General features: G+C 39.2%; 1 protein-coding gene across 2 annotated transcripts; it reads right to left on the bottom strand.

Moving 5' to 3' along the window:
* Positions 1–20,545: 20,545 nt before the first annotated feature.
* On the bottom strand, positions 20,546–65,211 carry AGPS (alkylglycerone phosphate synthase). 2 transcript variants are annotated; one of them, XM_057363716.1, is made up of 20 exons: positions 64,976–65,211; positions 56,270–56,359; positions 53,651–53,741; positions 52,710–52,830; positions 52,554–52,628; positions 50,855–50,926; positions 49,229–49,308; positions 47,570–47,650; positions 46,392–46,517; positions 44,324–44,432; positions 43,772–43,899; positions 41,127–41,178; positions 38,877–38,953; positions 37,598–37,710; positions 36,019–36,088; positions 35,041–35,102; positions 33,198–33,287; positions 32,719–32,818; positions 31,013–31,070; positions 20,546–23,877 (listed from the first exon to the last, which is right to left on the bottom strand). In XM_057363716.1, exons 1-20 carry the CDS (start codon positions 65,173–65,175, stop codon positions 23,756–23,758), a joined length of 1,917 nt encoding a protein of 638 aa, XP_057219699.1. In that variant the 5' UTR covers positions 65,176–65,211; the 3' UTR covers positions 20,546–23,755. The 2 variants fall into 2 exon arrangements, with proteins under 2 accessions (XP_057219699.1, XP_057219700.1); XM_057363717.1 differs by having other exon boundaries at positions 20,546–23,874.
* Positions 65,212–72,089: the final 6,878 nt, after the last annotated feature.

Genomic DNA, 72,089 nt, shown 5'->3' with positions numbered 1-72,089 from the left:
AGCAATGGACACCCACCTCAGTTTTTATAGGGCCATTACAGCAGAAGCTGACAGAGGTGTTGAGAAACCTCATGATTTTAAAAGTGTTTTGCAAGTTTTATACCTCAGGGTAAATCTYACATTTTCTGTGCTCATTTACAGTAAATAAATTTGTTATCCCTTGCCTCACCCTGTATTTGGTCACTGATAGGAGCTTCTTGTGTCCCTCATCTCCAGGAGGAAATTTCCAGCTGGACATAGGCAATGATATGCTGGTTTAGATAAGAAAAAAGGGGTGCAGAGTGTATAATTCAGCTCTGAATCATGATGTCTTAAGGGTTTAGTGAGGAAATCTAATTGACACATATGAGTGTTCAGGAGTTAAAACCATGTGGCGGGGACTGTCTGGTGATTTTGCAGGGCTGCTGGCAGGAGCTGGGCTGAGGGAAATCCCCCTGGTGATTTGTAGTTTTGGAGAAGGAGGACCAGAGCTGCTGAACTGCCAGGAATTTGATTTCTGGCCACAGCTGTTTATTCCATCTAGCACTGTTCCCTCTCACAAGGCAAACCCACACCTTCTGAAGAGGCTATAACACGCACTGCTTATTTTTACCGCATCACAGAAACATCTGGCTTGGCTCTCCCCCTGTGTTTTTAATGCTTGCCAGTTCTAACACTTCAGATGTAAAACTTGCAGATCATCTTCTGCCTGGCTTTTGGTTTTGAGTTTGATTTTTCCCTAGGAATGGGACATGCCCAAAGTATTTCTGAGGAGAGCAACTTCTCATCTTCTCAACAAATAMGAAGTCCTTGGCTCTGTATGATAGATGCCCTAGTTAAAATAAACAATAACATTCATATTTTCCCATAGGCTGCATCAGAGCACTGGTCAACCATTCAGTAAGTAGCCCATATTTCTTATTGCAATTTATGGCCTTGAGATGGACAAGAGCTAATGCAAATGTCCTGAGCTTTTGTGAGGGATGGTGCAGGGCACATAATGGCTTTGTAGTTACAAATGCTGAGCAGATACACAGTTCACTGATCTGTTAAGCACTTTTGAGATCATGCAGTGTGTAAAAAAATACTATGTACTTGTAAATGTCAAGAGGAGTTACTGATATTTATAGAAAAGAAACTGTTTTACTATTTCCAGTTCTGTGGAGCAAATACGCTGTATACTTTAGGGTTCAGCTCCATCAGCTCAGTAGTTTCCGTGTGGATCAGATTTTTAAGGTCATAAATTGATTGAGGTGACCCCAGCAATTCAGCCCCATGCCTGGGTCATTTAAAGCCCAAGGAAAGGCAACTGACATTTAAAGGTGGGAAAACAAGCAAAGCAAAGGGAATATGGAGGTTTGTAATATGACAATAAAAAACAAGGCATGTGCATTTCATCAGTTGGATTTCATAAAGAGCTTGATCTTGCAAGCTCTCTTTTGCAAAATATGCCTGGGGGTATGAATTTATATGTTAGCACAGAATGCCAAAGAACTCACTAACAGGACTTGCCAAATGCAGAATCAAGGCAAGCAAGAAAAGAAAGGATGAAGTCTGACAATAAAAACACTTTTTGAAAATTGCAACTCTCTTAATTTAATGCACCACATGGAAGGATTTGCATTTTAATTTATCAGTTTCTTTTTAATTGACCAGATTAATTATTTCCACCTTGCCATTTGGCAGGTAGGTCACTGTTCTTTTTCACAGCATTAATGAACTAATTCAGTTTTTCCCCCTGTAATTAAAAATGCTAGTTACAGAGATCACATTTATATATTGGCTGGGTGCACAATAAAATTTACTCTTTATTAAAGAAAATATAATATCATTCCCCATGTAAAAAGGGATTTCTTTTCTTTGTATTTCTGCACCACCAAAACCATGACTAGAAAAAAAATCCCTTGTACTTTTCAATCAGTAATAAAAACAGGTGAAATAAGATTACCAGTGCACTCCTAAACATCCACAAATCTCCCTTGGGCACACCATGCTCGAGTAGAAATGTGAAAGCAATTGAAGGCTCACATTATCCATGTTTTATGTTCTAATCAAGGGCTTTCAGGATCAGGTCAAAAAGCAGGAGTCGGCAGGATCCCGCTGCGTTAGTTGAGGTTGTCAGCTGCCCATTAGCCCAGTTGTTCACTTTAAGAGAGGCTGAAGGAACATCAACACTTGGTTCATTGCAACCAGTACAAGTCAAAATCACTGGGGTAGGCTGATTTGGGGGCTGCCACACCTTCAAAACCTCATCTTAATTCTGAATTTACCCTCTCAAATTACTTTTTGTTCCTTTCCTGTCTTTAAATGCCATAACACAGTGAGCTTACCTAATGGAACCCAGTTCAGGTAAAGGCTGGATCTCACTGGTTGTACTGGCTAAAAATACACAGGAGTGCTGYGTGTCTAATGTAGTGCTGGCACTGACTATACCTGAATTTGTCCAGTCAGAGATTGRACGAAAACCTGTCTTTTTAAAAGATTTATATGATCTAGCAGGATCATGTGTTTCTGGAATGGGTCTACCTGTGAATTCTTGTGCATGTGAGAAAACACAAATGTTTTCTTATCTAATCCCTTGCCTTTCTCTAGTGCTTAGGGTAGTTATCACAGGTCTTAAAGAGGAGGTGCAGAGTGAAGGAGATTTGTGAGGGTGGCAGAGAAAAGAAAAGGGAAACCAAAGGGATGGAATAAAGTCGGGGGGTGCYAAAGAGAGTTAGAAACCAAGGTACTAGTGCTGGCCTGGGAAAATAAGTATCCCAGTCCCCAAAGTTACAACTGCCCAAGAACAAACGTGGCTGACAGCYCTCGTCCCTTTCTGCTCTGGTGTGTGCAGCTGAAGCCCAGCTGTTACAAAACATGGGTTTTTTCTCTACAGATTGCATTTTTGCCCCCACAAAGAAATAGGCACATATTTAAAACTGCAGAACAGCCTTAGGACTCATTCTCTGTGCATCTGGGAGACTGAGATTTATTCAATAGGATTGTGAATAAAAATAAAGCAACTGGTATTTCTAATTCCATTTYTCGGTGGAAAACTTCTAGTAACAGCTAATAACTAAGTCATAGTAATCAACTCAGTGACAAAACCTCTCAAGTATGCAATATAACATAGTTTCTGATTTTTTTTTTTAATCAAACCTACATGTTGCAATCTCCTACTCTGCAGTCATAAAACTTTATAGTCTTCTCTTTTGTCTACTGAGATTTCAGGTGTTTAACCACTGACTTCCACCCAAACAAAGCCTGTAGTAACAATAATGCTATCCATGTGCTGCAGTAAATGAGCATTTCAGCATGGCTGGCAGTGACCACTTTGACATACTCAGGAAAGCAGAGTAGTAAGAATTCTGCCCTCTGCCCATGTATCTTCACTGCAACATTCATGGCTGTCAGTGGAATTGCTTCTGATTTACCTCAGTACAACTGAGGAAAGAGTTTGACCCAGTTTGTCGGAATTTATGGAAGGAAGCCTAGAGAACAGCATCTGTTCTTGTTTAAAGTACAGGAGGAGTTCCAGCGTTGCTGAAGGAAAGCACGCGAGATTGCAGCCAGCAGCACCGTTGCTATGGCACACCATCCTCAGGATGTTCTGAAAGTGCCTGGAAGTTTGGTACCTTGCCCACTGTACCTGGGGGACCACGGCATGCTAAAGCATTTATGTTAAATGACTTTTCAATTCAACTTCGACCCAGAGGCACCTCTGCAGAGGCAGGGTGGAGGAGGAGGAGGGACAGGGTATGAGAAGCTGAAACAATTAAAGCTGCTCCATGCTCATGCTCCCCTAGCCCATGAACTGCCTCTGCAGAGGTTGAAGCCTGGAAAGTTTGGCAATAAAAACACAGCAGTTAAAATAAACTCTTCAGGCATAGGAATGTAACAAAACTATGGAGTCACCTAAATTCATCACTAGTCCAGACTGGCCATAGTGTTGCTGCAATGATAAAGAAAAGAAACTGTAATTTATTTTCTGTGTCTTACCTTGTAAGAATGGTCAAGGAATCCTTCTAGCAAGCACGGTCCCATTGTCCATGGGGAAATTGTGGCTTGCTAAAGTTYTACACTCTGGATTTCCTTTGGGTAGTAATAGAGACCAGTCACAGCACTCAGTGCTACTACACATCATTGCAGCCCCTGTGAGCACAGATCCAGTCAAAGGCCTAGCACTATTTTCAATCAAATAACTTGTTGAGGGGTTTGGAACCTGATTATAAAAAATTGTTAAAGGTTAAACTTTGTGCTCTGGTACTAGACAATGGCGAAAAAATATTAAGAAAAATAGCTCTAAAAATAGAGCTAGGTATTTTCAAGGTAACAATGCAAAGAGAAGGAAAACAGAGCCAATCTGGAACTGCATAGTCTGGATTCAGGTCTGCAAAGCTCAGACATCTGTTTTGTTCATTCAGTCCTTGCCAGGAAAGACTTGAACTCTAGAAAAGAGCTGCCTTAAAACTTGAGGAATATGTACCTTGAAACCTTTGTTTAGATTTTACTATCACACTCCCAAGTTTACAAATTTCCTGAATTTTCGGGAGTTATGCTTGTCTTTTTCCACCAAGAGTCTCTTGGCATTTTGAGGAGGGGAAGCCAAGTGTCCTCCGTTTGCCACTTGCATGCTCTACCTCCAAGTATCAGTTCTTACTATTTATGAAACACCAGAAAAAATCAAAATGAGGACTTGACAGGATCAAAATAAAACTCTTCTATGTGCATACACATACTCAAAAGTGGCTTTTCTGACTCTGTTAAACCCTGCTGACCTCATTGACAGCAGTGAAGCTCACCAAAGCCAGCAGCACACCACCATCACCAACTCAGGCAACCCGACCTGAATTCTTACACACTTTCATGACTGAGCCAATCTTGGACAACTACAAAACCCACCCACAGCTTTTCCCTCCAAAATAGTTTCTCCTGACACTARTTATCCACTCCTCAGGTGTCACAACTCCCATTTCATTCCTGAGTTGTAGCCAGGCTCAATCACCGAGCCTGGTGACAAAACAGAAATGCCTACTCTAGAGCAGTAAGGCAGATTTCCCTGTGTGTCCCAAATATCAGTGAGTCTTCATGCTGCTAGTTATGTGTTTGGAAACAGCTTGTGCTCCATTGAGATCACCAAGTATAAGCATGTTTACTGGTGTGAACTGGTTTGAGTGATGATAACAGGGCAAAATTGTTCATATTAGCACTCTCTCAACAGCACTTCCAGGGAGAATAATTGCCATCCAGTATTGCTTTGGTGGTCTAGAAGGAGGCAAGTCTTCTTTCAAGACTAAAGAACAGGGCCCATTAATGGGCAATCCACTTACCACTAAAAATCAACTAAAAAATGTCTCCAAAATGTCATTGTGGGTAGTGCATCATAACACCATTCACTCCTCCCTTATTTTAGATAAAAAATCAATACCTCATCTCAACATCTAATCTGGAAAAGAAACCTGACTACAAGACATCTTACATGTTTGCTTTTCCTAATTCTCTGTATAGATCTGGTAACAGTAGTTTTTTTTTGTAAATTCATGTCAGTGTGAGCTTGGCCACTGCATTAATCATACTGTGCAGTGCATTTTCTGTTGATTTTAGGAATAAAACTAATAACTTATCAGCRGTATTTAAAAAGTAATATGAATTCATAGATGAACAAAATCCTGCCAGACATAGGCAGCCAGGCATGCTCCATATTCATTGTCCCTCTAATTTCAAGTAAGGTGAAATGAAGAAACAGACACAAAACATTTGGTCTGCATATCTGATGAAAATAAGGGCTTCTGCATAATAATTTACAGTCCTTATACTTGCAGCATTTGGATTGAGCTGGCCACCAGGTACGGTTCAATTTGGTCTTTAATTCTGTTTCCTACACTGTTAATGCAGGCACTGCTACAGGTCTCTATAAAAATCAAAGGCTGGTGTGGGTAGGCAYTCATGTGGGTAAAACATTCCCCTAGGATCTATAAATGTGGAGACTGGATTCAAAAAATACCAAACAAGAAAACCATCAAAAAGAAGTGAGGGGAGAGAGAAAATAAGAGAGAAAAGAGTTGTCCCTTAAAGTAACATAAATATTTAGGAATAGGCAGCTTGTAACTTCTATTCAGTTTCACTGAAATTGAAGGTCCAAAAATCTTTGTGGTGGAGAGTGCAACTGGACCTACACAAACTAAGCTCTGAAAAGGAGCTAAAGAGGGTTCAGCTGTGGGCCACCACCTTCTTTCCTTGCTACCTGACCCAGTGAGAAGAGCAAGCAAGACCAAACAGGGTGATTTTTTAATTTTTTTTTTTAAATAACTTCAGCTATTAGCTATTTTGAAGATATGCCAGGCCAGAAGAGGGGGCTTGAGAAAGGTCCCATGAATTGCAAATACCATGGCTGGCTTTAAAGTTTTGGCTGAACTCAGAGCAGACAGGGGAGGACTCTGTAGTATTTTCTCTTTTGGTTAATTTATCTGAGAAGAGCCAAAAGATAAATAAATTCCTCTGGGYTTGGAATTAACCCAAATGTTAAAGGATTTTCCCTTATGTTGAAGATCAATGAGAATATTATCTTTAGCAGTAGGATGCTTTATGTGTAGGCCACACCAGATAGGGTGTAAATCCAGCACKCAGGTTGTAAATTGCCTTGAATTGATCACTCTGGGAAATCAAACTACAGGGCCAGGTATGGGACCAAAGGTGACCAAAGTCTTCACCTTCCCTGTCTCTCTGTGTAGAGAGTACAGCTCAACAGCAAATCCCACAYGGTCTGTACTCTGAAATAATTCATGAACAATATAAGAAGTTTAGCTTGTGCTGATTGTCCATTCTGCAGTTATTCTAGCTCTTCTATTTCAYATAAAAATTCAGAATTAAATTAAAAAACCCAGCCAGAGGTAGGTTAGACCCTTGAAGMCTTTGAGCTTAGAATAAGTAGCCTCCAGGTGGGTTTTGTTTATCTCCATAGAAGGAGACATGTACCAAAGGGCACTGCCATAACAAAACTGGCTTAAAAATCAACCATTGCAACTGTATTTCCATTTAAAGAGTTGCACTAAGATGTCAACATCATCACTTCATTCCTGTCTACTTGACTGCTCTTATAGCTGGTAACTGGAGTCAACCACAGTTTAAAACTTGATGCCAGGATGCAACAAGCTGAAGGAAACTGCTCATTAGTCAGTCTCTGCTCACTCGTTGTTTAAACTGAGACAGAGCAGTTGTACGATACATAGATTCAAACTAGAAAATTCCTAAGGAAGCATGTGAAATATTAGTATGCTGATACTTCTGAAACACCTAAGCATSAAAGACTGAATTCAACTGTCATAGCCTTTTGAAGAAGCAGTTATAAATAGCACAAGAAAATGCTTGTGGAAGACAATCTTTCTGATTTGCAAGCTAGTTGGCTGAAAATACCACCATGGAAGGGAGGGCCAATAGGTGTGATGGAGAATTCATTAATTAATGATGGATCACTCCAAATCATAGTGCTCTGTCAGTGTTCTTTCCCTAAGTCATACCAATCTGCCATTTCTGGTACATCCAACTCTACACTGCTGTTCAAAAGCCTGGTATTCTCAGCAGAAATTGCTGCTGCTCAAAACAGACATATTACTGAGAGGAAAACTACCTACCTTACAGTGATATTTCATGAAAAATGTTAACTATGAATCATGCTGATTTGTTGAGCAATGCTTGTTTTCACCAGCTAATCAAACTGCACAAAGTCTTCTGTATGAGAATAAGCCAAATCATTACAATCATATTTCAAACGCATACRATGTGTTTATCCCTCTCATGAGACACACTGTCCACTCCATTAAAAATAACAACCTTTGTAGTTATGCATGCTAAAGTATCAGTAATCAAATCTCATGCTTCATGGTGTAAGATGATCACTAGAAGTGTCAGGAAGAAATTATTTCCTAAGAGATGGCACAGGAAGATGTTTTCGTTGCATTTGAATCATCACACCTTGTCAGTAACAACATACTCATGTGTTAGATCACCGATCCAACAATTTGTTATAGCAAATTCTATCTTCTGATGTTCAGCAAATCAGTCACTCCAAGACCAGCAAAATATAAATCTGCTTTCACTACAAAGTAATCAGCACTAAATTTTGAGATGGTGAGGAAAGCAAGGCTACTTTCTATGCACATTTTAAAGTACTTCTAGAACTGACTAAATCAAATCTCCAGATTCAAGAATCTTCTCAAGTCTTTGGGTATCAAGATTTGGCTCTGAAATTTGCTACTTGGCACCTCTTTCTTAATAGTATACTATTAACATTTTGTGACCCTTTAAAGTTGCACAGGCTAAGCAGAAACCATGCAAAGGTGACTGTGCTGGAACARTCTCTATGTCTGAATGAATTTCCCTTTGTCCCTTGCTTTTCTGATGGTTTCTAGGGAAATTAAATGTAGCAGAACTGTCACTCCCATACCAGACTAACAACGTACAGCAGCTGGAATTGGGCAGGGGGAGGACTGCTGACCCAGTGGTGTCCTTCTTCTCACCTCACATCAGCCTTGTTTACCATGATTGGCTTTTGGTAACTACCGGAGTCAAAAGATAATCTGTAGCTGATGGGATCCTTCCTAATAGATGAAGATATCAATAACAAAGATGCACGATTTTGTTGCTGTAATACAGATGTTATTAATCCGATTGTAAGCCTGGTATTTTAAATTCATCAATAAGTATTTCTAGAAGAAAACMAGAGCATTTGCTCTTTAGTAGATCTACCCCAGAAGTCTAAAAATTACTCATAAAAAATTGTCAGATTTCTTATATTTAAAATAGATAGTTATTTCCTGGAAGTGTCTTCAGAAGCAGTGTTTCATTATCATCCTGGCACTTCTTGCTCACACTGGCTGCTGTTCAAAACCACCTTGGCACCAGAGTTCTGGCCCTARCTGTAGCTTCACATCACCTGGCATCAGTAGCCTGGAAACAGTCCTTTGAGATAAATTACTACAGCACCAAATAGTGGCATAAAACTGGACAGTAAAWTTTTTCCTCCCAAGAAATAACTCTGATGCTGTGAAGCTTTGCTGTCCTCTCCTGCCTGCTCCCCTGATACTGTACATGCTCAGTAGGCACSCTTGCAGAAAAAAAGTGCTCAAGCCTTACTGCAGCACCATGGTCCCATGTGGCTCTTCCTCTCTCACAGACTTCTATGAGGTAGAAAGTACCTGCAGCTTGGTTTTTGGAAGATCCATGAAAAGGCTTCCTTCCAGCTCACTGCCAGCTGGCACTTCACCAACACATCATCACACCTACCTCCACACCCAACACTTGGCTCATGTCACCCCCCACCCCCTGCACCAAGGGAAAGTCCTCTTAACGTTTCCAGTTTCCTACGCTATTTTGGGTAAGAAGCTGCCTGGTTATGTGTGCTGCGCCTTATGGTCTTCAGTTTTACAATCTTTGGCACAACTAAGAAGACAAAAATCCCGCGTTTGGTGTCGTAATAAAATGAGCAGACATAACCCAGGCTGAAGTCCATGAAGACAAAAACTCCAGATATATGCAAGGGGGTTTGTCTCTACTGAAACACCACTATTGTCAGTCCTTAGCAGCGTTCCTCTGGGTTAGCTGGAAAGGCAGCTCTGCCTGCCCTGCCAGCGCCGAGGCTGGAGCCCGGTGTGCAGTCCCGCACACCCACCCATGCTGGCGTATGGTCCTTACAGCTGCTGCTGGCTACCAGGGCCCGTGTCTGGCCAAGATTATCTGTGACTGCAAAGCCTTTCTGTCAGCCCACCCACGCTTGCCCGAGCTGGCAATTATGTTGTTTATACAAAATACCTTTTGATTAATGGTTAGAGAAATAAAAGCTGTAGCATATGTTGCTCTCCATATAAAACCATAAGTCTATCAGGCTTACGGTGCATCTGGACAGGAAGGGGGGGACAAAGATTTATTCTTCCTGTTATACCCTGTACCCCCCGCATTTAATTCTGAGCTCCCTCCATCATTTCACCTATTAAATTCTCGACCAATTCAGCAAAGAAATCTAAGCACAGCCTCTGCAGCAAACCCCATCAGGGTGTCCAAAAACATGAAGAAGGTGGGATGTTYTCATGCTGACAGATCAAGTGGTAAATCTTCAGCAGAGAAGCACATCTGGGATACCTGCCAGTGGCTAATGAGGATCCCAGGAAAGGCACTGACTTCACTCGCTCTTAGGGAAGACTGAGGAAGTGGTTTCCTTGCTCAAAGAGATTCATGAAATTCCTGCTTTACATATGGAACTCTGAACACTTGGTGCACATAAGCATTGAAAGGTAGCGTTGCCATCTCTGCCTCATGGGGCTCAGTCATGCCRGTTGTACTGGCAGCCAAAATCACACACGGACACCTGGTGTTCACACACACTGACCTGGCAGCGCTTCATCTTTATTCACACATTTTTCATACACCTCTTTTCTGTGAATAGACTGTAATAACAATTTCTGTGGCAGCCTCAGAAGATGAGACTACTAAAGATACTTRTCCCTGAAAAGAGTCGTGCATGCCCAAAAAATTCTGTTTCCCACCCCCTACATTCCACCCAGCAAATAGATCTAGGGGATCTAATAAAAGGTATTATATATCTTTGCAAATTTAATCTCAGTTATAAATAAGACATTGGGCCAGATTCTCAGCTGGCATATATTTTGGGTCACTGAATTGAAGCTCAGGGTAATTGCACTGATCTGGCCTTTTGTCTGTAATGCAGATTAATAGAGGAATGGGGCTCTAAAACCGTATCTGCAGCCAGACAACAATTTCAGGCACTTTTTTGCCAGTTCCTTGTGCCGGGGCCCATAGATCACAGAAAGTTACARGGTAGATCACAACAAAGTGCAAATGTGTGGACACCCCAAGCACCTTAATTTTTGAGCAAATCTTTACAATGAATGGAAGAAGCCCAAGGAGGAAAAAAAGAAAGGGAACAATCTACTGGTATTAACAATTCAGACACACAAAAAAGTTAGGATCTGAACAATTCTACCCGTTCCCTAATGGAACACAACATTTATCAGCAAACCACTGGCAGCGCTGCCTCAAGACTCCACACAGAAGAAGACCATTCTGCACAGAAGTCCTGCTAAAGTTCTCAGCCTGGCAGAGCAGAAAAGCAGGGAAAACATTGGGGCAGGGGTAAAACCAAACAACAAATGAACATATATTCAAGCTGTAGTGTACAGAGAATGAAGCAAAGCCCCAAAGCAAACCCTAACATGCTCCAGGGTGCAGGATTGCTCTGCCAGAGCCCATTAATACCATGCAATTGTAACCCAGTACTCACAGAAAGAATTATGGTTTTATATAAAACAAAACAAAACCTGTCTAAGCTCAGCAAAGCACCAAGGGGTAAATTAGAGTAGCTAATAGAAGTCAATTGTTTTTTTTTTAAAGGGATGTAATATGAAGCAAGGAAAGTATCCCAAAATTTTGGAATGGTCAATCTGGAAATACTCATGGATAGTCCTCATTTCAAAGTCAATKATTATAATTGCAAAATTTGGACCTATGCTTTTGTATGGGAAGGGGAATATCCCATGACAGGAAATCTCYTGGGGACCTTGTGCCTTGTTGGCAGTGGGACCACAGAATGGGAGAGACCTGGAGAACAAACCTAGAAACAACTGTGGTGAAAATGAAGGACTCGTCACTAGAGGTGCCACCCTCTGTCACTAGTGTCGGGGAGGAACCCAACAGGCCAGCTCTTTGCAACTGAAGCYGTTGCCTTGAATGGCCAGTTTTTAATAATGACACAGATATGGTTAGGGGGATAAAAGGGTTTTATTTTGGTATTTGGGATCCCAGGTGCACAACTTGATGGTAGAATGCACACTCGTGTATAGCACAGATACAAGTATTATAAATTTCAGGAATTAGCATATCTATCTAGGATTCTCTAATAAGAAACTTAACAAATGCAGCTTTGGCTAAGTCTATGGGAGAGATAAAGATACCTGTTACAAAGGGAGCCAGTGAATTTCTGTTTGTAGCAAACTGCCCTGTGTGGGCTCAATTCACAACAGTTTGTCAGGGACAGTTCAGTACTCACAGCTGGGGTAGGGCCCGCCAAACATTTGAGGAGGTGCTGGCCTTTAGTAAGGCCATTAAGAACAAAAAGCAGTAATAAATACTGTTATTATGCCTCCAGAAAGCCCAAAGCATTAGTTAGATTCCCAAACTGCATATTCCAAGCCAAAATATTATCCAGTGTGCATTTGTACCATTTTTACTCAGCTAGCTCAAGGGATTTGCCAAATGTACACCAAAATTTCTTGGTCTTATAAGAGAATCAAGTACATGTCACACTTAGAGATCAATATACTTAAATCAGATTTGGTGAGCTTAAATTTGACATAATTGCCTTTCCTTCATTTTCTTTTTTTTTTTTTTCATTTTTTTTTTTTTTTTTTTTTTTTTTTTTTTTTTTTTTTTTTTTGCCTTTCCTTCTTTTTTTTTTTTTTTTTTTTTTCATATGATATGATCATTGGCATCTGTCTTAGTTTTTAATCTGTTTAAAACTATATTGGCACAGTCATATGAGGTAAGTAAATATTTTTTCACGAGCCTATAAAACATTATTAGTTTATTTTTTCATCATGTCAGGTTGGATAAGTATCTCACAGTGTCTGTACATCTTCATGAGAATTTTATTATTTATTTTGATGTAGACTAAACTAAAATGAAGACCTGTGCCAAAGCCCTGAGCTTTTCTGACAGTCTTTAAAATATACAGTAATAAAATTGAATTAACAGGCTCCCTCGGTGATTTCCAGATGGCAATACACTGGTAACAGCAGAGAAACCACAAGAGCTTTAGCCCCTTCTGTTCTGCCCCAGCATTGCAGCAGACAAATCCTTTGCATCTCTCCCATTTCAAATGACAAGGGCCAGAGGGCAGTGGCAATGGGGCAAGTAAGAATGGGATCCAGTCATCAAAATAACAACCTTGCCAATTCTCAAATGTCAGAGGGGAACATAAACTTTGCAGGCTGGTGCTGGAATTGGCAGTTTTTGAGAAACAATAGCTCCAGGATAGATAATTTAGCATTTTATCTGCACAGAGCATTGATACAGATCATCTTCAGCAGTGCAACAATTGTGTTGTAATTAATTCTCTAGTTTACTCATACAGAGTTAACATCTCTTTGTAAACTACCTTGAGGTGAATTAAAACCACCACAAAGTACACAGTTTACCCYAGATCTGAGGGGAGAAGGATCTACATAGGTTCATTTTCCAGGTTATGAATCCTGAGTGCTCCAGAGTAGATAGWTCTTACTCAGGACACTTCATTATAAATCTCTTTTTTCATCCAGTGGAAATAACCTAAACCATTTCTCTCCAGCTTTACAAACTGGTCAAAACAGATAAATTGCACACATTGAATTTATTAAATACCAAAGGAACCAAAATCAGAGGAAAATGTTGTCCTGCATGGAAACATCTGCATGACTTTGTTTTTGTAGWCACAGTCAATGTCCCTATCATCCAAAGAAAAATTATGTCACCTGCATAAGAAACTCGGAAGAGTTCTGTGTTTTAACCACAAACCTGATCTGAGACTTTAAAATGCACTGCTCCTGTAGAMTTTGCTAGCCAGCTCTTTAGAGGCATAGGGCAATATTCAGTTGCAAATAAGTGAAAAATTGATTTTTGTGCTTGAAAGCAACTATTGTACCTATGAAAGAGGTGATCAACATTGCCAGACATCTGTGCATGGCACCACTATAGATGCAGAGCAGCCTTTCGGACTCATTGTGATGTGTGGGCTTGATCCACTACAATWAGTACCAAAAACAATGGTAATTGTAGGGGCTTGCTAATTGCAGGATGAGCCCACAGTCCTGCAAATAAATAGGGAGACAGAGAATAAGTAAATTAAGGAAACAGAGTTAAACATTTTTCTGAAGTAATTTTTCTGTTCCACACAGATGATCCCTGCTTTTGAATGCATGGCAAACAAAACATCCTTTTTGGGTACATGATGCATCTTGCCCACTTACACACCTGCTCCTCCCTGTCCTCCAGGCCTTCCTCACAGAACACACTGGGAAATGCTCTTTTACAGGAATTACAGTTTCATCCAGAAAGGAAATTGGAGTTCTCTGTCCTTACCCCAGCAAGAGGGAATACTTCACCTTCAGTGAAGTTAAGCAGTACACATCAATGATACCAACAGGTAAAGCAATTCAATATAATCCAAATCACTCCTGCTACAACTGCTGTTGAAGCACAAGGAAACTGTGCTCTAGATGCTATTATTATTTAACTAAGGAGGTTTGTTTAACTAATAGTTACACAGCCCCAGTGCCAGCAGACAGCATCCTTGCCCATGCAGTTGTCCCTTTTTCCTCTTGCCCCTGTGGGATGTGCAGAACACCTGGAGGGGAATGGGCCCCCACTGATCTGCAGGACAGAGGTGGAGAGCCCACAGCTGAGGCATCTGCCTCCTYTTGAGGGCTGGGGAGGCCTGGGAGGAGTGGGACACTCGGCTCAAGGCTTCCTTCCTGTGGTAAAATAAGGAGACTGCTAGGCTACCCTACATTGTGCTGCTGCCAGGTGCTGCCAAACCGAGGAGCTGTAATGAGCTCTCTGTGGTTTCCCTTTTCCACTAAACTTCCCCTGCCTTCTCCATGGCATCCCAAAAGACAAAGTCATCAAACGCACAAGCCACCGCCACAGTTGGAAAAACACTGGAATGCAACTTCAGTAAATATAACTCAGTTGTACCAATAAAATTGAAAACAGCGAAATTACATAAAAAGAATGTACATTATTTTAAATTGCAATTTTTATATGTTCACTTTTATTGCCTCACTCTTTAAAATAAATCCAGGACCTGATTTATTTTAATAAAAGTTTAATTTCACATCTTGGTTTCAGTTCTGTACTCTTAATTTATTCTATGGCTAGCCTTCTGACAGGAAAGGAGCTAGAGCAGCTGGGGAGTTTTACAGGCAGGTTATACTCAAGTCTCTGTAATACAGTGGTTAAAAGCAAATTCAATTGTAGCTTGCACTGCAGAGGAATGTTTCTGTCTTTCATTTTTTCATATGTATTGTTTTGAAGAAGCAGCAAATGGAAATRGAGCCATTTTTCACACCTGAAACTGTTAAACAAGTGCATCGACATTTCACAGTCACATTTCCAAGTCAACAGCAGTGGCAGACAAGGGGCCTTGTACAGAGTACAAAATACACTAATTACCCACAGCAGCACCGGAGAAGCGTCCTGCTTTCAGAAGTCTCAGCATACCAAGCAAAATTTGAATTATGTGTCTTTTAAGTGAAAATTGCCAAGTGATTTCAGAGCACAAAGGCAAATACCAATTACTCGCCTTGCTCGGCCGCTGACCTCGAGCAGTTGCTGACCTCAAGCTCATTGGACACATATTAACAAAGCCAGGCTGCATACATGTGGGCTGGCTGYTTATAAACAAGTGCAGAACACGACTTGCAGAATGATTATCAGAAGTAACTAATACAACCGCACAGAAGTGAAATTGCCTCTTTTAGCCATAGGAGACTCACAGATCTCATATTTAGGCGCTGCCTCAACACGTCCGAAACACAAGCAAAAGCCAGGAGCTGCCCAGGGACGCACCGCTGCACTTGATGGAGACTGGGCTCCACACAGCCACCAGGGCTCCCCCTTGTCCCCAGGGAGCGCCAGGCTCTCCCAGCCCTGGAGCAAGGAGTCCTCTCTGCCCCACTGACGGGGCACCTCTTGCAGCTCCATTTCGGCCCAGGGAGGAGAGCCCTTGCTGCTGTGCTGTCCCCTCCACACCTCTTGGACCGCAGCGTCTCCTCTGGGCAGCCTGTCCAGCCAAGAGCAGCCCYACTACGGCTCTGCATCCCCGACCCGCACTCGCCATCGGCTGCAAGCCCCCGTGTTGCTATCAATACGCAGCCAAGGAGGCAAAGAAGCTCCCCGGAATGCTCCTAAGCGTGTGCTCTTACCTGGAGGAGGAGTGCCCGGCCGGCCGCTCTGTGGGGAGCGCTCCGTGGGGAGCCCCGGGCGGGCCCCGCGCCGCAGGTGAGGGATGAGGGACGGCCTCACCGCCCCGGGCCTGGCCACGGACACGGCTGGGACTGCTACTGCCATCGGGATGGGGAACAACAGCTGGGGCAGGCGGCACGGAAAGGGCCAAASAGCCTGTCAAACGGCAGCGATCTGTGACCTCTTTCTCCTCTGTTTAACCATCCCCTCCCCAGAGGACAGAGCTGCCCCTCGGTGGCTCCAGGACAGAGCAGCGCGAGGTGTGTGCCCACACGTGCCCTGACCAAAGCAGGTGAGATTTGCTCAGGCAGGCTTGGAAATCATGTTAAGGACAAAGCTGCCTCTCTCAGGACCAGAATATACACAGCCACAACTATAAAAGTACATTTTACTTTCTTTCTCCAGGAAGAAAAGTATATTTGGAATAAAAGGGCAGAAGTTTACAGATGTAGAAAATAGAAACAGTCCCCTTGTGAGGCAGCTAAGCTTTCCATGTGTCAAACACCCACACAGCCCAGCCTGGCAGGAGATCGGCAAACCTCTGCTATCTCAGCATATGGCTCCCCGGCCACCTTCCTGGGAAGTTAGCAAACACAAACATCCTGTTTCTGAAGAGTCTAKGTGCAAGCAATGAGCAAATCCCATCCTTCAGACTGACAGAAGCAGCACAATGTCACACTTATGATGTGGRATGCCAAGTGTCACCATGGAACACGCGGCTCTGTGCGCAGGGGGGAAGAGATGCAAACACAACTGCTTGTGGACACTARTCCTTGTGTTTATAAACCTGCTCAACTTCCTCTTTGGGAAAGCTGCATTTAACTCTAGTGGTGGGTACTTGGGCTCTGGCTGCTGAAGGTCTTGCTCACTGCCACAGTGTCCCTGCAATTGTRTAACTCATCATTAATGTGGCATTCACAAGGTTCCCTACCCAACCACTCACTTTTCTCTGTCCTTTGCTCTAATATGCAGCTGTAGCATATATATTTAATATATAGCATATATTAAACAAAATAAAACTAAAGTGACTATTGCTCTTCTTTCATAATTTCTTTTTTGAAGGGTGGATGAGAATCAGCCTATGCTTTCTGTGACAGCAACAAGGATAATGTTGGTTTTAGAATGTAAATCATGCAGTGACAGAGGTGAGAAAGAAGGACCCAAAGCCCCGTAGCATGGCTGAGCAAACAGCCCACAAAGGCTGAGCTGTAAACACCTACTCGAGCCCCGATATGCGCRGGAGTCTGATATGAGCTACTGAAAAGAACAGGAAATAACATAATGTTTCATTTGTGTCTGCAGAGCTGCACACAGCTCCACAAATGAGGAGACAGTGATTTCCTCTCTTCAGCCTTAAAAAGGTACTAAATCGTAACCAAGGCAGCAGATTTGTTACCATCTGAAATTTATCATTTCTCTATAGCAACCGGCTCCCTTCTACCTGGCTGTTGCTGCCAGATGTTCATTTCACTGTAATTTAGCTACACACAAGACACTGGCCTGCACAGCCGTTGCTGTTTTCCTCATTAGCAAGTCTCTTTGCTTCCTGGTCATGATTTTGTTAGCAGTAAGTCATGCAACAGCCAGGTGAAGTTGTACCAAGAAGTTTTATTAAGCGTGCTGCTGGACTGTGCTGCCTGCCGAAGCTTTGCAGAGGAAGAGCCTTTATGGTCCAGGGTGTGATGCAAAACCTCTGCCCTGCACASGAGTAAGGACCTTTGTGAGAGCCTTTCTCCCCTGCCCCTTGGGCAGCTGTCATTCATTTCCCTCCATCTAAAACAGTAACCCTGCTCCCTCAGCCACGGGCTGGTAACAACAGGGATGGACTCCACCCTTGTAAAGTTACAGCAACGTCTKCCAGCATCTATTCTCTTTGGCTTCGTCTCTCCCCAGTCCCTTTACACAGCTTTTGTTCTTTGCAGGCTGTTTTTAATGCTATGCTTTAAAGGGATCTCACCTCTTAAGGAGAAGGCTACCAATTACAATCCWTAACTTTGAGGTACTTCTGCACGTATAAACTGAGCTCTCATACCACTTCAAGGAAGCCAGTRGCTTCTGTTCTTCATGTTCCCGCACTAGAATGTGTTAACCTGTAAAACTGAACATAATTGASAATTTAGGCATAACACAGTTACAAGCATGAACAGAGAAAGACGAAATTTTCATTTTTTATGAAAATGTTAATAAAAAAAAAACCAAAACAAAATCTTGTTTGGAAGAACAGTGTTGCCCTGTACTTCTAGAAGCAACAGTACTAAGAAGGTAAGTTTGCCTTGTGGCTTACCCACTTATCAAAGTATTGCATTCAGCTCACCCACATCTTGCTTTCTAACATTAACCAGATTTATTTTCCTTAATAACCAGCTTTTATGGCCTCATCTCTACATGTATTTACCCAGCTGCTATGTATTTGCWAAGTGAGCACGTGTGTCACTTCATGTTTCAGAAGGGCTTTTAACCCTCGCCTCTGGGCAGTCAGGATTTCCTGCTCTGCAGCAGCAGGAACAGAGTGAGACAGGAAACACTGCCGGCTGCTGCCACGGGCTGGGAGGGAATAAGGTCAGCGGCTGTGTTCTGCCTTTTCATTACTACCACAGCCTCAGGATTCAGTCTCGTCAAGAACTGAATTTATAAAAATGCTCTTTCATGTTTTCAGTATTTGCCAAACCTAATCTGAGAACATAACTTCGGTGATATTCTTTGTCTTTAAAATGCTTTGAATATCGTGCTGCTGAGCCAGCAGTGACTGATGCAATGGCAGTGCCRGATAGCCACATACTCAGTGTCCGTGTCACTCTTGGGAATAGAGCCAAGCCCTTCCAGCAGCCTGTAATGGGAGCAGTTGTATCAAGACCCTGTCTTGAAACCATCCATTTTATTACTATGTAAAAGCATTGAGGGAAGTCAGCCACACTCAGACAAGCCACATGATATTGAACAGCAGAGCTGGGACAATCATTTGACATCATTGAATTTTGTCCTTCATCTTTTAGCACACACACAAAATCCACTGCTGTGGTCAACCCTTGTGTTTTATCCTCTAGAGGGCTGCTATGATACTTTACAGTACAACAAATACATTAATGTAAAAGCTGCTATGGTCCCCTGCAAGACTACTATTACCATGAAGGGGAACAAGGAAGAGTGCGACTCAAATAGGAATGTTATACTGGAAATTAGGAACAGTCAATTGAAATTTAGATTTATTCTGAATCAAAAGGAAAGACTCATAAAGTTTCCCATGAAGAGATCAATGCTTTTTTCCCAAAGTGCAAAACCAAATTCATAAATGGAACACTTCACAGTGTTTCGGTAAAGGTATGTATTCCTGCAATTTGTATTGGTAAATATTGCAAATAACAGAATTATTTAAAATATCATAGCCCCCATATTTTTGAAATGGAATTCTAAATTTCAAACTGACAGCACTAGTATTTTTCAGAGACAGCACAGCAAACATTTTAGAACAGTATTTTTGACCACCACTGCCTTTGAGCAAAACAGACCTTAAAGATGACAATGAAAAAAGCAGCCACCTGCCAATTCTGGTCTCCATAGAGAGCCTGAGGAAAGACATCAATTTATGTTAAAGGTAATGTGGAATTCAAAGTCAGTGTTGGGATTATAAAACCATAAACAGTGAGCCTATAGTATTTACACAGCTGTGAGTTCAGATTCAGCTTTTTATAATTTACGTATTTCAAACAAAGAGAACACTGATGGGGTCTGGCTGTCATCCTGAGACAAATATATCATCATCTAAAATCTTCAAATTCAGACTCAGTGTATCCAAGTAAAAATACTGCATTTTAACGCTGTTAATAGAAGAACACAAATAAAATCCTTGATGACCAGGTATTCTCCTTCCTGTGAGCAAGCACACGAAAAATTTTGAATCATATTGAGAAATTGTCATAGTTCTACAAGGTGAACCATGTCATTAGTTCTCTCCCTTGCATACTGACTTCAGCAAGTTTTGTGCATTGTGTTAAGACTGAATAATAGTGCTAACACAAGACAATSCAACATTTCCTTAAAGTGGCATAATTTCAGCCAGTTTAGCTTAAAAGGCACAAAGACTCTATAGCAATGATGCAGATAACTCACAAATACTGCTTCTGCCCACACCTGTAACAAGGCAGTTTTACATGAGGTGAGCACAGCAGCACAAAATTACATAACCTGTTGCAACAGCTTAATACAACAGGGCTTTGAAATAGTGGGGGGGCTAAGTAAGATGAGGTCTGCTTTTGTATTATAATGAAAGAACTTTCAAAGAGCAGCTGAACATGGTCCCTTTCCTGCCCAGAGAATACCAAAGAGATGAACTTTTGGACCAAGTAGCCTGGTGGTCAGGTTTTGTTTTGCCCTTCCTTCCCTGAAATTCTCCTTCCTGCTTTGCTTTACATGGGACACAAAAGCAGAGCTCCTATTAGCATACATTTATTAATTGAGCCTCTTCCCTCCCAGCAAGTGCCAAAGCCTTCCTAAGAGTTTTCCTTAGATCTAAGGGTTCATCACCAAATTAAAATGAAGAATATGACAAGCTAGTAGAATATATTTGTTTAGTTTCATCACAAAAAACACATACTTGCTTAGGCTGATTTTCTTTTTATTAATAATATAAGGTTCTGTAATCTCTTAACATTACAACTGAAGTCTTACAGTTAATCTCACACTAAAATGACAAACACTGTTTGGCTTTATTTGCAGAAAATTAAATTACAACCTTGATAAACATACATTTCCAAGATTGAGAAGCAGTTTGTGTTTYCAGGGTTTCAGTGCTAATGTATCCCTGCCTTTGAAATTGGTTTCAGCTAATTAACATTGCTACGGAAGAACTATTTGGCCTGGCCTCTGTTCACAGCTGTAAGGCAAAGATGATATCTCTAACTTAACCAATATACTGTAAGTCAAATCAAGACACATTTTTCTTTCACTGTAAGATTTAGATCCTGGATCAACTTCTAACAGATTTGCTTCTTTTCCCTCCGAACTTTTATAAAGGTCTCTCTAATGTAAACATATTTTACAGTCAAGCCACAGTCACTCTGCACCTTTCCTCTTTCAAAGGGAGCAGAAGCTGTGTAACTGGAAGTCATTACAAGCTTAAATAAAACTGCTTGTAACTTACATATGGCCAAAATAGTCAAGCAAATGCAAAAGTTRTGTTATGCATGAGCACAATCTGCATGGATCAAACTCCATCTCTGAACAGGCTGCAGCTACAGGAAGAGAAGTCTGCAGGAAGAAAGTAGAACATACAGAAGGAAGAGTGGTGGAAGACTATAGTAACAGAGAAGATTTCATTTAAATGGTGAATGATCTGTATTTAGGTCTCCTGAACTTGCATTACATTTTTTTCTATTCTCATTAACAATTTAAATGTGAAATTAAAGACAGTAATGCATATGATTCAACTGCAGTTTCAACTAAGCTCTGGCCAGTTCGTAAGATAGTATTTAGGAAGAAAGCAATATCCATTATATTTGTAGTTAATCTTTTCCTCAGAGCTATCCTGACAGTGCTTTGGGACCCTTGTAGCCTGTTATTTCACCTTCCCATGGGGCAACTGACATACAGTCAAAATCTTTACTGCATTTTAAATCACTTCAGGAGTCACTGACTATTTAAAGGTTAGAGAGTATATAAAGTTTTTACCTGTGTACTTTCAATACAATAAAGGATGAGGAAACCATAGTCAGAAAATTWAAAAATGGGAAGGATGTCGTAGAGCTGTGCTTTAGTCAAAATCTTAAGAGATCAGCATTACTAAGTTATGACTAATTGTTCTACTTCTCTTTGTGCTGTCATATTGCAAAAAACGCTTCACATGCTTTCCTTCAAAATTAATTCTTCATAGTTAGACAAACTTTCATTGAGGCACATAAACACCCTTCATATTTACCAATTCCTAGACAGGTCTCCACTGGGGAGTGACACAAGTCATCAGCAACATGCCAGCCGTGGCCACGGAGTCACCACCATGCAGCTGAGGCGAGGGAGYTCCTGCACCACCATGTGCAGACTCACTTCACTGAGACACCTTTGTGTACTTAAGAACACTTAACCACAGTGCGAAGGCTCGGTTCCCTAAAAACAGACTACACCTACTGTTTTGGTTACTGCTGAAATATGAACTCTGGGGACATGAAAAAATCATAGGTTTTTATACTGAAATGTGAAATAAAGACCATTCAAAATAAATCCAGCTGCATTAAAAATATCACATGAACATTCTGTCTTATGACCTGCAGATCATAAAAAAGTTTTCTTTAACATTACCTTGACAGCATGCATTTTACAGTCATGTTTTTGAGTGTCCATGTCACTTGAATTGTAGCATTGAAATTCATCTTTGAACAAGTTCAGAGTTGTCTGATATGCAGTAGTTTTTCAAGCGTTTCATACTCCTTTTGGTATATTACCAAAACTGAGAGCTAATCAGAGTATTCTAAAATAGTTTAAAACCAAAAATGCAATTTATATTTTTCTCCTCATTAAGGGCACTACTAATACAAAAGGTGTCCAAACTGACACTACAGAGCTGTGAAGCAGTTGCCTAGAGACAGTGTCCTCAAAGGATAATCTGTATTTTTTCTACCTTATGCATATACATTAATTATCAAAAAGTTGGATAATTTGCTTTAAGAAAGAACCCACCTTAAAAATGGATCATGAGTATTGACAAATACTTTTAGTTTATTTTAATGATTAAGATTCAAGTTTCAATGTAAAAATGCTTACCCTCACATGATACCGATCAAGAAAATATTTCATTTTCATAAAGTTCAATGGACAATTAAAACTGTGGCTACTTGTGAAGTAAATAAATGATTCATAAAGGCCATAGGAAACTGTACAAACCTTAAATGGGAAATCTTACTTCCAGGATGACAGTAGGTTGCCCATTTAAATATTTTATTAAACTGTTGTGACTGTTTCAAAAGACAGTGCTGGGCAGTTTCATTTGAGTAACTGAAAAAGATATTTTGCATCTGTGCAAAACAAACACAACAGGAACAAAACCCATACACACTAGGACTGAAGTACAGATGAACACAAAATTTTGTTACAAACCTTTTTTCAACATACAGTGAGAAATGTCCATTGTACAAAACTCAGTGACTGACCTACAGTTAATTTAAGATTATCCCAGCAATGCAAATACAACTCAGAACAGATCAATTGTGTAACATTTTCCAGTAGTACCACAGTGAGAGACTACCGAATTTTTAGTAGTTTGACTTACACTGTCTCTTTAGATTAACCTACATTTGTACTCTTAGTATTTGCTGGTTACAGGTCTGTTACATACTTAATCCAATACAGGTAGGTACTCCTTGGTGTTCTCTCATCTGTCTCTTAGCAGCTTTCCTTTAGCAAGAGGCTGGGCTGCGCAGCTGCTTCTGTAGAAAACACTGTTGTCAGTCTTTGTCCTCCTTGCGGGGGATGCTTTAAGGAAGAAACATGTGGCAGTATCCAGCACTGAAAATCATGTCAGCTGTGCTGCCTCACCGAACTTGGAACCCAAATTTGCATTTCCCAGTTGGTACTTTGTGCCCAGTAGGTTGGAACACTGTTAAGTAAAAGTCCATAAACATTAACAGTGATGTTTACACTTTATTGGGGGAAAAGGGAAGAAAGTAGCAAAAATCAATGTAAGTTACTAGTTTTTAAAGTTTAGTCTATGTTATATTTGATTACTGGGATATCAATATAATGAAAGTGGAGGAATTTCAACAGTAATTTTTAATTTTTAGTACATCATTTGTGCAGGACTTTATAAAAGGTTTTTGTTTCCAAAGATGTTGTTGGGGTCCACATATTCTTTAACAGATCTCAGCATTCCCAAGCCAACATCAGAGATACTCTCCTTCATCCAACGCTTCCGCAATTTGCCTACTGGAAAAACAAAACAAAGTGTTTCAATAAATGGCAGGATTCTAGGAGCCAATCAATCTTGTGACCATGAATGAATAAACACTGTGTGATAAATGCTTTTATTCAAAAATGAGAAATGTTTTGCTTTATTTGATTTATTGAGCCCACCAGACTATCAAGCTCATTAAGCTCAGCATACTCCCAGAGGAAGACTGTGTTCCACACTGTCTACTTTCTTTAGAAACTATGAAATTTAGATGAAGCTTAGGCTGAAATCACATGTTCTATTAAGACAAGGAATCAGTAAGTTTTAAAAAGCCACAAACTAATTTTAAGTAAGAAACTGTAGAGGAGATTACTAAAAAGCAGAACCTTATATTTCTTGATTTCTTTAAAGTGACAATAATACAATAATCAAGCGTAAACCAGTATTGCTTTAAATAGCAAATAGCTTTCTATGAAGAAGGCTTAATATTTAATTCAAAAAGTTCTATGCTGGCTGGTAATTGCTCAATACCATTACACAAGAGCTTTGTTTCCCTTGTAAAAATGGCCATTCACAAATATAAACAAAGCTGAAACAATCTTTAAAGAACTCATTTCACTAAATTCTCACAATAGTCTTGTTAAATGGCCAAGTGTTCACGTGCTAATTAACCAAATCATCAACTCTGATTAACAGATCATTCAAAACTGAGGACATTTTTTTCATTAAACACAGTCTAGCATTTAACTTGTCAGCCTGAAACACAATCCATTTGTCAGTATGGTAAGACATAGTAAAGGTTTGAGAGACAGAAGCTTTAAGAATATTTCAAGCTAAATTCAAGCCATCTTTTGTGCTCTGTTTCAGGGTAGCCATCAAACTGTCATCAGACTAATAAATTACAGGGACACCTCTGGAGAACAGAGTATATTTGTTTATACCTTAAGGAATTTGAGCCAGTCACAATGCCAATGGAAAAAGCAAATAATGTGAGACAGAATTAAAGTTGCAGTTTGCTAGAAAACAACTATTACCAGCATATGCGTCAAGATCAAAGATCACAACTGAAGGACAAAAGAATTTATCCTGTGGTAGGAGATGCAGTTGCATTTTGCAGCCCCAGCTCAAGAAAAAAATCCCCATCTGTGAATATACTATCATTGCAATGTGACTGTCTAAGCAAGCTGATGTGGTTGAATTTTATCTGTTAAAACTTCACTACTACTACTATTACAAAACAGTCTCAGTTTTGTAACTGAAGGTTACAATTCAGCCTGTTCCYGAATTGTGGATGTGGCTTGACCATCCCCTTGAGTCACACACACTGGCTCTTACACAAGCAGATGAGGAACAGTCATTACTATTCTCAACTGTTATCTGTAATATAGTTTCAGTGAATGTGCTCTGTGGTTATGGATGTAATTGTCCTGAAAAGACTGCAAACAACTGCTCCAACAAGATGGAGCACATTAGAATCACAGCAGGATGCCCAACAGCTAGCATGCCTGCCTTTTTTACACCTCCAGTAATAATGCAATTCCACAAGGAACTGAACTACTGTCTGAGCAGCACCAAACAGTCGTTGCATATTTAATGAAGTCGCTCACCAAGTGCTGGAAAACAGAAGGTGCTTGGAGTGCATCATTAGTTCTGTCAAAGTGATAATTTACACATCTATCTTGTCAAATTTTCTATGGTTTATACTTTTGCAATAATAAATCTAACAAACATCTGATTAGTGAACTGGAAAGAAAAAAAAGCTGTACTACAGTCACCAGCAGTCCTTCACAAACACGTTCAACAAAAAGATTTTAACCCCTTAATAACAGCAAAGTTATCCCCTGCTCCCACTGTTCATGTCAGTAAGATATACATGGAGTTTTCAACTACTCAGCTTTGCACATTAGAGTTAAAAAGCTTTGAAGCAATCTCCCTGAATTCTAAGCTGGTCCTTCAGATAAAATGGACAACAGACCAAGTGAAGGCTCTGTGAAAATGAGAGCAGCACTTAGAATTAAGTCATTTATGTATTGTTTCAGTTCAGGTTAGTGCTGATACTAGGTTAGTGCTAGACATTTTCTGGTCCTTCTCCTCCACAGAACAACCAAATTGTCTTCAAGGATGAGAAGGGAAAAGGAGGAAGAAAATGCCATAATAGTACAAGATATTACTGTGAACATAAAAATAATTCCAAGTGACAAAATTGGAAGACTCCCTCATAGACCAGCCAAAGAACAGCTCTGTGTTCAAGGAAGCCTTAACTTCCCTAACAATAAGATCTCAGTTAAGCCTGACCTTATCACAGAAAACCAACTTCCCATTTCTAGCCTAAACAAAGTAGACTTTTCACCCTTAGTCCTACATGATGGCATTTACCTAGAACCGACAGGAGACAGTACACAGAACCAGAACTGATATAAGCATCTACCACTCACAGGCTTTCAGCACAGTATACTTTTCCCAATTAAGAAAAGAGATCAAAATAATGATTCTATATGTTACACCATAATACTATTATAACAATACATAATAATAATAACTCAGCATAGCAAGTCACTACTTGTCCACTCAGCTATACACACCATCACATGCATAATCCTTGTTACTCCAATTGGAAGCAAACACAGCCCCTCCTTCTTGCATCTTCTTCCTCTGAAGACAGCTAAACTTGCTTCTGAAGGGAGGGTGTCAAGAGGATGAAGCCAGGCTCTGCTTGGTGGTGCCAAGCAAAAGGACAAGAGGCAACAGGCACAGGAAGTTCCATCTCAGCATGAGGAAGAATTTCTTTACTTAAGCAGRTGCCAAGCACTGGAACAGGCAGCCCAGAGCTTCTCTCAATGGARAGAATGAGCCTTCGGGATGCAACCCTGCACAATGGTGCTCTAGAATGGCCYTGCCTGAGCAGGGAGACTGGACGAGATGACCCACTGTGGACCATTCCAACCTTACCCACTCAGTGATTCAGTGATCATATTTATCCAAGATGAAGTACGAGAGAATTAGTTTTCAAGTTTTACAGGTGGAAAGTAGCCTATTCCTGAGGAGTGCTGAGCAGTCTAATAATGCCTTAAAACATTCACTGCCAGGAAGCCAWAAGTCTCCAATCTGAACCTCAGCCTATTACACTGAGTACAAACCCCACAGCATCACAGGGAGCCTRCTCCACACAAAGTACTCAGACCAGAAAGCCAAGGAGTTTGTTCAGTAGCAACTCCAAAGACAGTCCAGTATCGCCCTTATTTTTAGATTTTTATCTATCATTCTAGCTCACATACGAATGAGAAATACAAGAACTGGCTAAATAACTTTTACCCAGCTCTGATACACACTGCTCCATGTCTTTTCATTGGAAAAGTTAATTTTTCCACTGCCCTTTTTTACTTGCTCATCTTGGAAAATGCATCTGGAATGAGCAAACAGCAGGTAGCAATTGGTTTTCTCACTTTTGGAATATCAAGTACTAGGGCACACATGAATAGTCCTGTAAGGAAAATTTTCATGTAGCTGACTGATTCCAAATTACTCTACACCCATGCAGAACAGATTTATAGCACTGTGTGGTCCCAGTGGAAACAGGTTCTGGTGGCACTGCACATGGCTCTGGACTTCCTCTGCTCCAGTCCTTCCAACCTGAAGAGTTAGGTACTGCATAACAATAGCTTTGCAAAAGGAGCAGCAGTGACAGGTCCCTAAGAAGGATGAGGCTTGAACAGCTGTTGTGTGCTCTTCCTGAAGTAGCTGTCCCTACAGAAAGCAGCTCTCTGCTTCTAGAAATTGCTTAACATGCTATTACTCTTCCAGGGAGAGCTCAGCAATGCTGAGAAAGGTCAGTGTAGAAATGTAAAATATGGCAGCACTGGGGTATATTGGACCAGTGTATGCCAAGTCTACTACATCATTAACATTTACCATCACCATAACACTTTGCATTTTTTGCACATACATTTTCACTTGGTATCTTAACAGCTTAAATATTTTCAAGTTCTGTATTGATGAACCAGGACATCTTTTTTTTTTTTTTTTTTTTGAAAAGGCACTGAAGATGACTTCTCTATTCAACATACCAACGAGGAAAATACAACAGTGTTACTGTATTATTTCACATGAGGTTACTCCATGTCTAACAAATGTCAATTTGAACTCTTTCTATTGAGTAGACAAGCTCTAGTACGTTTAACCTAAGGGTAGAGGATATTTTCCCTGCGCAGAAGAGAAAATGTGTTCAACTTCCCCTCATAAGGGAACTTCATCATTTCAGATTCTGTAGYTTGTCTGGGTAAATTACTGCAGTGTATAACATAAGCCACAGCTTCTTAAAGCCAAAGAACTGCAGTATCAAAAAAGGAAGTGAATGCAAATAAGGTGTAAGATCTATTTTTTCCTTTGTTTTGTTTTGGGATTTTGCTTGGGTTTTTAGTGTTGTGGGACTTTTTTCTTATTTTTTGTTTTCCTGTATGATCTGCCATTGATACTACAGCTATGGTACTGTGATACAGCTTGATACTGTGCAGGCTGGGATACCTGTCTCGTATTCCAGTCTGTTGTCTAGAAAGTAGAAGAAAATGAGTTCTATTACRTTAAGTAGCTAAATGGGGCTATTTTTCCTCAACCCCACAATCTGATATTTTTTTCCTTAAGCAACCAGTTATAGTTAAAACAGACCCTCAAAGGGAAGCAATGTATCATTACCTTTTACATTGTTCTTTAGTTTTACATGCGTCCTAAGCTTGGTAATATGAAAAGTATCATTTACAAATCCAAACTTCTCCCTTTCTGATGTTGTACCCCAAAGGGGTTATAGCTGTATTTATATACAGTCATACCTACTGATATTTCCTCAGCACATGAATTTCACACATACAAAAAACAGGCACATTTTATGAAAAAGGAATTAAAGAATGAAAGGTGTGATACATCATATGGGTGTTTTTAAGGCTTGCCATAAATGATTAGAAAAATTATTTATCTAAACTTAAACTTGTATCTTCAAGAAACTGTCATTCCTAATACTCCTTTTTAAATGCAAATTTTCCAAACACTATCTCTGGCTCTCTAGCAACCTTACATGACTCTCAAATCTAAAGATACCCAAAAGCCAGAAAAACAGAAGGATCAAAGCTGTGCTTGAAGACTTGCAATATCCCTTTCTGAGTGTAGGGCAGTCAAGGCAGGATGACAACTATAATGGGGGTGTGGGGGGACAGAAGATGTATCCACAGCGAAGTTCATCTGAAGGTACTCTAGGTAAATCTAAAAGTACCCTGAGTTCAGTTCTCACGGTAGACTTGCAGCTGTGTACCTATCTGCAGTTGGTATTTCCCCAGATGTAATTTAGAGATTTGCACAACTCAAACTGTCATATATGACCATTTCTTCACTCAAGGAGTATCTGAAGATTGACTTAAGCAGGCTTTGTATTTCTATAGCCTCAAGTCCCAGACTACATCTGTTTTCTTTGATACACAAACCCAGAGTTAAAATAGCTCCATTTATCACAGTGTGATTGTAGGCAGACAAATCAGCCTGTCTGTTTCCAGATAGCGAAAACAACTGTTATTAATCACCATTATGAGACAAACACCAAAGGAAATTGCACCAGTATTTTCTTTTACTCCACACAACAGACCAGTCAGTGCTAAGAGYGACAAGGCCTGAAGGTCAGTAAATAAAATGGACATTATTAGGCTAATTTTCAGCAGCATATCAACTAAGCATTGGAAAAAAATTTATCTTGAATATTGTACACAATGAACTGCCAGAAAAAACACTCAAAGTAGAAAATATGTATCAGAGGCAGTCATGCATGCAACATATGAACAGAAACCCAGCTTCCATAGCTGTGGAGTCGCAAAGTTCAAGCATGCAAGGGTTTCAAAATGCTGTATAATCTTTTTTTCTTGTTCAACACACACTAAGCAAGGTTTTATATGGTGAGGGCAAATACATCCAAATGTGTGACAAGCTCCAGCTGCATGTGAGTTAATGGATGAAATGCTGGTTACAGTAAAATGGAGCTGCCACAGCAGGGAAAGCACAAGAGTACATCGAGGGGGTAATTCCACATCCARTATGTGAGAACTGACAGGTCCACTACACCACCATATTAAAGATTTAATCAGAGGACCATAAAAGCATATCAAACAAGACATACTGAAAACTTTTCACTCATGTTATTACCTACACATCCTTCAATATCCTGATATTGCTAAAGCAGAGTTCATTTTGGTTTCCATCACAAAGCAAGATGCCTGAAAATAGCTCTAGCTAAAATTTTCAAGTATAGGAAGTAACTGACATGTTTTAAAGCACAGCTTCTGCCTTTTAGTTTTTCCCCCTACACAGAGCTTTTAGAATTACAGAGTTTTTCTCTAGTTTTAAACTATTTTACTCCTTTGCTCTTGTATCTGTGACCAGCCAATGCCCCAAGAGAGCAGAGAGAAGAAATGCATTAAGATAGCCAGTTTCAAGAAGGTAGATGCACAAATCACACTGACTTCACAACAAGTCATCCTGGCATCCACAGTTGCAGCAYTATATAGGATGCATGCAATCAGATTAGACTATCCATGTGTGTRGGAAAAGCATATATAAAACATCAGATATAGGAAGTATCACTCAAACATGACATTGGTTCTTAACGCTAGAGCACAAAATATCTGGCAAAGACRCTAGCAACACAGGACAACTAATCCCTGAACTCCAAGAGAGGACTAGATAACCAGAACTTATCAGACAGCAAGTCAGTAATCTCAACACTTGCATAACATCCATTATGCAATGAATGGTAAACTGCAACACAGTCCAGTTTAAAGTCACTGGYTCATCTATTCAGACACTGCCTAAGTGCTCCAGAATTTGGGCTAAACAGCATTCACCAGGCCCCAAGGGACACTGTCTCAAAACTGTGAAACTCCCATTTGAARTCTTTGTAACTGAATGTATGTCTGCACAGGGATCAGTAGAAGTTGCTTAAGACGAACTGATCAAACTAGATAAAGAGTGAGAAGTTTCTAGATAAAATGCCAGGAGATCTCCTTCCCCCTTGACCCGCCCTCAGTAATTTCAGTTAATGCTGTGAAATATTTTTTCAGAGTTCTACTACAAACTATTTTATATACTCATGAATATTTATTAGTATCAAAGAGAATAATATTAGACTGAGAACATTACCTCCATGGTGATGTGAAAGACTTCCTCCATTGGCAAGTATTTCTTCTCTAGCAGCCCTCTAAATTTGAAAGATACAGTATTTATTCAACAGGAAATGCACAAGATTTTTAGATTTCATGAAATATTTGCTATTGCACTTACACACAGAGGTGCTCATAAGTTTCTGAAGTAATTAAGGGTACACAWTATAGGTAAATATTATAGTTCAAGTCTTCAGATAAAGATAAGTAGCATTTTCTAAATAAACATCATTAAAGCCAAAACATTTCAAATGGCACCTTTGTAACAAATGTATTACTCAAGAACAGAATGTTCTCRGATCACTTTCCCACTGCCAAAACTGAAATAGTCTAGTGGCTGGGATGCTCATTTGGAACACGATTAAGTCTCAATAAAGAAGTCTGAAAACATGCTTGTCAGAGTGATTCAAGATCCTTATTCAGATCAGAGTTTAACCCAGATCTCCAAGATCTTGGCTGAGGCAGTGAGGTACTTTACAACTGACAAGCCTTTCATGGGTGCAGTTTGTGGCAGAAAACAAATTGGTTTTTTTAAGCTAAGAATGTTCAAGTTGTAGAATCTTCTTTGMCATTCACCTTTGAGAGTTTAAGTGTAACAATGAAAGCTTTTCTAAGCCCAAGCACTACATGGTTTTTTTTTTTCAAAAGAGTGTAATTTTTTAGGAATAGCATATATAACCGTACCTATGCAGTTAGGAGATTTTTTTTCAGTCTGCTACAGAGTACATATACTTGGTTGACAAACTCACTTTGTTAGGTTAAATTTAGTTGCTMCAATGGAAGGATGTGCATCCAGGTGATCACACTGCTAACTAATTCCAATAAAAGCAGCATCTAGGTATTAGTAAAGTTTCACTAAACACTCAAGTATTACATTCTTTAGTGCCCTACACGCAACAAGCCTCCGAACTTGCAGATAAAAGTTTGCATGTGCTTTCCAAATTCAAGAGAAATTTCTAAAGAATAAGCATGAGAAGAATGATATCCCAGCTATAAACACCATTTCTCCGCAGTCCTATTAGCAACTTTCTGGTGCTGAAGTTTGAGCATAGGAACCAGAAGGTAGGACAAAAGGCARCTTGGACATAGTCCTTCTAAGAATTACATCTTCAAGGTAACAAGGATATTAGGTATTAGTTCCCCCTAACAAAGTAAGTACAGTGTTTCATCAGTCAAAGTGTTAAAGCAGAATTATTGCAGAGTTCTTTGGCCAATGCTGAAGCAGCTTACAACTGTCTAACAGACTAGACTAAGCACTGGTCTAACAGAAACAGCATGAGACACTCACATTCCTTATTCTCTRCATGCAGCACTATTACAAAGGCATGATCTTGATAGTTTTATCAGACTGAGTATTAAACAGAAGTAGCTTTGTAAATAATGGAACTGAGTTACCCATGAATTTGGGGTATCAGGTTTAAAATTTCTGCTGTCCAAGAAACTCCACATCAAGCTCTTCTMTATTTCAGTCAGAGCTATTGATTTACTCATATCTAAAATAGCCACCCACTAGTCTTTCCTCTACTTGATGAAATATTTGCATGTACCTCTTATTAATGATCAAAGCTTTACAGACAGATTTTTRAGATCTTTCCTGCAAAATCCATTAAGCTTGGCCAATAGGCTCAGAATATAATACAGGTCATCAGCTTTTCCCCCTTTAGCAATTTTTCCTTTATACATTACCTCAATTTGTTCATACACATGGATAGGATCACTAATTCCTCTGTAGTTAAAGGCAAAGTAGAAGTAGACACATGCACCTGCATCGTAAGTCTGTGTCACCCTGTTGAAGAGAACTGCATTACAAACAAAGCTTTATGATATTATATGACATTATAAAATAAATAAAATTACTTATCTTATTCAAAAGGACAAAATTWWWWAAAAAAATTAATCCTTTTTGCTCATAATCCATAAGTGACTCAAGGCTATGACTTTGAAAGTTGAAGCTATTAAGTCATTACACCTGACTCTTGTATATACAAGCAGGAGTTTAAAGCCTAAGCAGGTGCTACCAATCCCTTGAATTCCTCACTCTTATATGTAATCCACTTGCAGGTTCAAGAGGAAGGTCAAAGCTACTAGCATTTGTAATATCATCATTAGATCTCTTACTAAACACGGATTCAAGAAAAACTATTCAAGATTATTACATGGCTTACCTACAGGTGGAAAGAGGAGCAAACTGAACACCCTTTTCTTTGCATTCTCTTACTATCCTTTCCTTCACATTTCTACAAAGGTCCAAAACCCTGTAACAGGAAACACATTAAAATACAAAATTTCAGTATGTGATTTTATACAACTTCTGAAAAAATAACTTCAGAAACCTTTTTAAAAAGCATAGTCTAATACAACATAAGAACACCTTCTAAAATCAGTTTTAACTAGYTTAGACTTTGCTCTAATAGTCCTCATCAAGACTACTTTTTCTGCATTTCTCCTAAACTTTATTCTGAAACAGAGAACCTAAAAGCTCTTTTTCATAAGGAAAATGTGTCAAAAGTGGTCAATAGAAGTAAGGAAGTTACCTACTTCTCTATGTCTTTACTTACTTTCTTAGCAAAAGAGTCTCTAGGTTTTGGCAAAGTTAACAAACACAGTAGAAAGCTTGAGAACTAATACCATAGCTTTGTTTTGCTGCAAGGCCAAAACTGGAGATTCTTCAGCTGTGCACTACTCTGCCAGCTTGAAATGCTCTAATTCTAATATGACAATGAGCTATTAGACCTTGTCATAAGCCTGTTYTGTTTTTTCATTTTTTTTTAAATTTTCTAGGATAGACCCAGGTGCAAACAAAGTGGTAGAGCAGCCAAAAGAAATCAGTGTTTTTCAAATGACCATTTCTTCAGTTGAGCAATGTCCCACAAAGTTCTGCAGTGCWATAATTCAGATTAAGATGTTTTACTCAAATCTAAAACTACTTTACAGAATCAAAGAACACAAGAGAAATTTAATCATTTAGTGAATAAGAAAGTCAGCGAAATATTTTATTCAAATATCTGCTACCTGTCATGAACAAGTTAATCAGTTTATGAAAAGTTACATGGTTCTTATAAGTAAAAGTAGAAAAAGGTTTTCAAATCATTTGCTTTGGTGAGGACAATTTTAAATATTTTCTTAAGTTCTTAGGTAAAAACTTCATTGTCTTCTGAAATGAGGGAGAGGCAAAACAAATTGGTGACTAAGCAGTTAGCATGCTTCAAGATCTACAAAGCTCAAGTAAAATGAAGAGCACTTTTGCTATAAAATTGTACTCAAATTTCTTCTATCCACTTAGGACAATTTGCCAGTTTTCAGACAGGGGCTGGAATTGGCCATTGTCCCTRAATTCAATAGCAAGGGTATAGGCTTGCCAGCTTAAGTCATCAGACTTTGCACTGAATGCTGTAAAGCTTTSATTCAAATCACCTTGGATCCTGTTTAAGAGATTTCTAGCTTACCAAATGGACAGGAGCACCCAAAATGATTTTRTATATTAAACTCGGTTTTGGTCAAATGCTTTTCAACCACAGGTTACCAATAAAATAACCTTAGGAAAAAGATCTTAATCTTGGGCAAAAGTTACCTTTTCAGTTTTCATTTCCCTGTGTTACTAGAGAAAGAAAAAAGCTTATTTAAATATAGTTAATTTTTTTCATCTCCACTATAGACTCATTCATTTGAAATACACTGCTGATGCCACCCATGTGGCTGTCCTTCACCCACTGCAGTTATTGTCACCAATGTCCTGCTTCCTAAACAGAGCAATTTAAAGTTCTAAATTTCTTACAGTAAGCTAACCTAAGCAGAAATATTACCGAATACTTGATACGTTTGAATTTACAAAATCCTGGTATGTAATTTACCAGTAACTTTTTTTTTCACAGGTACAAGACTTGAAGCAGGTCAGGTGCATTGCTACACATAAGGCCTAAATTAAGCATCCCCATGAGCAAACATGAGTCAGTAATAATTCAAATGAAATCAAGATTTATGAAATTCTACAGAGTAATCACAATTTACCTATCCCAAGGAACAGATGTCTCAAATGATTCTCCTATYACATAGTAATCCAGGCCCAGGTCCTAATAAAAAGAGCAAGGATATTATCAGTAAAATTCAGCATGAGCATCTGGGATTCCATTGTATGCTACACATACAAGCTGAACAACTTTTTAGTTTGTAGGAGAAAAAGAGAAATTCTAATTTACAAAAGCACCCATCAGTCCCAGTGACTTAAATTTATTATTATGGAAATAGGGAAGTTCTTAAAAGACAAAATGACAAACATTTTGATACCATGGCCACAGTGAGACAACTTGTCAGACTGTCAGTATGTCTACAGTAATCAAATATCTGTATCACTATAGTATCAAGCCAAGAGCTTCACTGTGCTAATCAAYAGAATACCTAGTAGAATTTTTTTTAATGTACTTGCTATCTAGATAGAAAAAAGACAAATATCTTCCCATCTTACACATAGCCTGCTGAAATAAAGGGAGATTCAGTGATTTGTCCCCAACAAATCAAGCACTCAGGATGTGCATATTGTTCTGAAAAATAAGAAAATCTCAAACAGTAAGACTAAAATCCGTAAGAACAGCTGCAGCACTTTAAACTAAAAGTCCATTATGTTGGAATTCTAACTTAAACCACARTCATAAGCAGATCTCCAAAGAAGTGTAAACAGACAAGTGAGCATGTGAGTATTTCAAGTATTCTCTGATTTCATTCAACCTGTGCATCATTCAATCTAATTTTCCCTATCCATTATGAGAAGCTATTTTCTTAACAAGAATATAAATTTATGTGTATATGGATGAAATTCCATGAAAAATCACTGCAGAGAAATGGAAGAGATACAACCTCTGGGAGAAATCTGAGACATCATCCAAGGCAGCCTGCACTCAGATTTCAGAGAAAGCTTCTTCAAAGAAACATCTCCATGTTTTGTTATATTCATTAACAGAAGTTTCAGCAGACAGACAAAAGCTGACCTACCCGAAGGTAAGCGATGACAAATGTCAGCATGTATCCTCTCTGTCCATTATCTTCTCCTGCTGCCAAACCACTGCAATTTACAAGAATTTAATTAATTTTCCATCAAATTAGTCACYAATTTACAAAAATATTTATAAAATAACTTGGATGATTAAACATATGTGCAAGTTTAGCTGCCTAAGCTGTGTTAAAKTAGTTGTTAATAGTTACTTCAGACCAGACCTTTATTAATTTCTGTCTTCATTCCATAACCTGAAGAGAGATGAACATAACAAAACATTTGATGCAATCTCAAAATAGCAATCTTTAAAACACACAGAAGAGTGGAGAAGCACAAGTAGACACAATATATCCTGGATATTCATTTACAGAAATAAGAGTAACTACATTTCAAAGCATGTTGAGTTTGTRTACTTTTATGCTCACAGGTCATGAGACCCGAAGACTTAAGATCCCCAAACATAGGAGATCTGAATTAAAAAAAGACACAAAAGCCATAGCACTAAAGAAAAAGGAAGTCTTGCTTTCACTAGTCTACCAAGGATCATTATCAAAGCATTTGTTTTTAACTATTGGTTTCTAAGAATAAGAAAGTGCTATGCATGTGGAATCAGTCTGCTTAGAAGTTCTCATAAATAAGAGGGGGTGTGTGTATATGTGTGTGTGGGTGTGTGTGTGTGTGTGTGTAAAATCAAGACATCCCAAAGAAGCATAGAAATAAAGTATTTCATACTATAAAATATTAAATGCTTTAGCATTTTAAATCAGGTTAAACTATAACATGTTTCACTACAACTCTTAATAAAACAGCACAAGCAGCTGCATCTTCTAATGGTTCTAACACAACTTTCCCCCCTTTATCAATACARCATCATCTTGAAATACCAAAACACAAAAGGATCCACAGCTGAYGTAATAGAATGAAAGCAAAATAAAAGCACAAATTTCTGAAATTATAGCCTTAAAATGGATAAAACAACACTCGTATCTCTGAATAGCTGAGACTACTATTAGTGGCAACACAAATTCTTGATAAATTGCAGTTTTAATGATGGTTTTCATCAAATACACTTAAGGCAGAAGGAAAACTACCTGATCATTACTCAGCCTGCCACTTGAGTGTTTTCTGTCCCTTTGTGAGACTGTYATTGCACTCTTTTAACTAGTTTCTTGTATTCATATACTCACATGAATTCTGCAAAAATTGAACATTACCCTTACCATTTTGTCTCCTTTTCTGTAGTCAAAATATAGTCTAGTACTGCAAAATAAGCTGCTTCCATGCCCGTAAGCAATTAAAAAGGCTAGTTTCCACTTTAATAACATRCATTCTATATTTAATAAAATATTTTTCTACAATACACAGATTAGCTAAAATTTTTCAGTGAATTTACCTAAGAGTTAGTACAAGCCACAGGTATCAAAGAGAACATTCAGTAGCTAATTGATTGTTGCCACTTCAAGCTAGTAAATTGAGAACATATCCATACAGTAAMCACTACAAAAATATGGTAGGTTAATATTTTCCTGGACAGTTTATTCCCAGCTTAACATTGAAAATGTTCTTTGAAAGGCATACCCAAACTTGGTGGCAATATCATAGACTTGCTTCTCATGCTGAAGAACCTTCTCTCTGTCACCCTCAAAGAGCAAGGTTGCTACGCACAGTATGTTGGGATCAAATCCTTTAAACTGCAAAGCAAACTTTCCATTAGTCATAGTCTAAGTGGCAGAATAAAAGKAACAAGTTTTTGCTTTTCAAATACATGGCATGTGCCCTGGTCAGTAAGTGTTGCTGCAATGAAGAGGAATGACTGGGGGAAAAAAACATCTTTCAAAAATTWACTCCCAAAACACTGAAGTTTTTCCTTGACAGGACAGGTCAACTGAAACAACAGAAATTATTTGTCATCTCTTTCCTCCTGTTAAAAAGCAGGATAGATGTAACAGCTGTCTACCTGTGCTGTAGTAAAAAACAGGTCTTAAATGCTCTGAGCAATAGAGACATTTATATTCTATCAACTATTTCTATCAACTATTTCTATCAACTATAAAAGCAGGAAGAAGGCTATGACCACCATGAATGTGGAGGGAAGGAAAAAACTTCTGGGCTATCTCTAAMCAGAGTATGTACTCCCTAACATGTSTCTTGGGACTTCTTTTTTTATTTCCTACTTCAATAGTCCAAGAAAAAGCAGCAGAATCAACCGTAGTCACTGTCTTCCAGAACTAAACCCACTCTTCGAAGACAATGAAATTTTCTACATTTTAATATCCATATTTGCAGGGACTCTCTAAATAGCTAATTTGGAGGAAAAATCAACAATAAGACAAAATATTTAATACAAAAGCCCAGGTGACATCATTTTAGCACCAAATAATTCTAAGTTAAAAAGGAATGAATTCCAGAAAGACAAAAAGCAATTTATATGGGCAAATCAAGCCAAATATCTTGCGAGCCTTGCAAAACTCTAGCTCAGTGTAATAACAAGGCAGATCATGCCTCAACAAACTCTAGGAAGGTAAAAATGCAGTACAGTGTCAGCCTTGCTCCATCACTATTAACTGATGGTCACTGGTCTGCAAGCTGAGTGAACTGGTTCCAGTYTTCCTCTGTTCCTGAGTTACTGTTAGACAAGGCACATTAATYTCCTGCACAGGTATGACCAGTGACAACAGGTCTCTTGGAATAACTCCTCAAACATAATCTCATTTGAAATAGAACACTTTTAGAACCTCAAGTTATTACACTGTAGCATCAATTAAATTCAGCTGCATTAGAAGCAGTTTACCAAATAATCTTGAATTTTATGAACAGCATGCAAAATTCAAACCAATATTAAAAACCCCAAAATTACCTTTGTGATGTAGAATTTTTTCAGTCCATCCAAAAATGATGTAAAAATGGAAGCAACTTGAGGTTTAAGAGCATGACCTTTGGCAAAAGACAGAAAAAGGCATATTAAGGCAAACAGTGCCCTTAAGATTCTTACTTCAAGGGGTAAATAAAAAATGGCTTGGTAGAGAAAATTACTAGAATTGCTTGGAGCCCTTTGATTATCAAAATTAAAGAGAATTCTCTCTACTCATTTATAACATGACTTAGGAAAAGGTTTCATTAATTTTTGAAGACATATGTACAACCACGAACAAATATTTGACACTGTAATTAAGACWGCCTTAGTTTAGATTTCATATGCCTATGGCATGTGGAAAATTTTTAAGAGAGCACCTCATTAGTTTTTATACTGCAAAACTAAGCAAAAAACAGTGACTTTTCTTTTTTTTTAAGTTATACCAAAACCACTGAAACAAACAGCCAAAAATGGTGCAAGTTAGGAGTTAAGCAATTCTTTCTTTAAGAGTTATATCACTTGTGTGAAGTTTTCTACATAAAGCTAGTAATTGCTTCCTTAATGACAAACAGGGAACAAAAATTACCAGGATATATAAATGGTGTCTTGGAGCCTGTTAAATTAACATCTCTGCCTTAGGACTGGGTTTAATTGAGATGAAAGTCTTTTACTGTTTGTTCCATTGTTTTCAGTCACAAACAACTTCTGAACTCCCATTACTGCTTCATTTTAGCAGCCTGGAATCTGGCCTGCATGCTGTGAGCCCAATTCATAAAAAGTTATGCACCATTTACATGGTACTTCCTTCTAAAACACTTCACAAGTATTTCCTCTTGAATAGCACATGAACTTCAACAACTGACTACTCTTCCTCTTCAGCAAAGGAGCACTGTCCCTGCAGAAACAAACYCCAAGGTGTACACCTACAAGCACCCTCTACTAAGCACACAGAAAAGCTTAATTGATCATGAGAGGACACAAGTTCACCTGAAACTATGTTTACAGCTTGTAATTGGTCAAATTGTGCTTCCCAAATTAAAAGGAAACAAAAAGAAATGCATCTGCCTTCTGTTGGACATGTGTGGGCAGAATAGTGTAACGTAAGAATGAACATAGCAAGCAATGAGGCTTGCTGGGCCTCTCAAGTCTTACAAATGACAATTTGCTTGGTTTGAAAAATGAAGTTCAGCTTTCTCAACACCATCATATCAATGCCATTTGAAGCTGAGATTCATCATTGAGGCTTGTGTGCAAATAAAGTTTCAGAAACTCTGACTTGCTGAAGTGGTATTAAAATAGAGGTTTTTAAGGTCAGTACATTACACATTTTCATCTTCTGGGTACAATCAAAATAGCATGGTCTCAGCAAGTTCCGCAAGCTATCAGCCTTTTGTGACATGGAACTTYAGGGTCACCATGACAGTGTCTTGAGCCAGAACGTGTCTTCTGCCAAATTTCCAGGAGTTTAAAATGACAGCATTTCCCTAAGAATTTAGGGAAAAGCTGAGAAATTATTCTGCATGTTTGACATTGTTCTATTTAGGTGTTTGAACTAGTTGAAATTTTACAAGATCTTTTGCCTTCAGGAATCTACTGGTAATTTCACTGACTTTCAATACTTAAAGCCTAACAGCTTAGATGCATTTGCACACAGTTATACTTTCAACATCTGAGCTTCTTTTGAAAACAGATCACCTTGGACARATATGCATTGCCTCTCACTCACCCAATCAAACATTATCATATCAGAATGTTTTCAGAAAACCTACTACCTCTACAGAATCTGTCAAGATGCTTTCATGGAATCTAAAGGAATCAACCCACTTACCTTGAAAATAAGGTGCTAGCATTCTAATTTTATTTTTTCATATCAAACTTCTCATTAACACTCTTAGGAAGAAAATGTTTCAAAACTAGAGTTTCTGCTCCTTTACAGCAAAATAGAGGAAGTGACTCCAGAATTTCAATCTCACCAACAGACTAAAAGTCAAGAAAGGAAATATAGCAGAAAACTCATCTCATGAATGGCCATGCAGAGCATGGCTCTTTACTGACTCAAGCAGTTGATACTGTTTTCTCAAAGAGAGGCTTCTGTTCCTGAAACTACACATTAYTGGGACTATCTGGAGTTTGAACTCTGGATTCACTGACCTCTGTTTAGATTTGAGCAAAAGAACTGCTACCCAAAACAGACTTAARCTACTAAAAAACCCTTGGAAATAGATGATAATCCACAATGATCTACATACTTACCAAACTGAAACTGTGCATTGTCAACAAGGCGAATTGATGCAGGAGCACATCTCTTGGAGGCAAAGTTGGGGGAATAAGAGGGAGGAAGAAGATTATGTRCATAGTTGGTTTTAAAATTCATCACAATCAAATTTTCACTATAAAATAGCATACAGGAACGCACACTTTGATACCAGAGACCTCTGGTCATCATCATGACTGAAAGGATGTGACTGTATGCTTGTTTTCACTTGAATAGCTACATCTACTAGGTATGTCTAGATAAAATGCATTGAGAATCTTCAGTTTAACCTCAAGCCAACATAGTTATAGTCCAAAAACTTGGATCTTCAAATTTTGAGTGTTAATCTAACTTGGCATATGCACTAAAGATACTACACTTGTTTAGTATTTCACGCTCATGTTTCTGTGTAATCAGGGGTACACATATAATAAAAATTCACTGGAAAAGTTTAATTGTTGAAGACCACCCTGGTAGGCAGCTGAGCACTAAATAGCTGCTCACTCAACCCGCTCCCCAGTGGGACAGGGAACTAAAATCAGAAGGGCAAGAATGGAAAAACATGGGTTGAGATGAAGACAGCTTGGTAAGTAAAATGAGAAAAAAACCCACAAAAGCATGAGGGTAAAAGCAATCAATTACCATCCRCTGACCAATATCCAGCCAGCCTTCAAGCAATGGAAACTCCCCTCTAGTTTTATTTATGATCATGTTATGTGGTATCTGTCTTTGGTCAATTTGTGTCAGATGTCCCAACTGTGTACCCTTCTAGTCTCTTTATCTGTTCCCAACACACTTGCTGGTGGGAAGAGAGGGAGAAGCAATAAACCTTGACACTGTGTACACATCRTTTGGCAACAACTGAAACACTGGTGAGTAAACACTGTTTTGGTTACAAGTACAAAAGCTAATGCCACACATGCTGCTATGAAGAAGTTGACTCAACCCTGGCCAGACCCAGTACACTCATGCTCTACCATCAGACTCCTATTAAGATCTGTACTTGGGTCTAATCCATATTCTGCACTGTATAGAAACCTGAAAAGCTGTACAAACAGCTGCCTGTAGCTAGGTGAGCTTCTGGACATGCATATGACTACATCCTATATCTCTGGTGACCATGTYCAGTCATACTGAAATGTTTGGCCAGAGGAACATGCCGAAGTCTGAATTTTAAGCTAGCCATCATCTAATCATATGGATATGGAAGTACTCCTCTTCCACCCCATTTGACATGCTCACCCTTCACAGTTATTAATATGTACTTGGTCACACAAGAGGAAGAAAGAATATGAAGAACTAAGAGAAGTTTGACAGAAGGCTGTACCAGTGGTTTTAAACGAAACAAACCCACCCACAACTTGCAGGTTGATTATTCTTAGTGGAAGTGGACTGACACATAAAAGAAAGAGCTTTTCAGACAGCAATCATTGTAATTACCACTGAGATTGATGTGAGGGGCAACAGAAGAGAAAGAATAAGTAGCTCAGGCTCAAGTAAGCAGTGAAACAGCAACAGCAGCAAAACAAGCTTAGAAGTGGAGCAACATTAAGTGGCAAATAATGCCTCTTTTTTCCCTCTAACTAAGCCCATAGACAGGGAAAATACATGAGTTCCTTAGSTGATTTTAAATGTTGATCAGCCATATGATTAAGCATTCCCAAAGGGTCTGCTTAGGTACCTTTAAAAGGAAGGACAAGCACTAGGAAGCACGACAGAAAAACTGGCAAGTGCTGCTGACTAGCATATACATGTCGTTCACATACCAGTATGAACATCTGGCTTGGAACATTAAGCCATTAATTTAGACCAATCACTGGAAAAAATGTAAAGCTGTGTTTAGTTTTTAGGCATTAATTAAAACATTTCTGAAATTATTTCCCCAATGCAGGTTACATTCTACTGTTCATACATGCAATTTGGTATGTTTTGCACAGAGCAAAGCAAAATCAATCAGTGGAGAAAGAGGCTAGGCAGACTAAGCTTTGTTTGGAAGCACAGCCTTGAGGAAAAGTATTATAGACCTCGGATACATATGCACTTCACTACCTGAAACCATCTGGTTGCACTGTTCTCTATTTAAATATTACACTGTAGTATTTAAATACTGCAGTGTAAGCACAATTCCACTGGAAATATCCATCTCACCTGCCCACGTCACTGTGCTCCAAGAAGTGATTTCTAAATACAGGCCATATCCTTCCATTGCATTCCTTTTGTTTCTTTACCACTCCAAAGCCATAAATTCAACTGCCTTTTATATGTATGCTGCAACTCAATTCCTTTAAACACTGGTCCCTTTTATACAACCCTAATTAATCTGAGRATAAAGTTCTCAGCTGAAGGAGATACAGAGTTGAATTTTTTGGGGTGAAACATGAAAATAACTCCCACTGAAACAAGCCATTTAAAGGCTAGTCAACATTTTGGCTCAGAATATCAAAATCATAATGGGGTCAGTCCTCAATTGTATAATTTCCAAAATCCTCATGGACCATATCCTGCATTTCATGGATCATACACGCTTACGAGATTCCGACCTCAAATTCCTGGTATCAATTGCCAGAAATACTGAAGCATCAATACACYTCCTACTGCTAGAACCCTTGTCCTTGAGTGAAGCCAACATCCAGCTTTTCTTTACCTGCTTTGCCACTTCCCTCAAGCAGGCCACACCTCGTTCAAAGTTGGGAAAGACCACAGAGCCRTACTTCTGGTATTCAGGGACCGGGCGAATCTTTATCGTAACTTCAGTAACCACTCCAAGGATTCCTTCCGGAGAAAAGAAAAACTGAGCAAAATATTACAAGATGAATTTCTTGCAAGCTACCCAACTTAACAAATGTTTACCAGAATGCTGTAAGTTASCATAAAACAGAAATCCCAAAAATTCTGTTTGCAGTAGCAGGTGATTTAATCCTGACTTTTTACTTGGTGAATTCTTACAAAATCATCCTCTAAATCATGATCTTTGTTACTAGACTTGTAGGCTGATTTTACAGGTCCATTTAAAACACTGTTAAAAGCTCCAACTTCACAGTCCAAATTAAGATCTCAATTATTTTAACACAAGAAATTCATTCCTGCACAATGCCACCCATCAACAGACTGGAAGCCATGGCACTGAAGATGCTCAAATAATCAAGCCATTACGGAAACTAAATTAAGATGCAGTATGTGAAATTACTGTTTATACCTTCAGATCCCATAATGAAGTGATGAATATCAGGTCCTGTTGACATGCGAGGTACTTGACAGTTTTTTTCTACTATTCCTCTAGGAGTTACCATTTTTACATGAATCACCTGTTTAAACAAAGTGCAATGACTAYAGATGCTAGCACAGATTTTTATCGTATTTCTTTTCTACAAAACATATTAAGTTTGATACAGTTTGGCTTTATAGATTTTAGACATTCTGTAGTCAACCCCAAGAACCTGAAGACTGTAACCAACAATTATTTTAACACAGCATGGTTTCTCCACACAACAGATTGTTTCCATTMTAGGCCACATCATATGAGCTGTTAGCTACATGCAAGCAATACCAGTTAAAACTGTTCTGCTTCTCAGTGTAGAACTTCACAGAGAAAACTTTATAAATACCAGGATTTTAATCCAGAATATACACAGTACTACAGAGGAAAAAAGTTTGCATTAGTTTTGCTTTAGAATTGCTGCTTGAAAAAGCTACTACAATTCAGTCATTGATTGCTACAGAAATATTTCAATTCAGAGGAAAGACAGGAGTAAACTTTGTGAAAYAGATTATCCATATAGAATCTGCCACAAGACTGACAGGTGTAGGCCTAGAAGGTTGTTTTTTAAAAACAATCTTCCATGTTATTGCTTCCAGCTTTATTCAGGCACATGCAATAGAGCCCACATGTGGGTTTTTTTAATCTTCTATTCAATTATTTTACACCAAGGAAGGATGGAGTTTCAGCTTTTCTTTAGTGACATCTCTAATTGAAGCAGAATTACTGAATTTCARCTAATGGCTTTAAAACTTGCAAGCACAGGTAGCTAAGTAATTTTCACTATATGCAATTTATGAACCGTTGATTCTGCAGTGAGTGGATTTTAGGCAGCTTATCTAACACAGTTTCAAGATATAAAGTTCCTCAGAAGGTAAACACTTCCCTGAAACATTCTCACTGTGCTATTTTGAAACTCATGAACTGTTCTGGATCAATTTTCAATTCTACTTCCTCCTAACGAAAATTTCCAAAGCTGTTTTAGACTGAAGTTATGCTTCCATAATAGAAAAGCCTTCTGCTTCACAACTCCCAGTGCAAGCAAAACTATACCATTYAGTAACACTTCAGCAGCAGGGAATGATGACACTTTGTAAGTGCTACCAGTCTTAGTTCAACCAGGTCTACTGAACAGAAACTGCAGTTCCTGCCAAGCACAGACACTGWCAGTGAAGTGTTACATCTGTGCACAGAACAAACATGTCTGAGTTATGAACTGATGAAAAAGCCTGAGGTAATAYGGATACATTACCTAGAGTGTGCTTCAGGAAACAAGGAAAAAAACCACACATGGACAGATTATTACACAAACCATGAGAGAAAGCTAGATGTTTGAAGCAAAAGAGCAGATGAAGTCTGAACAGTGATGATTTATCTTCAATATATTCAATGTATTTGTTGTAACAGAAAAGGAAGACTTTAAAATCAAAAAGTATGTTTAAGAACCAAAAAATTGTCTGAGTTGCTATAAAGATGAACCATTTTAATGATTAAACAGATTCAAGGGTRCAATACTGCCATTCCCACTCCAATGCTTCCTTCCTCAGGATTCCTATGGACCGTGTGGCAGCACCAGATCTCACCTCTGTGCACCCACATGGTCAATTAGATCAGCGTACAGATTTAAAAAATACCACGAGCCTAGGGGATATAGGAAGRATGTAGGAACTTGCTTGCTGTCAGAGTTAGACAGTCCAACTAGACATCTTCAGATGACTTCTGGAATCACCCTAAAAGTCTGACAGGATTATTACACTGAAATACCAGAATGGTAGAAGACAGTACCACAGCCAAGACAATTCCTTAAGCCAGACAGTGTGTACTCAAATGAAAATTACTTTTAAAACAGTGATAAGGATGCAAGGAAAGAAGCATTTCATTCAAGATTTGATGCCAAAAYTGTATCACACAAAGAACCACAATTTGTTTTTCCTTTCTCCCTCTGTGAGTCATTATAAAAGTTAAATATCTGAATAGMGAAATTAGAACAAGTATTAGAACTACTTACCAGATCTTCAATGTTTCCATAGATGTTTTTTTTCATGCCTGATGCTCGTGTTGCTACCCATCCTCCTAAAGAACTGAACTCCATGGAGTCTGGCTCATGGCCTGTACAGAAGCCACTTTCAGCAAGCTAAAAAAAGGAAAAAATATATCCTACAGGGCCTGCATTGACTTAGTAGTCCAATTTCAATGTTCTGTATTTGTTTGTTTTGTTTTGTTTTTTAAATAAGTATCCTGATCACACACCTATTTATTCAAGTTTTATCCTGGATATGTACATGAAATGCAAATTCATTCTGCTTTTACTGGGCATACCTGTGCTACATTCACCTACAGTACTCCTCCCCAATATTTTAAAACTAAGAGTTCCATTGTTCAAAAGACGGTCCGAATTCAAATACATCTGCAAAAAGTTATAACTAAGTAACTGCCAACTTGGCACAAACACTGCCAATAAATAAGGCACTTAATCTTTTGTTCTTTCTATCCTAATGTGATATGCAGCTGGTCTGCAAAAAATTTGAGCAAATTGCCTGTACTTAATTCTCTCAAGGAGAGATGTGTTTTAATATACAGCCATCTGGTTGGGCTTCCTGTATGCAACATTGTCAACTATTTGTGATGCAGATCATGCATTCCTGTACATTAAGTAGTCGCTGGTTTCTTATTTTTCTGTATTAACGTGCCTTTGCCATCTGCACAGCACCTGAGGTTGACTGATGCCCTCAGAATTACAACACCTAAGCTGTCAGACAGCAAGAACTAAAGGCCAAGAAGTCTCACATTAAGTGATAACTGCATTAGTGCATTTGAGAATTTGCGCTGACCAACTGATAACAATCATGTTGGAYAGCTGTATTTAAGTATATCATATAACATGGATCATTAACTATGTTCTGTTGCATGAAGTGGTTCTAACTTAAAGACTGAAAGTCACTTTTCCATCCTATCTGTAGCAACTTATTTAGCTCATGGTTCTCTCTGCACCACAGGAACTTGTGGCTTTGTGTGTTTACTGGTCATATACCAGGAAGAGTGGGCTCATAACCATTGCATATAATTCTTACCAGCTGCATGGAAACACAAAAGAATTAAGCTACAATTCAATGATTTGGACAAGATATGAGCAACACATAAGAAAAATATGAAAAAAATACTAGAAACTTGAACAGATAAAAATACCTGTTTTTCCAGATCTTGTCCAACAATGCCAGCTTCTACACAAGCTGTTAAGTTTTTTTCATCTATCCAGAGAATCCGGTTCTGTTGAAAAGGCAATTAAAACTCAGAATCAGTGTTTAAGATTTTTGTTTATTTCCTTCCCCGATGCTATAGGATGAACATGCTTGGTGATACAATTTACTGTTAATACCACTCCAGTTATTACAGCAGTGGAAGCCGAGGCTCCTCACKCCCTCAAACTGCTACACAACAGGTTTCAATTTATGAAGTCACCACTACAAGAGAGTAACACACTTATTCATCAGTTTATACCAGGAATGTTTATAGAATAAAAAGCAAAAGAGCCAGAACGAATTACATCCAAAACTCTTACAGGAGCCTCCCTCTCACAAAATATGAGCAAATTATTCAAAGCCAACTACTTCAGCTACTTCAGCTTCAGCACAAACTGCTCAACTGATCTCAGATGCCTATACAGATCAATTTTTATGCAATAGTCCCTGCATATAAGATGAAGATAAYCATTAAGTATCTATTAAAATAGTAAAGCTTCGGCAATCATCTTAACTGCTCCAAGACACACGCATTTTAACTTTGACAATGCTTCTTTTCACCTTAATTTTCCTTTTTTCCCTCTTCACTAATGATTACAAGAATTGGCTGGCAGTCATTCAAGACACATGAAAGTAGCTTATTTTCTGACTCAACGCTTATTTACACATCTAGCTGACAAAAAAGGAAGATAGTAAAAATTAACCACATTTCCTTCCCACACCCAAACCTGACACAAGTCAAAGCTGTGGGCTACAAATCAAGTTCARATGAAAACCTGAGTCAGTACTGTGCTCTATTTCACTCTGGTTAAACACCTGAAGAACTTCCTTCAATATGCAAATACCACCTCTGCAGAAAAAAATCACTTTCTTTAACTGAAAAAGCACTGAGTGGAGAAAATGGAGCCAAAACCCAGGTCTCACCTTCAAGGCTAAAGGAGTTAATAAGCTCAGAAGGTACYTGGAGGGAGTAGAGCCTTACATCAAAGATACAGAACTTTTTCTGAACTATCTCATTACCATGTAGCCATAAATTTTAGACGTACAAAGCATCCTCATAATGGAAAGATGAAAACTAGCAATAAATTTTACAGAATTTCATTTCTAGACTGCCATAAAGCTATGAACTTCACATTCTCAAGATGTTATCTACCCAAAATCCCAGCTATTTCTTAAAAGTTTATCCTTCAAATTGATTTAGACATATTAGGTCACCTTACCAAACTTTGCTTTAAGTAATTTAAATTCTAGTGCAAAAACTAGTGAAATTTGAAGTAACAAYTTCCTCTTAGCCTTTCATTTATCCTCAGATACAAATTCCARTAGAGAAGAAGAGTAGCTTTCTCTCAGTCTGATTACTTAAAGCTGCTATAAGGCTTAACAGTGGGGTTTTTTCTTTTTAAATATATAGAGGTMATAYGAAGCAGTACAGGACTAAKATCAGAAAAACAAACTGARGGAGTACCAATTTAATCATCAWGGTACAGATTAATATTTCCAACCCTRCTTTATTCTGGAAAAGRAAGAAATGCCATTCTCTGRTGATCACCCAAGAAACTGTAGGATAATTTMAAAAAATTGAAATAAAACATGAAGATAGACATACCATTTGTGATGTATCCAGCGAGATAATTGTTCTTTTTTCCTCTTCAGGACATTCAAGGGCACTAGAGACACTTGTCCCTCCTGCAAATGTGGGAATGACACTGATCATAAAATTCTCAGTAGCTTTTCTTCCAATACTATGCCTCTCTCCCTCTGTTCTGATATAGAACTGAATCAAGTAAGATCACCAAAGTTAACTGTTTTAGGCTAGTGATTAGCCCTTGAGGCTCTCGCTTCTCCCAAACTGTGTTTCACATAATCAAGGCAGCAGTGGAGCTGGGCAATGCTTTGCCCTATAACCAAGATGTGGTCATCCCAGCTGCTTCTGTTAAGCCCAGCACAGAATTTTCAAACAAGGAATGGTAAGAACTTACAAAGCCATTCAAGAAMCAGAGAGCTATGGCTTCTATATGTTCTTTAGTTACCACTAGGGAAACCACTATACTTCAACCTAGAAATTTGGCTTAAGAAGTTTGCCTASTACAGGAATGCAATACTTATCTAAAAGCAAGAAATAAACTGAGAGGGCTTAAGTATTAAAAAAATGGATCAGATCAAGTGTCAGACTTCTAAGAGGTTTCGATTGTATCTTTATAGGATGTCACAGAACAGCTTCCAAGAAGCCTTTTGATTCTCAAAAACTGTCAGGGCCACAGGAAAAAAGAGGGTAGGATGCTCGAGATCCACTGCAGGCCATGAGAACAGTGAGTGGCAAGTACAGAAACACTGCCAGCTAATAAAGCACGCTGCAAGAGCAGTGAAGCCCACCAACCATCACCTTTGTTTCCAGTGACAGAAAAGGTGGCATTCTCCTCAAATACCAACCCCTATTGTAATAACTTCACAAGCTGTAGTTTACTAGAAACAAACTTGGAAAACAACCTGAAGATCTTCCTGTATCCTGGTCAGTGAACAAGAAATAGCCAATATTGCTGCTTTCAGCTATACCAGTTTACTAGTACTAGCTAAAAGGTGACTTTCAGCAGATTTGAAGCCCTCCAGATGCATCTGGCAAGGGTTAGAGTGCTTAGGGAGGGACCAGCTCCACAAGCATGGCATCGTCATCAAGTGACATGCTCATCTTCTCAAATAGTTAATGGCCTTCTGCAAGGGCTATAATGCAGCATAAGCAATACCACACTGATTTATACCACAGAATTAAGAGGTCTTGACAAAAACCTTCTCACAGAATGAGCTCATGAAATCCAACACCCCATGTTTCCTGAGCTCTATGTCAARACAAGGTAGCTCACAACTCTACTTCAGCAGGCTTAGAGGGAAAAACATCCACAACGAAAAACCTGAAGTCCTTTAGGAATTCTTTAAGCTGAGAAGGACACAGATTGTACAGGCCTTTACATGTACCTGGAACACTTCCTGAAAACTCCTTGGCACAGGAGTCTCTATTGAAAAATGTCTACAAGGAAATTAGAATAATTTTACAATACTGTTTGACCACTATCCTCTCTGAAGCTTTGAGCTTCAACAGTACAAGAAAAAAAAAGAACTATTTTATACATATTGTGGGAAGAGAGCACAAGTAATGAAGAACATATATTTAAATTGAAATAGAATACATTTTCATTAATAATCTTAAACAGATAGTAGATTCCATAATTTCACTTACCACCAAATGGTATTATGCAGAGATTGTGTTTGCAGGCTAATTCCACAATTTTAACTACATCTTCATGGCAAACTAAAAAAGTAAAAACAGTTAAAAAATGGGAGGGATTTGGGCTTGGTACTGTTATTTGTGCTTATTACTAAATATTGCAGTCTGAACAAGAAGCAGCTCCTTTTCTGACACCAGCAAGGAAAACATTTCAAAGTTGGGCACTAAATAAGAGCTGGACTCAGAAGTATCAGTTGCAGAGTAAAGTTTAGTTTTTCAAATGKAGAATTGTTTGAAGTCTAACTACAGTCTTAGTCTCTTGCTCTGCTTATGGATTGAGACCTCCTGCAAATTCTCAGGGCAAGATGGGCTACCAAACAGTTMATTTAGGTACCTTGAAGAACAAATCAAATTTAAACTTTTACTGAAAAATAGGGCGTACAATTTATTTTATGTGAGAAATAGTCTCTTCTGAGAGATGAACAGCACATCTTTTTCTTCCTTACTGATATTCAGTTTCAGAAGTGGACTTGTTGAYGAAATCTAGTTTTTCAGAATGCATTCTGTACCTGCTCAAAGAAATGCACAAGAAATGCTTGTGCACAACCAAATAAAAGGATCAAAACAGAGATCAAATACATTGCATACATGAGTTTGTAAAAACAGCAAAGAATGAGCAGGACCAAATAAACAGTTTCCACTCTGGCTGCTTTGCTCTYGTCATATAGAGCTGTTTCAAATGAAGGTAGTCAATCACTTTGTTTCAGCTGCTTTTGGAGTTACACAATATAGAATTTGTGGCAAATACTGTTCAAGTCACCAATGCTGTCAAGTCCCTGTCCTCAAGTAATGAATTTCATCTTACAGTGCCTTTTCATGCTTCCCRTATGTGATTCTTTTCCTCTAAATAAAGGAGGCAAAACTGAGTAGGACTAAGTTCTTATAAGAAATTTTGGGGTTTTTAATGCAGTGTAGCTATCAAAGTTATAAAAGGTAACAGAAGAATTGGAATCACATAGCTGAACAGACATTTATCTAGATCAAATGACCTTTTGGTTCACTACTGAAGAATGGCACATGAAGTAGTTCCTAGTGACCAGACACACGTGACTCAAAAAAAAAAAGTATTTGTATCCTTTCAGTAGACAGAAACAAACATGKTTTCTGCAATGGCATTAGTTATTACTTTAAAGCAGGCCTAGCCTATACTCAGATTGCACTGGTCTTTCTTCATGTTACTGATCTTTYGTAAAGTGTTGTCATAGGAGTTACAGGTGGGTTTTTTTTTACTAGATTAGAGCATGTAGAAAAAAAAAGTTCTTCAATACAAACATTTCACTACCCTTCTACCATAAAGTAYGCTTTTAGAACCCAAAATTGAGTCTGTCATTTTTAACAACAGCTCTTGCTGAACATACACATTGTTCACATTACACTGTGGTCACTTCAAGTGATGAATTCATGGGTCAACATAAACTTCAGCTATATTTAATAATAAATTTGACTTCTCTACAAAATGATGCAATTTCACAGACACAACCTGCAGTCCAGACTCTGAAAAATCATAACTATMATGAAAAAATTCCTTCAGTTTCTGTAAAGATGAGTGAAGTCAGTGAATTAAGAGACAGCTTTCCCCTGACTAGAAAACAGAGGAGTTTAGCAGACAACGACCTCCCAGCTCAGAATTGAGAAGACAACCACAGCTTACCAGGCCATACAACTATATCAGGAATTCGCTTAAACATTCCTTCCCTGAGTACAAATATCTCGTGTAGGCAGTGACCTGAAACACAAACAATACGTTAACAAGCTCAAACAAGGAAGCATCAAAAGCAGCACAGTTACACAAATGAAATTCTTTTACCATGAGCTCTGAATACCCTATCTTCTGCATCCTGGGAATATGAAATTTTAGTGGCTCTAAGATCCTGAAGAAATTCTTCATTTACTATGGATGGAGGTACATCATTAACATTTAAGGATGCCTACAATACAAGAAAATAAATTAATTAAAGACAGGTTCACTTTTACAGCATTTCTGTACAACAGAAATAATAAAASCAGGCTAACACTGACTAATACCCAAACACAGGTATTCCAGATCAGAAAGACAGCAGTTGGAGATCCTGTAAGTCACAGCTGATGAAGGAATGCCTTGATGAACAGAAGACTGAAGAAACATTCAAGTTTCTGGCCCTATGAGATTACCTGCTTCAAAGAAAATGCAATCTTGGACTCACTTAAGAGATGGGTACAACCATTACCCAAAGAAGGGTAGCCACAGTCACAGTACAAGAACAGCCTGAGTTCTTTTTCTGAAAACATTCAGTTCAATCTCGAGTATTCTGGTACAGTTTTCAGCAGCCACACATGTAAATAAAAAATTATTGTCAAATAAGAACTTTGGCATCTTTCAATACACTGAAAACACGTCACAGTTTAACTTCCCTGTATTTTCTGTCTTTGTTATAATGAATAACATTGATATGGTGTAATCAATTCCCTCTAGGCTAACAGTTTCTACAGTCTTGAAATGCAAGCCATAAAAAGAAAACTTCCTGTRTTGGAAACTCATTTCAATAAATGTACTACCACTTACCCTGAAAACACAAGTCATGCTGAGACATGTAGGGTTTCACACAGTATTTCTAAATAAAATAGTCTTTTTTCAAAAACTTGGAGGTATTAATACACTGTTACATTGTTTCAATCAATTACGTGCAACAGCTGAATCATCTTTAACAGTGTGGTCTTGATTCTCACCAAGACTAAAGTTCAGAAGAACTGGTTCAGGTATTTACTTACTCTAGAGGTAGTTTTGTGCTCCAGACTTGCTCCAAAGGTTTTTTCTATCCATTCCTTAAAAGTTGGTAATACCATACCACCTAATCTGTACCTGAAAAGTCAATATTACATAGGGTCATTGTAAATGAAAAGAATGTCTGTCAGATACACTTCTTTCAATTGGATGTACGCACAAACAGAAGTTTTAAATCAATCTCTTTACCTACAAGCCTGCAAAGCTTCTGTACATTTACTTTACATGCCACTGCATATATCATTGTATTGAACTCTTCTGCACTTAACACAGCACCAAATCATTTGTCAGCACGATATCACTTTTCTTTGGGTGTAAGGCTTTTCAGTTACCCCACCCACCACTCTTAAGAAAGGTCTCTCCCCCTTGCAGTGGTGTAGAAACCAGCATCACAGTTTACATGCCAGTTACAGACAGAGGACACACTGCAATGTAAACAACAGTCTCAGACACACAAACCCATTTCATTACACCTCGTGCTTTCAAGAAAACAAAAATGGTTACAGAGATCCCCCCTTAATTGTCAAAATGCATCAGAATCCATCAAGCACTGTAAAATTATTTCCAGTAGAAACTCTCTGTAAAGAACTCAGCCGTGTAACAAATGCAGACTTACAGACAAGGGACAGAGAAGCTGATTTTGACCTTGTGCATCACATGTGAAAATACGTAAGTCTAGGGACACACTGAAAGCAGCTAGAAACTACTGCTATTATTTGTATACATAGACACACCTTCAGCATGTTTACATGTGCAAAAGTATTCCCAGAAGAGAGGAGAAATAAGATCTTCCTTTGGTATCAAGAGCTTTCAGCAGCTGAGAATCCTTACCACAGTTTTACCTAGATCATTACATTAGGCCTACTTGGGTCTTCCCTCTAAGATCATTCAGTCACTATAAATCYAATTATGACTGTCTTTCACAGCTGGTGCAACCAACTCTATCACTGAGTCACCTGTCACTCAGAAAGATCAACTCCTTCTGTTTCCTCATCTCAATTACCCCTCCAACTCGTCCTTCTACTGACAAAGCCCCTACTCTACTCCTAGAGGTAAAAGGCTACCACTTTATCTCAACTCAAGCTAGACTCTTCAGCATGGAAGACAGAGTTCAGTCATTCCTCCTATGACAGCTGTTACTGTTTCACCTTAGCAATAAAAAAAWTATGTGAATAAGTATGGAGACAAAATGCAAGAGAGGATATGACTGAGTATTATAAATCAGTAACATAGTAGATAGGCTGAAGAACTATCATCCACTTTGATCTGCAGAAGACTAAGGGATGCTTGCTTCAAAACACAAGTTCTTTACACAACCACAACCTCGAACTCGCTGTTGCTGAATGCTGCATAGGCAGATAGCATGAGCAGACTTGAGGTTATTAGGTGAATTTATGGACAACAGACCATAAGTGGATAGTGAAAGGGTGAGGCATCTACACCACCTTTGCAGATGCTTATTCTCCTGTTTTCACTTCAAACACTGCTTCTGCCACTGTAGCAAACTATTCCCTAAAATCTATACTGGTGTGGCCCAACATGGCAATTCTAATGTTATCTCTCAGTTAGAAACAGAGAATGTGGATGGGGTAAAAGAACACCATTCTCCKATTCTAGAACCACAACTGGTACGTAGCAGTCAAACAGTCTTGATGCTTCCTCCTAAAAAAAAAAACCTGCCCTTGTCCCTAAATATTATCAATGAACTGGCTTATACAAGGCTTTGAATTTTAATTTGGGCCTGAAAATTAAGAAATTAACAACTGAAGTGCTCAATATCCCTGTTAAGTTTTTGCAGCTTTGACTTAAACTAATTCATGCTAGTTTACAGACTCAAAGACCAGGAAGGAATTTTTATGAAGGACACMATTTTATTTCTCTTCTTCATTCTTTTGTTTTTAACTCTTATGAAAAGTGTATTCTTGAAACCAGGGAAGAGACTGAAAAATTACTTTCCATTCAGGAAGAAAAAAAAAACCCAAACCAGGAAGATAGCAAGTGACAGGTTTAAATTCCACTGGAATAAAATTAAGAGATCCCCAGGCAGACTTCATTTTAATTCATTTCTCAAAAAAATGTATTTCTCAGAAAAACAAACTTGCTTTATAAAGGGTTATAGTGTAATTCAGAAGTGGTGCCACTACAGAACATACAACTGAAGAGCAGTTTGTATTTTTAAGTTCAGAGGGTGAAGTAGCTCCATGCACAGTGGTTAAGAGACYCAAAACAAAGTGGAATTGAGCAACTAGTTGATGCTCAAGAGATTCTCAAAACTGTACTGATGTGCTGCATGTTATCTAAAGCTATAGAACAYGGTATGGATTCTCAGCATGATTTCATTAACACACAGAGTATATCAAGTTACAGAGAAGACCCATATTAATTTGTCTTTAAAACATTTTTAATAAACGTTTCCATAAGCCACATCGTACTTTACTACATCAGACTCCTGTGTATAGACTTCAATGTYAAATGCAGAATAACCTTTTCTATTAAATGAAGCAACTTCTTTGCCTTCTTTGAATTGACTGTACTGTGCAGCTTCTAAACTCTTTAAAAAAAAACTATTAAATAAGATACTTCAGCCCCATGAATTCTCAGCTTACCTTTTTCCTGTGAATTCTGCTTGACCCTTCTTATTGAAAATGAATTTGGAGTCATTATATCCCCATCCATTCCACTTCAAAAGTTCTTGCCTTAAAGAGAGAAAACTATGTAAGTGACAATATTAGCATACTGTAGATCCAAGATAATTTTCTGTTACATGGTTTTGGAAATAAGTGTTACCAGACAGCAATTAAAGAAATCAAGTACATAGCAAAAGTGCATAGCTTAGAGCCARAAGAAATTCTGAAACCACAACCATTACTCCTTCAGATTGCATCCTGTGACTTGAAAGACCAGATGCTCTATAAAAGCAACCACCAACTTAGTCATTGCACACTGTACTGAATCATAGAACCATTAAGGTTGGAAAAGAGCTCCAAGATCATTATGGCCAACCTTTTGCCACAGCATGCCAAATAAACCAGAACACTAAGTGCCACATCCAGTCTTTTCCTGAACACTTTCAAGGATGGTGACCCCGCTACCTCCGTGGGCAGCCAATTCAAATGCCTGACAGCTGTTTCAGTGAAGAAATTCTCCCTGATGTCCAACCTGAATCTCTCCAGRTGCAGCTTGAGCCCATTTCCTCTCATCCTGTCACCTGTTACCTGGGATAAGAGGCTGACTCCCACCTGACTACAATCTCCTGTCAGAGAGTTGCAGAGTGACAAGGTCACTGTACACTGTAACACACACTGGCACTGCATTTTCTTGTCTTTCCAGCTCACAMCTAGAAATTAAAACTGTTATTTGACAGCATAATAAGAAACAAAAGGCAAGCAAGGAAAAAAAAAAGTCTTTTAGGTGTTGTAACAGCATTCGTCCCTTGGCATTTTCGTACTACCCTTGTACAGCATCATTTATACAGTCACCATTCCACAGAAAGCACTTTTCACAYCCCAGGCCAGCACAGCACTCCCACTGCCCTCTAATGCCCTGGTGCAGCAATTAGAGCTGCCTGCCAGATTAACATCATGCACCATGTTTATCTTGGCTCTCAAGAATGATCTGAGRTGCGACTGAGCAATCAATGTAGCCTTCTACATTTCCCAAATTTTTCATTCCCAGTATCTCAGTGTTACACTCAAATGCCAGATGAATATAMAGGGCAGAAAGAACTGATGACCATCTACAGACTTAGGCACACATTAAAAACTTCCTCCATATACAAACAGTATGCAATGTATCCAATACTGTCTCTGAGACCAAAGGACTTCAGCTACTTGTTGATCTGCAACTAATATGTACCATCATTATAGCAAAACTTTTACAGATTATGTATCCACTAACACATCGATATTTTGTACCATGTGAAACAAAACTACCCTTGCAGTAATAGCTTCTATTCTCATTCTTCAAAAATTCAAGACTTTGGTTGCTAAACGTTAAAATAACTAAAAAAAAAAAACCCAACCCCTTGATACCCTGTATAATATCTGAATACATCAAAATGTGTTAGGAAGTTTCATGTTGCAGCCTGAAAAAAGAAAGCTGCTCAGTTTGACTTGGTCGAGTGACMTGTTCATGCTACACATGTTGTATGTGTAGCAAGATATAATTTACACATGCTTCTGTTTTTCTTCCCAGACTCCTTCCCAAGAACATATGTATAGCCAAGACTCTCACCAACATTTGACATTATTCTCACTTTAAACTAAACGTTATTCAGCATTGTACCCARACAGTCTTATTTAAAGACAACGCTTTTCCTATTCAGTATATTGGCTTCAACAAAATATCTCAAGCTCGCTATCTCATTTTTGACAGAAACATGGAATATTTTAGCCAGAAATAGTAGAAAATTACCAGTTGTTTCTTGCCGTCCAACCTAAAAGATAGAAATTCACTACTGAAATTCATAAACTAGTAAAAATCCAACCTTGCTTAAGGTATTTAATGTGTATAATGTTTATATCTATACACATCAAATTATATTGCCTGAAGGAGAAAACCTTCAGAAAACCTTTTCTTTTTGAAAGAAAACAAGTTACCATGGAAGCAGCGACAATAGATTAACAGTGTGACTAGTTTAAGTGAATTTAAATATTGCACTTTCATTACAGTGCCCAACACTGAAATATCAGTTGACTGAATGAATAAGGACTTTTACAGTCAGGGGGGCAGGAGGGGCTGTGACTTACCAGCTGAACTACTGTTCCCAAAGYATCCAGTCATTCAGCTGGGCAGGCAGAGGCCTTTGGACTACAATTTCAACAAAACTTTACCTACCAGYACTGTTCAAAGCTCAGGTTTTAGTGACTGGCACAGAGACCAGATGAAAAAATTTCCTTCTCTCTCATAGGAAGCTGAAGGATAAGCACAGGGTCTCCCACAGATATCCAAGGCTTCTYTGGAGAAGCTAGATGAACGTAGAGCTCAACCCAGCTGGGTAAATGTGACTCAGGTGGAGGAAAGCCAAGATGCTCTCATCAGCTTCCTCACAATAACCACCAACATTTTCAATTCAATCACCAGCAGATGCTCAGTATTAAATACTCACAGACACTTCTGTTGCACAATGGAACAACCAGCAAATTCTTGGAAATTAGTTCAAAGTGGCAGCTTTAAGGGATACAGGCTTAAGCACCAGTATTTGCATAATATAACACAGTCTTGCAAGTTGTAGAGTTCTTGTAGAACTCAGTGCATGGGTGCAGTAATATTGAGGCAGTCTTATGGTGTAAGGCGTCACAAGAAGACATTAGGCAAAAAACAGCTCCTCAGAGCCTACCTCAGATGGACTTTGGGTTGYCAACCCAGCCCACCAGTTGCAAATTCAGAACCCTTTCCATAGGTGGTACCAGAAGATCACTCTCCCCTGGAGCAGTCTCTCTGTTCAGATTATAYAGTCACACTTCTCAACCAAGTAAGCAACATTACAGAGTGCTTCTGAATCCAGCAGTAAATTAGTATCAGGTGCTTGAAATAAAGAAAGAATATGTAGCCCAAGAAATTGCTTCAAGAACTACTTTGTGAAAGTATCATTTATCTGGAGAGGAATGCCTTGCTGCAGGCAGAGAATATCTGCAGTCTTTGTAATTCTTACACCTTTTTCTCTCTTGGAAGATMTTCCCTGAAGCAAACTTAATATAATTGTTCTCAAGTCTGAAGTCAAGCAACATGTTTTATAACCTTAGACAAATTCAGGCTGTGTAGCCCACACTTTCAGCTAAGCCCTTGCAGCTGCACATCCACTGATTCCATTGCTATTCTGTTGCTGAATATCTGCTATGACTACACAAACCTGGGCTCATACTTACAGTTTAAAATCTAGAGTAAGTAGCAAATGCAGACAACCAGATTTTACGCATAAGATGTCAAGATACCCAAAAGCAGAGTGCTTTTCTTTAAACTACTGTGATAAAAAAAGTGTTCACTTTCCTTACACACATTCTGAGCCTTGGCTATTTCATTACTCTTCACATTTCACCACACTGTAATAAACAAAACCTGAAGGAACAAGGAAATTAGTGTTTCTCTAGTGTTCTTCCATGGTAAATAAGTCAATTAGGGTGAATTAAAGATCGAGGAAAGTCAAGACATTATAATCATACTTCTCAGTATACACTTGGCCAAACAATCACTCTTATGCAACAGAATACTTTACTAGAAACCCTCTCTATTCCATCTACTACTTCAGCTGACACCAGTTTCCCTTTTATCTTCGAAGAGACTGCTCTACTATGAAATGCACACACACGGTTACTTCCAGGCAGTAAATGCAATAGCACAAAGAGATCAGTATTTTTGAGAAGTATTTTCTGAAAGCTTGCAAAACCAGGAAATATGCTTTGCTATCWTAAAAGAAATAACTTAATGAAGGAATCAACTCTCTGCCATTTATCTGCATAAGCAAAGTTAATTCAGTTCCTGAACAACACCATTTTATTCATTCAATAGAGAATCCTTTAGCATACTCTCTAGCAAATACACGAGATAACTGCTCAAGGAAACTTTCTGGCCTACATCATCAACCCCAAAGACTTGTACAAAACAGCTCATTTTTGGATACAACCACACTACAGAGCTATTATGCTTGTCCATCACATTCTACCTGCAATTCATTTTTAATATTCCACATTGTTTACTTTCTACAAAGAGATACAGCAACACTTCAGGAAAGCCTGGTTGACTGTAATCTGTTACAATACTGATCTCCCTACCTTACTTCAGCTCAAAGTAGCTTCTAGTCCAAGTAATCACTTTAGTCTATTGCATTATCAGATTATTCTAATTCTATTCAGTTTAAATAAATACGTAGAGTTTAAATAAACAACTATATATACACATTCATTTTCTTGCATGTAACAGTTGAGATTTCAGTAGATATCAAGCAGCTGATCTACAAAATCTTTCCATTTCTGCCAAAACTGCTACTTACTTTCAYACTGAGATTCACATATTAAACACTTCACACTTTTATCTAGGATATTTTTTCTAATAAAATTGAGATAATGAATATATACAGTTTGGCTTACTTGGTTTCAAATGATCTAACAATAAATATTGTATTACTCACTGTATTACTTGAGTTCTTAAAGCTTTCCTACATTTCATCTTCCTGACRTGCAACTACTTGGAGCTACACGTTAGGAATTGCTGTTGCAGATGAAGTCACTTGTCAGATTGTGACACTTTTTTATCATGTYAATGTTTTCCTAAGAGAATGAATGTTTAATGAATGTTGAATGAATGTTGAATCCTCTACTTCAACTTTGACTAACAATTAATTGCTTTGATGCAATCACAGAACCTCCTGTGAACTGCCTCACCTTCCTCAGTGCAACAGGCTGTCCCTCTTCTGATTTCTTAARACTGGTGTAATATCATCAGCCCTTTCCTTCTTCATGCCAAGTTTTCACCACTTTAAGTTCAGAAGTCAGGAACACYAGATACAGTTAAGAACCAAATGTTGCTTAAGAAATGTCCTCTAAAGGATGAAATCTTTATTACAAAGTTTGCTCTAAGTATTGGACGTAAGCCTCTCTGAAGACACTTGCTATATTTAAGTAGTACCAATTCTTTAGGAGTTAATTCATGTTGCTGCATAATGAAGTCATAATTGTTAGCAGCAACCACATCAAGAACTGCAAGTGTCTATATGAAGGTATACAACATTAACACATTACCCCGAACAAGCTGCCTGTGAACTCCATACACAGCAAGCAGCTGGATGAACACTCATCCCTTTGTTTACCCTGTATAACAATATGCCCATAATAATGAAAAGATATTCACCAAGCCTCTCTTCATCCCCTAGCAAAGCAGCTTTTCTATGGAAAGATAGGTAATCAGGAGATCCTGTTCTGCTTTCCTTTGCTCTGGGACAGAATAAATTACAAGCTACTGAGTCAACATTTAGTGAAATTAAATCAAAAAGACCAAACAGTTTAAAAGTTTGATTTGAATAAGTTATAATACAAGCTATTTTGATGAGATCAACATCAGTGCATGCTCCATCTCTGGGGCACTCTTACTTTCTAGCACACCTAGCAGTTACTCTGGTTCAACTGTTCTAGAAAGTTGTAGCACCTGATTGCTTCCAAAGCAGTACAAGTTAAACACTTCATATACAGTTATCCTGAAGATTAAGTTTTTAACAAAAGTCTCACTAGCAGAGTGAGYTTACTAAAAACCAAGCAACAAAAGTCAGCAGCATAACACAAAAGGACAGGAAAAGTAATTTCAAGGAAGAGTTATTTTCCAACTCAATTTTTTTACCAAGTTTTTCAGCATGCCTATCAACCTGTTAAGGCTTCAGCACACATTGTGTAACTATGATTCCCATCTTTCACTGCAACACTCAATTAAAATATTACATTCAAGCCAGGAATACCACTAAGAAATAGCATCTCTCTGCTCTTACAGTACCTAAGATTTCCCTCAAGGGGACACTCAGACAAGTAGATAGTTGCTTGTCTTTTGAGGAATTTTCCTCAATACCTCAATAAGTATAATTTGAAAAAATAGAAAGTGTATTACAATAMCTAAACACATCAATATGCAAATGCATTGTTCAGTCTTCAGAGACATTTTTATTTGGAAAGAAGAGCTGGATGAGACCCAAAGACTTTCAGTCAATACCACATACTCTATCCTCCCCTCGMTGGCGAGAAATAATGTCTGGATAAGATCTTTAACAGTTTGGTCTTTGAACTATCAACAAGAAAGCCATGTTTCTAGAGGCCACTGTCTACTGACTGTCAGAAAAGCAGCCAGAAAAAAAATCCTGCGATCACAGGCCTAAAGTACTACAAAAGGTTTTTTTTCATCAAAAAAAGCCATCTACTTTGCAGAAGAAATGCAGCATGAGGAGAGTGCACCTAAATCTGCCAAAGTAGTGTCTATAGSTTTGCCACTATTTCAAACACCACAGGAAAGATGCAACAGGTGTAAAGAACAAAAATCTTGCTTAAGATACTTTTGGCTACAGCTTTGCTAGGAAAAATGAAAGCAACAGTTCAAAAGAGGCAGAAGAGATGAATCAGCATTCAGCAGACTACAAAAAAAAAAGGGCATCCAGGTTTGGATTGTCCCAAWATTGCTGATAAAAGGCATGTACTATCTCTAGGCCAGTTATTTTTACCAGATTTTCCCATCAACCTTCTCGGTCTCATAAATAAAAATCAGCTTCAGAGGAGCTGGGAGTCACTAGAACAAGATTCAGGCGTTCATCACTTGCCCCCTCTAAATCAGTGTAGGCAACAGAACTGACTGTCTCCTCCAGCACSCCAAACCTGGGTATTGTCCTCAAACACAAGCTTGACTAAGATCCTCATATCCTAACTATACTGAAGTATCAGAATTTTCACATGCAACATCTTAAGCATGTTTTAGCCATATCTCAGATGTTCAGACAGAACCTGAAGACAAAGTTCCCTTTAAGTTTTTGTTTCTACATATACAAAAAGCCGGGCTCTAAGTACAGCMACAAGCTGTACCTACGGTGCAAAACAAGCTTTCCAGAAGGTCTCTCAAACCCCCAGAGCAAATTTTTATTCTGAGTCCAGACCAAGTCATTTAGAGTAGAAATATAATCCATTATGATCCTATAGAAAATCATAATAGTGGAGAGCAATACCAGTAACTTGGAGAAGTWCAGGTTTAAATTCCCTAAGCCTGTGTCTCCACGAAGAAGCTATCTTTCAGGTCACATRCATTTCACAGAATTTTGTTTCTCCTGTTCTTCATGGATGCAATAACTGGCTGTAGAAATTACACAACAATCCATTTAAAATAAACCCCTGCAATCTAGCTAAACCGGTATGTTTTCAGAAACAGTGATTTCTTCCTAAATTCGAATCAAAGACAAACACAATATGGAAGGCAACAACTTCAGAATGATCCATTTGTCCCAGTGAGCAGCAMTGTTTGACACACCTCCTGCACAAGCATCAAATCCCCCTCAGTGAGAACTAAGAGCCTTCAAAGTTATTCACGTTTGATTCTATGAGCATGACATCCCAGTCCTCCCAAAGTAGGCAAGTTCAGCTTGTGACTGTAGGCCACAAATTGCSTGTTAGGAGAATTCAGTCAGTTTCTTGCTTTCTTTTTGAAAAGATTGAGCAAAGCACAGGCTAAATGGATTGTCCTCAAAGGAGGARCAGCTCTTCTAATTTCACAGCTTGCCCAATCTGCCTCGGGACTGCTCCACACATAACATACTAGCCTTCCCTCGCCCATACTAGTCCACAGCTCAAGAGACAGCAAGAGGTTGTCTACAACCTAAGCCTTAAAATGCTCTTGTAAGAGAGCAAGTCAACACACATATAGAAAATCTGAAAAAGGGGAAACAATAAACAGAAGTCACAAAACTAATAAAAGTCCAGCAGCAGAAAGGGTATAATAATGTGATAATAAGTTACATGAAACTACATAATGGTATTATAATCATAGCATTTTAAAGAATTTAGTAGAAAAAAAAAAAATCCAGGAGCCAGTGAAACAACTTTGAACTAGAGAATCTGACTGTCTTCCCTTGTTCTCATGTGACCTGAGACTCCTWACTACTACAGAAACAAACAGAAAAAGTGGTTCATATCCCTAAAATTATTAATTTCTAAGAAATTTTTGTTAGAGCCTAAGGGATGAGCACACTTTGCCTGCATTCACATCAGYTGAAGATTTCTGTGAACAAGTGCAGGACTCAGAGCGCACCCTCCCTCCCAAACACCCTGCTCTTCACACGTGCTGCATTCCTCGTTAGAGCAGACACTAAGTATTTTAAAAACCAAAACCTCTCTATTACATCTGATAATGTGATTAAGATGACGATGAACCACTTTCCATTTTAACGCCAACTCACTTACCACAGAAACARGTAAGAGGCTAAACAGCACCTTCTTTCCGTTTCCTCCAGTCCTTACAGCGGTGAATAGCTTCAGCACCTCACCCGCCACAGGGATTTGCCTCATCCTCCCTCCCGGCCCGCCGGAGACCCGCTCTCCCCGCAGAGCCCACGCGGGGCCTCCCCAGGCCCGCCGGCCCGCGCCCGTCCCCGGGCGGGAGGAGAGCGCTGAGGCAGCCCCGACCCACGGCCCCGACCACGGCCCCGACCACGGCCCCCACCACGGGCCCCCACCACGGGCCCCCACCACGGGCCCCCACCACGGGCCCCCACCACGGGCCCCCACCCACGGCCCCGCTCTCAGGAGTCCGTCCGGCCCGGCCCGGCGCGGCCCTTGGGGACCCCCGCCCGCACCCACCGCTTCTTCGGGATGGAGCCGGAGGCCGGCCCGGCGGAGCCGCTCTGCGCTTTACAAGGGCTCGGGGACAGCGCTCCCCGCCCCGGAGCCCGCGGCGAGCCCCGCAGGTGCCCGGAGATGATGCGCAGCCGCCGCCGGGCTGAGGACGGGGAGCCGCCGCCGCCGCCGCCTCCCGCTGCCTGCCCGGCCGCGGCCGCCATCGCTTCCGTGTTGTGGCGCGACCGCCGCCGGGTGAGAGGGCGCGCGGGCGGAAGGCACCGCCCGGCGGCAGCGCCGCCCCCTGGGCCCCGCGGCCGCTCCGCGCCTGCCACCGGGCCGGGAGCGAGGAGGGTGCCGGAGCCTCCTGCCTCGCCTGGGCTGGGCTAGCTGGGCAAGCCAGAGAGGCAGAGACAGAAAAGGCGTTTATAAAGATTCCTCGCGCCTGGTGCTGTAATTACAGCCCCTCTGGATCGCTGAACAAACTTGAGAGAACACAAAGGTGTCCTTTAGAGATGAGGATTGCCTAAGTTAATGATGAAATGCTAATTAATGGCAATAGCATAGGCGGGTTACTTAATAAATAGGTCGGTGAGGTGGCAGATAATCCTCCAGGAGTTCGAGATTTTATCATTGCAGTTGAAAGGCCACAAGGCCCTGGTGAGTGCAGGGCTGCTGAGCCAGGTGCCAATGCTGTGCAACCCGGCCGGCCTGGAACGGAGGATGCAGGAGCAGTGATGTGTTCCCACAGCAGCCCCACACCACCACATGAATGCTGACTGACTGCTGGGAATATATCCCTTTCTGTATCTGAGACAACCATCACTATGGCCGATACTTTCGAAAACTCTCTGTCCTGACCGTGTTTGGGCCCTGTGGGAACATTTGGGATKGACCGTGTGTTGTGGGTTGATCCTGGCTGGATGTTAGTACCCACTAGCTCTCCCTATCACTCCGTTTGTTTTGATTTCTTCTTAAATATGTTTTCACGGAGGCGTAACCACCATCTCCAATTGACCCAGGTTTGGTCAGTGGCRTGTCCATCATCCTCAGAGCCAACAGCAACTGGCTTTGCCGGACATGGTGGAAGTCTCCAGAAGCTTCTCACAGGAGCCATCTTTTTAGCCCCCCCATTTCCAAAAACTGACCCAATACACCTTGTAGCATCACTGTGAAGAGGGAGAGGACCTGGGATTTTAGATGAAGTACAGATTTGGTGCCAGGCCCAAGTGCTTTCTTTTACAATGAATTTGCCTTGATGCACCAGAATGCTTTGGATTTCCACTCATGAAAATATGTGGAAACTGGAAAATTTTTTGAAGTAGAACAGATGATAAGAGGGTTTTTTTTTTTCCATCTGAGAATAAAAAAGCCTGAACAAACCAAGTCCCATGCTAAAAGACTCTCCTAAGGGAGATAGTTATCAGTCTTCAAGAATGTAAAAGACTGCTATGAAGTGAAGGGAAGCAGTCAATCTGCCCTTCATGTCCCAGCTAGGTTGGTGAGAAGTAATGAGCTCAAACTGGAAGATACAACTTCAGTATTAGCATTAGACTACTTTCTAATGGCAGTGAAAATGAAACACTATTGTAGTCTGCCTTCGTTAAATAGCAAAGTCACCTTCGTTAAATAGCATTAAGAACAGACAACATACATCTRTCAGGGATATCATTATAAGCAGTTCTGCTCAGGGCAAGGTGATGGGCTAGATGACCTGCTCAGATTAATTCTGACATGTCCTCTGTGACATGAAGTATCTCACACTGTTGAAGCCTACTCAGTTGTCACACAGGAGCTACTTTCACGATCAGTTTTTGCCACTGACTGGTACTGACCAGCTTTTTGGAAGTCCTGAAGTGGATTGCTGCTATCTGTGTGATGACTGATACTTTCATAATGATATTTTGTCTATCACTGTTGATTTATTTGTTCATTCCTTCCTCAGTTATTTGTTGCATATATGAAATAAAATCCCATTAAAATTCGTAAAACTCTTGCCCTCTTTAAACCTTTTCAGGGACCTATTTCTCCCATACTTCAACATGATACCTTTCCATTAACTAAGCAATTTGTGGGAAGTTCTCCAGGGAGCAGTTTATGTGCACAAGCAGTGAGACTTTGGTTCAGTTCCTTACCTCACATGCAATATTGCTGCTTCTTTGAGGCACAGCTCTCCATATTTAAATCAAGGATAGCGATATCTCCCTAGAGAAACTGGTCTGAAGAGCAGTACACTATGGACTGTGTGGCAATATAGGATCAAACCTTGTAAGGCCTACTGATGTGATACAGTACATAAAAACCACCCAGGTGTTATTACTATTTGTTTTGCCTTTATTCTCACCACTGTTAATTGGTTTTATGCCCTTTGTGTACTTTGACTAGAAAATAGTCTGCAGTTTTCCTGGGGCAGTGATTGCACTAGTTGCAATGGGATCTCARCCTTAAGTTAGGTTTCTGGTATTACTGCAACATAAACAGCTGTTCTGGCAGTTTGATAGTTTGGTTATGGAGTTAAATTTCTCCCCTGTGAATAATTTGTATACAAGATTCTGGATTAACTCATGCATATCCACATTTAGCTGTCTGCTGCTGCGAAGGCAGTCTGTAGGGAAAAAACAGGTCTTGACCGAATTTCCATTCACATTGTTTACTGAAGTTCTGGATATAGCTGGGGGGACTTTCAGTCACAGTTAGCTAAAACTTTCCACATTGCTGAATATTGGCAAAGAGATACTGAATCCACTGTAGTAGGCTTCAGATTTTCCTAGAATGTTTCTTTGTATCACAGTCGCATGGWAGAAACAATAATGAGCCCAATGGTCATTAATTTGATCCTCATCGTAGAGGTTTCCAGTAAAAAACTGACCTCAACTAGAATCTGATAAGCAATGTTTGTCACCACCTCAACTTACTTCTCAAAGAAGTTCCAAAATAATTTTAAGTATGTATGTGGACAGAATTTTAACTAGGGTTGGTAGAGAGCTGGTGATATGGTTTAGAATCTCTTGAGAGCCTTGTCTTATGCAAAACAGAAGAATAGCTAAGCGACACCTTGTTGTAGTGCAGGGGTCTTTTCTTGCAGTCAGAATGCTGAGCTCCTACCACTGCTCTGCATGCAATCCCTGGCTCCCTTGGAAGGATGGCAATCTTCATAAAAAGCAGCAGTAACATAATGTCCTGTCAGATTGTGAGGTCACTGTTTCTCATTTGCCTGAAAGYGAACCACTGGCATATTTTCAAAAGATATATCTTATTTAGTCATATAATTAATTCAGATAAGTAGGAGTGCCAAGAAGAAAACTTAGGAAACGTGATTTTGAAGGTAATGTGCTGTGACACCAGAGAGAATTTATATTAGTAAAAATACCAGCAGATCTACAATGCAGTCATTGGAAGTATTCTAATCATTGTTGAGCCAAAGCAACGACCTTTGCTATTCCATGAGCTGTCCTTCCCATAAAACTGAGCACATCTGCAAGCGTGAGATGCCAGCTTAATATGACACCTCATGTCAAAGCCAGTTTACAATGTGGTGTAATAAAAGTAAAGTTGCCAAAGTGCTTTAAACTTTCAGAGAGGCCTTCATAGAAAAACATCTCAGAGTTCCCATGGGAGACCACGGAGGGAACATGCTGCTCAGGACAAACACTGCACTCCTCGGCAAWCTGTACACAGGCAGTAGAAAGAAAAGAAAGAAAAGACTTCTCTGGTAAATCTTGCTTTGGATGGAATTCTGCAACAGTTTGTAGAGGGTCACCTGATATAGCATGAGAACCCCTGAGGTGTAGGTATCAGATGTAGAAAATTAATTGATGGGAAATAGCAACTGTACATACATTTGGGAGAGAAGGTAGAGCACAATGTTCAACCCAAACTACAGTAAGAATTTTGAAACATTTCAAAGTTTTATTGAAACAGGAGGAAGTTCCCAGTCCTGGCAGGATTTGCAGTGCTGTTGCAGTCTATGCTATTTCTTTACTGACTAAATAGCAGAAAAAAAGTTGTGGGATTTTTTAAATTTATTTTTCATTTTGAAGTAACACAGCTTTGAGCTACAATTCTTAATTCACCTCACTGCTTCTGAAGGCGACAGAAGAACATTATCATAATACAAGGCATTGAGAAAATGGACGTAAAGATGCCTTTGCTTTCTAGAAAAAGGAAAAAGTAGAAACTAATTTTTTCAAGACTCTTCTTTTTATYGTGCTACTTGCAAGGTTTAAACAGAAGGAAACACCTCTTGAATAAGGYGTGTTTCAGGCGTTCTCGCTTTCTCCAGCTCAACTACTATTAAGATATGATTGACACTAATGTATTAGAACATGCTTTTGTTCTGTATCGCCATACAAAAAGACACCACCTACAGAAGAGGTGGGGTTTTGGCTGCCCTGGGTATTGGATGGGTGTGGGACATCCACAGCTGAATCATGGACTGTTGAAGCAATAAAAGGAGAAAAAGGCATAAGCCCTTGAGATAACCTCTGGATTAGTCAGTTTTTCACCAGAGGAAAAAAAATAAAAATCAAGCCTACACACATTGATGAAYATGTCATTCAACACCAACTAATTCATGCTCTAGGAGGAGTTTTGTTGATATTGAATTGGCCAAGAAGTTTTCCTGAAGTAGCCACTTTCTCTAAGACCTACTTAGGCATTGTGCCACTTCTCTAACAACAGCAGGGCCCCTGGGAAAAGGCACTGCATCCATCCGTCAATCCATCCATCCAGTAGCAGCTTGCGGCACTGTGAGCTCACCTTGTTGGCCTCTGTGCCACAGAAGAAAGCCCAGGTCTCTGAGATTAGAGCTAGAGAGAAGCCTGCAGGACCTCAAGCCATTGGCAAGGATCAGCCTGGATTTGAAAAGTTACACAAGGATAGGAGTGATAACAGGGAAAAAGGGATAAAAGAGACTGTGGGCCATGAATGAAACCAATCTAGGGATCTCCAGCCAGAAAGTGACCTTTTTTGCATGGAAAAGATTAGTGGGCAGTGTCCTTCTTTAAACGTACAAAAAATGCAGATATTTTTGTACGTGGTGGTTAACTCCCTCTTGTTAAAGAGAGAAAATATAAAAGAAGCTCAACTATTTTAGCTTTCAGTCAAAAAGATGACCTGTAAGCTTAGAAATGCTAGAACTTAAGTCTGGATCTGAACAAAGGATGATCCCTGASAATCGAGTACTAAATCCTTGTCCAGAGTATATTTAAATGTCTATGTATATAGACTCCTCTGTGAGACTGCTGTGACTTCACTAAGCCTTCCACTGGTGCTCCAAGGCAGAGTTATTAGTGATATGTAATTATTACCTCTGTACTAAGTAACTCCAGACCTGAATTTTCTGTACAATGCATTTTGCATGAAAGGAAATTACTTGCTAAATTGTTAGCTGTCTGCACAGATAAGTTTGTGCATCCCTCAGTTCAAGGTTGGCCTCTGCAAACTGGATGAGATACATCTGTTTCTTCTGATTACTTCTGGTGGTCAAACCAGTTGTGCTCTGATAACAATAGTGGCAGGTGTGTTTATCAGTGTACATACTTTGCAGCTGCCCAGTGAACTCATTTCACCTTCTTCATTCTACTGTAATGACAGTCCTGCTGCATCCAAATAACTAAGGGAAGAGAGAAAAGCTTCATAGAAAACTCTGAATAGAGATGTATAGCCCTGCCCAGTTTCTACTCTTCCACAATATATGTTGAAAGCTTGTCAAGAGAAAAAAAACTTTCATATTTACTTTTTGAGACAATTCTGTAAAACCAAACGTAGTTACCACATATTGCTTCTCATKACTTGGYCAGTGAAATTAAGCATAATTTGACATTTATAGAGAGTGAACTTTCAAGATGCATATCCCAAAGGGGTTCAAGTGCACACTCTTTTTTACTGCCCCAAGACTTTCTCTCCTTACCCTTTCTTAAGAGAGCTGTCAGTKAAAATGAAATGGAGTTGCCCAGCATGACAAGGGAGCTTCTGTATAAACTATTTGCCTCTACACTTTCTTAGCTGTTGCAACTTCTGTATATCTGTATTTTGTCTTGGTGACTTCATCTCATGACTAGTCTGTTTTCCATACTGGAAAATAGATTATATTACAGCATTTTGCTAGATAATCCAGTCGAATCATGTAGGTTGTGCACTAAATTTTTTACATTAAAATTCTCCCAGTTTCTCAGAATTTAGAGGGGAAACAAGAAATTACCTAATAGTGACATTTGCTTAATTCTGTATTTTCCTTGTTTATGTCCCTAGACGTATTGGTTCTAATTACTCTTGTAATTTCTGAGGGTATATAACATATGAACTGTATTGTGGAAGAGAATGTTGCTTGTGTTTTACTTAGGGACTCAGTCCTTGTGTATCCTTTCAAGAAGATTATAGGTATAACAAGAGCTCTACAATTTCTGGGTGAGAACAGCATCTCAGGAGAAGGCTAAGTACAAGGGAATGAAGAGGGTTGGTTGWGCTTGAATGCAGTTTAAGTCAGTTGGATTTCTACTTGTTCAATTAAAATATGAAAGAAGTGTTGATGTGCCTAGTGTATTTGTACAATTATTGATTGGATCTCATTACAGAGTTCTTTATTGCTGAATAGGGACACTTATCAGATATTTGGCAGAAATGTTTGACATATTTCAATTAAAACTGTGACATTTAACTGCTGTAMCTGACTGGCAAAAACCCTTTCCTAGATCAGATAGCAAGGCAGCTTAACAAACAAATCAGMTATTGCAAGTTCTTCCTCGGAGTTTAAAGAGAAGGAATATTTTTTTTTCTAGTGTTTATTGCATTTTAAGACTGTTCCTAAATATGCTCTGGGGAATACCAAGGAATGCAACATCAGACACACAATTAAGCAATGTAATTGTGTAAACATCATGTCTGGGACAGGCAGAGTGTTTGAATAGACCGTGCAAAAACTGTTCCCAAATGGAAGCTGATGAATAATTAYGTGACTCTTTAAAACCATCAAAGCACACCGGTGTGTGTGATGTTTAACTGAGGTATTTGATTCTACTTCTGGGGTTCCCTTCACATAGTGCCATTGGTTTAATCACTTTTCATGGGAAACAATCTTTTCCCTTGCTTAAAACAATAGGTTTTCGTAATCGTGATGGAACTAGATGTCAAAACAGGG

Source organism: Malurus melanocephalus, unplaced genomic scaffold (genome assembly GCF_030028575.1).
Source record: "Malurus melanocephalus ecotype Western Australia unplaced genomic scaffold, MMel_1.1 scaffold_30, whole genome shotgun sequence".
NCBI lineage: Eukaryota > Metazoa > Chordata > Aves > Passeriformes > Maluridae > Malurus > Malurus melanocephalus.
The sequence above is the reverse complement of the archived record's forward strand: the minus strand, read 5'-3'. Positions and strand labels throughout refer to the sequence as shown.